Source organism: Nuphar pumila, chromosome 1, assembly GCF_984573655.1.
Source record: "Nuphar pumila chromosome 1, dmNupPumi1.hap1.1, whole genome shotgun sequence".
Lineage (NCBI taxonomy): Eukaryota > Viridiplantae > Streptophyta > Magnoliopsida > Nymphaeales > Nymphaeaceae > Nuphar > Nuphar pumila.
This window is the reverse complement of record NC_143249.1, coordinates 13,578,647-13,649,719: the sequence shown is the minus strand read 5'-3', so window position 1 is coordinate 13,649,719 and position 71,073 is coordinate 13,578,647. Positions and strand designations below refer to the sequence as shown.

At 38.1% G+C, this 71,073-nt stretch overlaps 4 protein-coding genes across 6 annotated transcripts in view; 1 reads left to right on the top strand and 3 right to left on the bottom strand.

Annotated features, from left to right (window-relative positions):
- The first annotated feature begins 3,812 nt into the window (after positions 1-3,812).
- LOC149848031 (putative CCR4-associated factor 1 homolog 6) lies at positions 3,813-4,769 on the top strand. The gene has a single exon (XM_090003071.1). The coding sequence runs from the start codon at positions 3,813-3,815 to the stop codon at positions 4,767-4,769; it is 957 nt and encodes a 318-aa protein (XP_089859197.1).
- A 9,819-nt stretch (positions 4,770-14,588) lies between these two features.
- Positions 14,589-24,388, bottom strand: LOC149848030 (F-box protein At5g67140-like). 3 transcript variants are annotated; one of them, XM_090014453.1, is made up of 5 exons: positions 24,210-24,375; positions 23,841-23,987; positions 20,739-20,874; positions 17,544-17,642; positions 14,589-15,152 (listed from the first exon to the last, which is right to left on the bottom strand). In XM_090014453.1, exons 1-5 carry the CDS (start codon positions 24,314-24,316, stop codon positions 14,934-14,936), a joined length of 708 nt encoding a protein of 235 aa, XP_089870579.1. In that variant the 5' UTR covers positions 24,317-24,375; the 3' UTR covers positions 14,589-14,933. The 3 variants fall into 3 exon arrangements, with proteins under 3 accessions (XP_089870579.1, XP_089870660.1, XP_089870738.1); XM_090014612.1 differs by having other exon boundaries at positions 15,081-15,165; positions 24,210-24,388; XM_090014534.1 differs by lacking the exon at positions 17,544-17,642.
- A 28,822-nt stretch (positions 24,389-53,210) lies between these two features.
- On the bottom strand, positions 53,211-55,229 carry LOC149848029 (caffeoyl-CoA O-methyltransferase). Its single transcript, XM_090010257.1, has 5 exons — positions 55,089-55,229; positions 54,905-54,984; positions 54,649-54,793; positions 54,145-54,276; positions 53,211-53,708 (listed from the first exon to the last, which is right to left on the bottom strand). The coding sequence occupies exons 1-5, from the start codon at positions 55,179-55,181 to the stop codon at positions 53,415-53,417; spliced, it is 744 nt and encodes a 247-aa protein (XP_089866383.1). The 5' UTR covers positions 55,182-55,229; the 3' UTR covers positions 53,211-53,414.
- Positions 55,230-66,467: 11,238 nt separating this feature from the next.
- The window catches only part of LOC149848028 (large ribosomal subunit protein uL18c-like), a 22,914-nt gene continuing 18,308 nt past the window's right edge, over positions 66,468-71,073 (bottom strand). The window contains exons 4-5 of the mRNA XM_090014333.1: positions 67,215-67,369; positions 66,468-66,694 (exon numbers count right to left, since the gene is read on the bottom strand). Coding sequence (XP_089870459.1) covers positions 66,673-66,694; positions 67,215-67,369 — 177 coding nt within the window. The 3' untranslated portion in view covers positions 66,468-66,672. The remainder of the gene's footprint in view (positions 66,695-67,214; positions 67,370-71,073) is intronic.

Genomic DNA, 71,073 nt, shown 5'->3' with positions numbered 1-71,073 from the left:
TTTGCTTTTTTTCCTTCCTTGCGTAGAGGTTTAAATTTTGTTTATGTTGGTACATGTTATGCTGACGTTGGGGGACGAGATGTCTGTCATGTGTAACATTAGCAATGATGCCAAGAAGATCCGGATGATAAATCAGGCAAATCAAGGGCATCTGATTTGAAGGTAATATCGGGTCAGGTTTGGTTTGGGTTTTATCTAGCCTGTTATTAAATCGCACGCGAACCGGATTCAGTTTGATTCAGGTTGGACTTTAGGTTTGGGCATTGTTCAGGTCCAGGTTTGGGTTCGAGCATGGCACAAAATTTTGGACATATGTAGGTTAATGGGTTTAGGTAAAATAATGGGTTGTATCATGTAATTTGATTCATTTTCGAGTTATGTTTAGATATAAGATGGTATAATTGTATGGGCTAATCAGTCTAGGTATAAATTAGGTAGAATATAAATGGGTTGGGTTTCTTTTAATGGAAGTAAGTTCTATTAGGATTTTTAACTTTTTAGAGTTAGAGAAGTCGTTTATCATAAAACCTATTGGTTGTATGCTAATTATATTTTTATTAATGATAATTATGTTTAATTTCTTATGATTGGTTTATACATTACGATTGGTTTGAGTGTCGGGTCAAAGATGGGTTCAGGTTTGAGATGGTTTTTGTATATACCAGTTTCAAATTTGGGTTTCTTCATGTACAAATTACATATAACTGTTAAGGCAGGTCTGGTCAGTTTCGAGTCTATATTCTCCATACCCAAAACGATTCATTTTAAATGGTTATAAATTTTAAATACAACTCAAACCCATGGGTCTATCAACATTGGGTCGGTTCTTCAGGACATCGGTTTGGTTCGACCTAGTTGCACCTTAATCTGATTTCAAACGTGTCCATGTGATCACATAAGGGAACTATCACTGGATACCCAGTTATTTTAAACTCAAAATCAGCAGGGTAAACCAGAAACTTGGAGAGTTGCACAATACTGATCCCTCTAAATCTGAGAGTTTTAAATTTGAGATGCCTTGTTTGAATCAAGAACACAATATATTCTGAAACAATGTACCTTGACAAAGTTTTTCTAGATCACCGATAAGAAACAACTATTATGGTTTGAGAGATGCCACATTGACCGTGACCCTGTTTTGGCTTCGGCGGTGTTGGGCTGGGAAACAAGCCGAGCCCACTAGATTGATGTTCGGCTCATAAAGAGCTGGTTCAAACTCGTAAAATAAGGCTTGAGTCTAGTGAATTAATTGATGTTGTGGGGTTCTCATGATAAATGAAAAATTTCAGTTTCATGTTGGATTGGGGGTTTGTGCCCCTTGATCCGGATCCATTAGAATGTTTTGCACGCAAAATTTATTGACTTCAGAGACTTTTTTTTCCAAATAGATTGGCATCTTATTATTGAAACCTGACTTTTCCATGTTGCCTTGTTATCTGCATAAACAATCTTTAAGGAATTGAGTTTGCCCTATGGTAGGGATAATGAATAATTGTCGAGATAAGGTGACACAAAGTCAGCTAGAAGCATTATGATAGTAGAACTTAACTGATGAAAACAAACCTATTGCTTTCAGAGAAGCTAGTCTTCCAACACTAAAAGCATCAAGCTTGAGAACTCTAATAAATCAAAAGTGAGCATTATGGATGGTAGTATCGTGAGCACATATTGCCATATCTTCTTTTCTTTGTATTGGTTCAATTGATTTTATATATTTTTTTTGAGGGAATCATTTGATTTTATAGCAAGTTTTTTTTGTAATTCCTACTCACTTACTTGGCTGCTTTTGAGGAGAAGTGAAATATTATTAATAAAAAGTGGGTCTACTATATTTGTCTGGATTTCATCACATGGAAAGAGTGCGTTTTCTCTCCAGATTGGGCAAAATCTGACTTGGATGGATTTTTTTATGTAGCAATGGACTTAAAAAGGTACTTAGGGTAGGGATGTCAATGGGTCGGACCTCACTAAAATGGGTAAGTCCAAACCCAAATCCAACTAAGTGATGCGAGAATCAGATTTTAGATTTGGGTCAGATATTTTCCATAAGAAAAACCATACCCAGATCTGATAAGAATTATACAAACCAGACCCAATCTATACCCAATAAAATAATATTTTTTAAAAGTTTTTTACATTGAAAAATTGAGAATCTTAACTGTCAGGTCTGACCCGAATTTGGTATAAAATTTTATAAACCATACCTGGCGTATTTAATAGCTGAACCTCATGGGTCTGACCCGGATAGTTAATCGGACCCCCTTTTTTGTAACCAAACCTTAACATTATATGATCCAGTATGGGTCAAGATCAGGTATGACCTGATCCATTGCCACCCCTAATTGAGGGTTTAGCATGATATTTAATTGATATTCCCTTTTTCCTCTAGATTTTGGCTATCCTTCTACTAGGGTATCAAATGGGCCGGATCAAATAAGAGAAATTTGCAAAAATTTAACTGTTCTGGATTTAAATCAACCCGACTCTCCAATATATTTTAGGATCCAAAACCCGATTAGTTTGCATCCCGGCTTTCTATTATATTTTTATATGATTAATTTTGTCTGATGAATCTTTGCTAGCAAAATCTGATGATGTTTTTAGTTGCCATTGAAATCGTTTGGTTGATGCTATTTTTTATTTACCAATCCATCATTTGAATTGAAAATATTTTTTTAGGTTTGAAAATCTCTGTCCATTAGATGCAAAAAATATGATATCAAAATTATGTTTATATCATAAGGTTATTTATCAGATAGGTCGTATCTAGTTAGCATCTTTGAACATTTATTTAGATGTTGATGCAGAATTTCATGCATGTGTTAGTCACAAAGTTCTAAGCGAATAAGCTAATAAGGTCACTGAAACTACCTAGCAATTCTTTATGCCTTAATTTTTTTCCCCTCAAAACCCAATTTCACCATCCAGCACTAGTAATATGAAAGAATTAAATGTCATCATATAAGTTGCTAGAATGAGCTCAAGTTCCATATGACTACATGAGGATGTACATGTGGGACCCTTTCATAGCTAGACTATCTATCAATAATGCTAGTTCCTCAAACTCCTATGCATCCCAATTCCCAGGAGTTCCATATTCCATGCTTCGACCTTGTTTGTAACTTCGGCAACAAGTTGCGGTTATATGATCTAAATTGGACTCAGTCCTACTCATTATAGAATTGGCCCAATTCGTTTGTAACCAACCCTATATAAGTAACCTTGAGTATGACCGAATCCAGTATATAATTAGGGGTGTCAACGGGTCTGGTTTACTCAGACCTGATCTGGACCAAATCCTATAGAGTCTGAGTATAGTGACAAATAAGAAGACTCGATTAAGACCCGGGTTCAGACCTGAAGGTCCGATTAATACATGGAACTGGGTACAATTTGTGAAATTTTATACCAGACTCGGACCCGACCCAAGTTCCGATTAAGACCCGTAAAATTTCAATGTAAAAATGACAAAAAATATTATTTTATCGGGTATAGTCCAGGACTGATTCATATAGTTCTTATCAGATCTGGGTATGGTTTCTCTTATCATATACCCGATTTGACCCGGGTCCAAAGCCAATACCATACCCGAAAATCTGATCAAAGTCTGGTTCTACCTGAGTCTGAAACAAACCCGATCCGTTGATATTCTTATATATAATACAATACCCGGAGCAACACGCCGTTTTCTTGCTACTTCTGTGGGTTTCTTCGGTCGTTGTCAAGCAAGTTTCCAAAACTGAACAGTCCTTCTCACGTTTAACGTGGTGGAAGAATCAAGAAACAAAGGAGGAGGAAGAGTAAAAATCACAATGGACGTTGAAGTGAGACAAGTCTGGGCCTCAAATCTCCGAGAAGAGATGGATTCGATCGCGTTCTTCGTCCAACTCTTCCCGTTCGTGGCGTTCGACACAGAGTTTCCGGGCTTCCTTCTGAACTCCTCGCGGAAGGCGACGTACGAGGAGCTCTACGGCACCATGAAGTTCAACGTGGATCGCATGAAGCTGATCCAGGTCGGCCTTGCCTTCTTTGACGCTTCCGGAAACCTCCCGAGCTGCGTCTGGCAGTTCAACCTGTGCGACTTCGACGCGTCCTCTGACCACTACGATCCTCCCGCGATCGACCTCTTGACGAAGAGCGGGATCGATTTCGAAGCGGTTCGGCGCCGCGGGATCGATTCGCGCAGCCTTTCCGATGAGTTCTGGGCTGTGGGATTGATCGGAAACCCTCGTGTCCAGTGGCTGTGTTTTCATGGCATCTACGATTTTGGTTACATGCTCAAGTTGGTGAGCGGGGGGAAGCCGCTGCCGTCCGTTCGAGTGGAGTTCTTGTTCCAGGTGGGTCGTTTCTTCTGCAACGTATACGATCTGAAGCACATGGCGAGGTTCTACAGTGGGCTCCAGAACGGGGAGTTGGGGCTCCGGAGGATGGCTGGGATTCTTGGGGTTGAGCGGTGTTTCAGTAAGAAGGAAGGTGAGGGATGCCAGAGATACCACCAGTCTGGTTGGGACAGTCTGGTCACGGGGGTGGCTTTCTTTCTGTTGAAGCAGGTAGCGGGAAAGAAGAAGAGCAGCTCCTGTGAGGCGGAGGTGGCTGGTTTGTTCGATTGGGGCACCGTGTTGAGTCACGCCCATGGGGTGATGTTTGGGATGGAGGATGTGAAGGTCTCACTGGGGATGGTGCCGTCGCCGCTGAGCTGCAGTTTTTCGGGTTACAATCATTGGCTCTGCTCTGCACATGGGGCTGCTTCCACGAACACCCATGCCTGATTTTGGATATTGATTGTTTTGTTGACTGATGTGTACTTTTTCACACATTCAATTGTGTATACTCTTGTTTATCAAATTACAACGAAAAGTTCGGTCATCCTTTCCTCCTTGTTTTCCTTCTCAAACTTGCTCAATGACTTGGTCCATGGTTGGAGTGCAGAAAAGTTGTTACATGAGAAAGTAGAAAGTGTAGGACCCATGAAAGTTTGATTGGTGGACTCTACACTTTGTATCTGTGTCTTGGAACGCCGACATACAAACTGTGATGGTGGCTATGGTATCCGGTCACTCCACCCGTGTCGACACGCTTTAACATTAGGACATGCTATTTTATATTTAATACATAAAAGTTTGTATTCAATTTATAATTTATAATTATGTTTTCAGTTTATAACTTCATATTTTCAGTATATAATATATTTTATTTTATTTTAAATTATATATATAACCATGTTCCCGTACCCACATTTCTTGAAATTGCCGTGTCATACCCTCCCGTACTAAGGTGACATAGGATGGTGGTGGCATGGTAGGGAATATAGCGAGGAAATACTCTGTTGCAGGCATATGCTGTTAAGTTGTGTTTAGGAGACACGATACGATACGTGGACACACACAGGTATTTTATAATTTTTAAATATTTTTAATAGTAAAACTGTGTTCTCGTCTTATTCTTTCAAAAGATTTATGCATTTGCTTCTTGTACAATTCCTATTGGTGTTCATGTCACTATGGGAAAATGCAGGTTGAGGTGATCAAGGATTGACGGTTTCACCGTTTGTTTGGTCGGGTCTCTGTGGGAATGCTGTGAAATTGAAATTTGAAGCAGAGATTCATGGTTTTGTTGTTAGGAATATGTTGATAGTTGATGCTCATGTTAGCTGGTTCTTGATACACATGCATGGAAATTGTAGCAGGTTGGGCACTGCTGAGTATCAGACTGCCATGATATCCTGCTATGCACAGAAAGGTGATAGGAAAGAATCTCTGCCGTGCGTGTTGCGTGCGTGCATGCGTGTGTGTGCGCGGGCGTGCGCAAGGCTGTGTTGCAAGTTTGCAACTTGCAAGTGAGACCGTCAATGGGACGGATCTGCATAGAATATCCAACCTACACCTGTGTATAGTACATGACATTGAACTGAACTGAACTATATGTTATATGGGCGGCTTTGGGTGCACACACATGGGTTGGATATCTGACCCATTGACAGCCTAGCTGCAGGAGATGTCCTCTAGTGCTGTCATTTTTTGAAAAAACGACAAAGCAGCTACTTAACTTTTTGATGCTCAAATAATTCATCATCTTTGAATTCAAATAACGCAAATTGTTTCAAGCACATAAATGTATTATATTTATTTATGGTGGAAGTATCTTCAGTAACAGAAGATCTTCCGCAAATTGATCTATTTAAAATGCTTCTTATGAAAATTTTGTCTTTTCGGGTAAAAAAATGCTGTTTCATGCTTTGCTTGAGAATTTGTTCTAACACATTTCTTTTCTGTTTATGGTGTCTTTGATGAACCCCAACATTGCAATATTGGGCATGCTTGGCCCCTCTCTCTCTCTATCTATATATATTGTGTGTGTGTGGGTAAGTTTTCATTAGATACGATTATTAGCAAGAGCTAAGATGTAAACATTTGAAATGGAAGGCTTTAATAGTAGGAACCCTTTTCTTCCACCTTTTTTTTGCTTAAAAATATGAAGCTACATGGCCCGTTTTTCTTCTTGACAAATAGGAAACAGTTTCTTTCCTTTTTTTTTATCTTCTTTTACAAATAGTCATGATATTATCTAATATGAAAATGCTAAAAATTGTAACCTCCTTATGGTAGAAGCTACAGCATTACCGTTTTAATATATTCATAGGTTTCAGAAGCGTGTTCTTCAATATTTTTTCTTAAATCAATTCTTTTCAATTTCCTGTTTTCAATTTTCTGAATGTTGTCATGTTTCTTTGTGCATCTCTTTTTCATGGTGGTTCTGCACTAATTAATTTGTTACGTAGTTATGCATGGTGATCATGAATGATTTCTAGTTTTCCGTTCACGAATACTCTAGGAGGGTCATGTTCGTTGTTAGAGGAAACATGGGGGATTTCTGGTTTACATTGATCTATATTAGGTTTATGAGTAGATATTCCAATATCATGGTAACAACAGTTTCCCCTTTTTGGTCATGGAATAATTATTTCCTGAGTGTTACTGTTCACTTTTCAGCTCCACTGAGCTTTTAGCGTGCTATATGATAATTGGCAAAAGATGGCTAATGGTTAGTCTTATGAATCCTTTTCATATGCAGCATCGTAGACTGCATGGAAGCATCCGTTAGGCATTAGTTCCACTAAATAGCTGCACATATGACATAATTGGAGTAGAATTGGCGGAATCATCACCTGGTTATCGGATGCTTACACAGATGGATGTCCTTAGTTTCTTGAAGACACATGAAACTGATATTGAGGGCATCATGTCAATTAGCATGAGCAAATTGGGTGCCATCCAAGAGAATGTGTTTGCTGTTCCAGGTCATATGAAAGTCATGCAATCTGTTAAATGTATGAGTGCTTCCCTAAGTGCTGTTCCTATAATTGAAGCTCCAGAGACTACTTGGACCGAGCCAGATCCTATAAATGTATGCCTTCTGTTTCTTTGTATTTGGCCTTCTGTTTTTGCTCTTTTTCGTAATGTTACCTGTAGCCTTTTGTTCTCCTAGTTGGATTTGTCTTCCAATTTCTGCTTGTGATTGTCACCTTTTGTTTTGCTTGTAATTTATCTTCCCCATTTAACAATGCTTAAGACACTGGCCATGCTGTCCTATTTTTACATCATAAAACTACACATTCTTATTCATTCATCTGACTGCGTATAACATGCAAAAATTGTTGGCTTTGTGATGATCTTTTATTCTCATACACAATGAAGATTTTCAAGTAGCTTGTAGATTTTATTCAACTGTGTTTTGAATTTGAATGCGGATTTTTTAGATAAAATTAAGTCAAACATAGTGACTGTTATAAGTATTATGCTTGCTGAATTGTTCAGAAATTGTCTCAGTTGACTGGCATCAACTTTATGAAACTTGTCATTGACGTGAGTTACCTGACTTGGTGATTAGAACACAATAAATAGACTCTTCTGTTGGGAGCATGCTCCTAAAAACAGTTCTCTCTCCATCGGGTAAAGAATTTGTATTGGGATTCTCACCCTTAAGAATCTGACTCATGAGGTTAGAACTTGGTAACAGACACGTCCTTAACTTCTTTACTTGGATGCTTCTCCAATATGAAGCCTATTATTGATTCCCATCATATGTTGCCATTTGCAAACTGAAGATTTGGCTATTTGACTTCCACCAAAACTGAGTTCTTGCATAATTTGCTGGTTGTTTTTGCTCAGCTTGTCAAGGACTCGACCTTGTAGGTGTCATCCAATCCATCAGACGAAGATAATCAGTCAAAATTTGATGCTTATGTATAATCTTATTAAAGAGGATACTTGAAATTCTATCTCCTGGAAGCAATACTAGTGAAGTATTTCTGTTTGTTGGAGCTACAGCTCATCATATGTAGGCTGCGCAACTTGGACTTGAGAAACCTTGATTGTGCTAAATTTGGTTTTGCAAAGGATAACTTTATGGTACGATTTTGTGAATGGTACTATTGTATGTAGGAATGATTTTTTCTTGCTGTGCATGAGAAATCTTGGTGTGTTAGGGTTGAGGATGTAGGCTTTCCAAGGAATAGAATATTGATCTTAGCCATCTCAAGGAATCAAGTACTTAGAGTTCGTACATATGTAGTTTTATGCACAATTTTTTCTTTATGATATGGTTTAAAATTTAGAGTAACTTGATTCCAACATTTTGCAGGGTAAAGGGAAGAGACTTGTTGGGACTTTTTTCTGCAACTGATCTAAGGGTCTCTGCTGCAGTCATGGTTGTTTCTCTCTGTTGTTGAATTTACTGCCAAGGTACCAATGGGTACAAGGGTTGGGTGCATTGGCGAAACTGATTCCAGCCTGAAACCATGGTCAGTCTAGCCTTAAGGAAGTAATGACCATGGCTGTGGACCACCATGTTCACAGGGTTTGGGTTGCTGGTTGGGCTCGTAACACTCACTGACATGCTGAGAGTGATTAGGTCATTTTCTGTCTACTGATTCTTAAATCATTCTGGACTGTCAACGAGAACTTTCAAGGAAAAAATTTACTCTTTCTCTGACAGACTAAGCTAGGTTGACTTAGATGAATGGCTAGGGTGTGAATTCTCTATCATTCTTGTGTGTTAGTTAATGATCTTTATGAATTCTGTATTGAATATTTAGAAAAACCTTAATTTTGGATACACAATTTTCCTGTAAAATTTCCAAGTGATTAAATGCTTCTTGAGCTCATACTATGGTTGTTGGTTCCATCAATAAGTAAGCTGCTCTGGAGCATCTGCCAATATTGACTGCTTCGCTGCAAGCAAGTCTCTATTGGTTCTTGCTGGATTTTGAGGTATTTTTTTCAAGTTTCATTCTGTAAAAATTGCATTGTTTCAATTCAATGTCAATGGGTCAGAATTTTGGAACCTGATCACATTCCAACATGGAAGTTTCCATGTTCTGGATCCTGACAGAAAACAGGTAAATCTGGATGAATTCAACATGGTTTGTGTATTAGGAATCACCGATTAAATCAAATAAGTTTTGATGTAAATGCATGATTGTTTTTTTCCAATCATGAAATTTCAGTCGGTTGTTTAAATATGATATTTGAGGGCCTTAAAAACCTACTTACAAGGTACATTCAGATGTTCCAAAACATGTTTTTTTACTAAAGAATCCATGTAAATGACATTTAGAGCTTACAACAACAACAACAACTACTACAACTACAACTACGCCTTCATCCCAAAACAATTGGGGTCAGCGATATGGACCAACAAAGAAAATCATTCTGGGTCTTCCACATAAATCCTTCTCCTCCAATCATTTCTATCCAATGCCATGTCCACGGTGAGGTTCAAAGCATTCATATCCTTTCCTATCACCTCCATCCAAGTCTTCCTAGGCCTATTCCGACCTCTTTCAACTAATATATTTTCCCATTTCTCCATCCTTCTAACTGGAGCATCATTAGGCCTTCGCCGAATATGTCCAAACCACCGTAAACGATTCTCTCTCATCTTATTTTCAATGGTTGCAACGCCTACCTTCTTACGTATCTCCTCATTCCGAATCTTATCTTTTATTGTATTTTCACACATCCATCTAAGCATACGCATCTCAGCTACACTCATTTTTTGAATATGATGTCTCGTGGCAGCCCAACATTCCGTACCATATAGTAAAGCGGGCCTAATAGCCGTCCTATAAAACTTTCCCTTCAACCGCAATGGCATTCTACGATTGCACAACACTCCAGTTGCACTTTTCCGTTTCATCCACCCAACCTTTATCCTATGATTTACATCTTCATCCTTTTGAATGATAGATCCCAAATATTTGAAACAATCATCCACCGATATTTCTTGCTCACCAAGCTTCACTACACTCCCATCACTACTTCGTTGCTTACTAAACCGACATTCCATATATTCTGTCTTACTCTTACTCAACTTAAAACCCCTTGCTTCCAATGTTTGTCTCCATAATTCTAACTTAGCATTAACCCCAGCTCTAGTCTCATCAATAAAAACAATATCATCAACAAACAACATACACCACGACACATTTTCTTGAATTGATGTCGTAAGCTCATCCATCACTATAGCAAATAGGAAAGGGCTTAAAGCAGATCCTTGATGTAACCCAACCATTATAGGAAAATTGGTTGTCACCCATCCACAAGTGCGGACATTGGTTACTACTCCTTCATACATATCCTTAATTATACTAATGTACTTGAGAGAAACACATTTTTTCATCATTGTCCACCAGAGAACGTCCCTAGGTACTCTATCGTATGCCTTCTCTAAATCAATAAAAACCATATGCAAATCTTTGTTCATCTCTCTATTTCTCTCAATAAGTTGCCTAAGAAGATGAATAGCTTCCATAGTTGATCTTCCAGGCATAAAACCAAATTGATTCTTCGATATCATGACAACCTTCCTCAACCTAGACTCAATCACCCTCTCCCAAAGTTTCATAGTATGACTTATGAGTTTTATACCACGATAGTTTGTGCAATCTTGTATATCACACTTATTCTTATATAGAGGCACCAAAGTAATCTTCCTCCACTCATTAGGCATCTTATTTGTCCGCCAAATCTTGTTAAAAAGATTTGTTAAGCATTCTAAACCTTTCTCTCCCAAGCATTTCCAAACCTCGATAGGTATACCATCTGGGTCAACTGCCCTTCATGATTTCATTTTCTTCAAAGCCTCTGCAATTTCTTTCTTTTGAATCTTGCGCATAAAGTCACGCTTCATCTCATGAAAAGGAATGGACAAGTCTCCAAGATCCTGAGCACGACTTTCATTAAATAGCTGATCAAAATAATCTTTCCATCTCTCCTTAATCTCCTCATCTTTGACTAAAACCCTTTGTGTTTCATCTTTGATACATCTAACCATACCCAGATCCCTCGATTTCCTATCTCTCATCTTTGTAAGCCTATAAATATCCTTCTCACCCTCTTTGGTATCCAATTTGTCATAAACCTCCTTATATACCTTATACCTCGCGTTGCGAACTACTTTTTTAGCTTTCTTTTTTGCTATCATATACTTCTCCAAATTCTCATTATCACGACCCTTAAATTTCTATAACACTCTCTTTTAACCTTAATAGCTAATTTGACATCCTCGTTCCACCACGATGTATCCTTACCTAACGGTGCACCGCCTTTAGACTCACCCAATACCTCCTTATCCACCTTTCTCATGCCACCCGCTATCTTATTCCACATTGATTATGAATCCTCCTCGAGACACCAATCAGCTTCCTTAACTACCTGCTCTACAAACATTCTTTGTTTAGCTCCTTTCAGTGCCCACTACTTAATTCTAGGATCTATCCTATGTCTATCCCTTTTGCGGCATTGTCTAATTCTAAGATCTAAAATTAAGACTGTATGTTGTGTAGCTACACTTTCTCCCTGTATAACCTTACAATCGATGCAACAACCCCTATCTCTCTTTCTAAGTAGGAAAAGAATTATCTGACTCGTATTAACCCCACTTTTAAATGTTACTAGGTGGGACTCCCTCTTCCTAAACCAAGTGTTTGCTAAGATCATATCATAGGACAAACCAAAATCTAAAATCCTTTCTCCACTTTCGTTTCTTTCTCACATACCATAGCCTCCATGGATACTCTCAAATCCATCCCTACTAATGCCTACATGTCCATTAAGGTCACCGCCGATGAAAAACTTTTCTCCATAAGATATCCCTTGTACTACTCCATCTAAATCTTCCCAAAATTGACGCTTAATGGAATCATCTAAACCTACTTGAGGTACATAAACACTAATAATATTAATAGTATCCGTACCTAATACTAATTTAATAAGTAAAATCCTATCACCCTTCCTACGAACCTCAACTACATTATCTATAAACTCACGACTCATAACAATCCCTACTCCATTCCTATTTCTATTTATTCCTGTATACCAAATCTTATATCCCCAAGGTTCTATCACTTTTGCCTTCTCACCTACCCATTTGGTCTCTTGTAGACATAAAATATCAATCTTTCTCCTACACATAACATCTACTAACTCTACCAACTTACCAGTTAAAAACCCTATGTTCCAAGTGGCTAACCTAATTTTATGGTCTTGGACTAACTTCTTTACCCCCACCCGTCCAACAAAGTGAGGGAACCCTTGCCTATTTGACACCACACCCGGGCGTCGGTGTGACGCGTCGCTTCCGGGCGACGACCTAGCAACCCTTGCCCATTTATCACTGCCTCCGGGCCTATAGAGTACAACGCGTCGCTCAGTAGGGAACACCCCGACGAAAATCTCATATTGGTTCATATTCATAAGGTATGACTAAGTTTTTATGCTGGCGGTCACTGGCCTACTGCAACCCTCCTCCTTTATCCGGGCTTGGGACCAGCAATGTATAACTAAACAGTTATACACAAGTGGAGTTTAAATGACATTTAGAGCTTAAAAGATAAAATAATAAAAGCAAGGGGCTTCTACTAGAGAAATTGGAAAACCATGATGAAAAGATCTATTGAGGGTCAAAGTGAGTATGCTAAGCTTGCACTTGTGATTTTATGAGTACGTAGCACAAATTCTAGCAATGTGTGTGTAGGCACACACGAGAGAGAGAGAGAGAGAGAGAGAGAGAGAGAGAGAGAGACTTGGATCCCCAAATATAATATTTGAGGTTCTTTTACTGGTCCGGATCCACTCAAGAGGATCTAGGTTTTAGTGTCATGGAACAGTGCTAGCTTGATCTGGCTAGGGGTGCAAAACGACCATAAATGTTTCCAAGCCTTACCTGGTTGAGCTCCTCTCAGTTTCATTGGTCAGGCTTGAGCTTAGCTCGAACTTAAGCTTGAGCTTGAGGGCCTCGGCTGAAGCTTGGGAGCAGGGGCTCGAACTAATGACCTGTGTTTTAAAACAGCATGAAGGCCAAACAAATTTATTGTGTTAATGTGTTCCATCCATATACATTCTAAACGAGTTTAAATAAGCCTTAATGAGCTTAATCCAGTGTTTGAGTTGGGGCTTGTTTATCTAATCGAACTTATGCATCTTGGTCAAACTAGGGTTTAGCTGTCCAGTATCATGTCTGGTTCAGGTTGAAACAACATGCCCTTCAATAGATTCACACGCAATCCTGAAAGTGCAACACGTCATTCCATTTTTCTTTTCAAGTAGATTTAATACATTGACCAGGATGGGACGAACAGTCAAAATATGTTATGCTGCAAATTGACATCTGGGGTATTCCTGGACTTAACATAAAAGGTGAAGAACATTTTGCGGGAGAAAAAAATGTGAAGATTTCACAGATTGCTGCAAATAGCTGTCAGGACTTATTTTTCAAATTCATAGCCAGACTGATATCATTTTAACAAGTATTTTATAGATTGGCAGGGAAAGAAACTTCAGCAGTTTAATCAAAGACACATATATGTTGACGTGTTTAACTGTTTATACATTTTAATTTTTACAGTGGACATATAAACACAACCAAATTATATAGAACTGGATTTTATTATCCAGTTATGTCTGACCCATTAATCCTACTATTTCTCTCAAGCTAGCAAGATTGCATGTCTGCCTAAAGGCCAACTAGTCAGCTAGTCTTGTCAAGTAAGTCTTCTGAAACATCAGTCGTAAAGTTGCTTCTGAAGTGATTCAGTCAAGCAAGTCTTCTTCAGGTTTTCTGACCCCTAGAGAGGCTTGCGTAAATTTTAGGTTTCATGCATTGGACCCAAATCAAAGGTCCAGCAGGTGATGCATGTGCCCAAAGCAAAGCAAAGTGGAGAACAATACCAAGGCCATTTCGTAAAGAGAAAGGCCATCATACTTGAGGAGGAACTGCTCTTCAATTCTTGATTCTCAAAGCATTGAACAAACTATACTAAATGGTTAAGGCCCAAATTCAACTACAAGTCACCTGTGATGACCCTGAAAATTGCAGCTACTGCTACTGTTGGCATACTTTTTTTTATAGGTAAGCTGGGGTTAGGCAGACCCCCACCAGTTATACAACCATACAATTGGGTTTTGAACTTGCAATGTCTCAGTGATGTACACTAACTCCTCCTACCAGACAGATGGAGCCCTTGTTGGTATACTAGTTAAAACTAAAGAATATGCACCTATCTTTAATGATACTATTAGGGTTTAATATTGAGATAAAGTTGCAATCAATTTATTCTCAACAAAGTAGTTCGAAGAACTTGTTTCTACACTAGTCTTCATATGACGATATACATATCTTACATGCAACCTTCTTGAAAACCCTGACCTGAAACTCATAGTAGAGTTGCTGACTTGAACACCATTGAATCGAGAAATCAAACATGATGAATATAATGCATTCCCTGTACATTCACGGCATGCAAACTAGGTTAAAGATGTCACATATACATCAACACTGATATTTATGAATGTGAACTGATTGTTGATCTTAAATGCAGCTTGCAGCACGGATATAAGTTGTCACTGAAGCAGAAATGGACGACTCTTCAGTCTTCAAACAGCTGGAACAAGTGGAACACTAGCGGTAGCACTGTTCAGGCGTAACCTCCCAGCTTTGATTTGCAGTGAAGGGCTGATAGAGAGCAAACTGACATAGCAGTCGACTGAAACACTCACTCCCCAAATGTTGATAGATTCAAGTTCATGGCATTTATTTACAAGTGCAATGAGGCCACTTTCAGTTACGTGGCGACAGCCCCAAAGAATGATTGCCTGAAAGTAATAGCTAACAAAGTATTACTTTAGAAAATGTCACTTTCAAGTGTGTGTGTGTGTGTGTGTGAAGTGAGAAGCTTTGTCAAGGAGTTGCAAGCGTGTTCTCATCAGATACTGTTCAAATCAGGCAATATCTCCATTGATTCTCAAATGTATCTGCTTTCATCCAATTTCCATTTGCAAAGGCTTACAATTATAATATGCATGATAAAAGATGCAACTCCTCTTTCCTTTTCTAAACAAATGAACTTGATATAACCCTGAAATGTTATAAAGAATGTAACCCAAGACATCAGAAATGTTAAAGGGCTTGATCATACCATAACATATTATAATGTATGATACACAAAAGATGATTTAGAGCAAAATTTTATAAATAAAAAATATACATTTAACTTTTTTATTTTTACTATAAAAAAGATTATAATGAGAAGGAAGGGATAAAGGTTGCCGGCTTCCAATCCAGCTAAGATATCATCATTATGTCCCAAGAACGCATGAAGGGCTCATATACTGGAGTTCTGGCACTGCAGGAATATAATGAAATTCTGAAAATAAAGAGGGAGGTAGTGTGGGGACCAGTGTTGTGAAAAGCGTTGAGGCGTAGCAAGGCGCTCCACCAAAAACCGAGGCTTTATTCTGAAAATAAAGAGGGAGGTAGTGTGGGGACCAGTGTTGTGTAAAGCGTAAGCCTCAAACAAATTTTTTGAAAATTAAAATAAAAATAAAAAAATATCTAAAAATATAAATAAATAAGTAAATGCTTTATTGATGAAATAACAACCAATAAGAAATATAAAATCTCAAATAAGTACTAAAAAATATGAGATTAACATATAAAAATAACTAAAAACTGATTACATAACTGAAAAATATATGAGATTAACCAAAAAAAGTTAAAATATACTAAGAAACTGATTACATAACTGAAATAACTGGAAAATATATGACATTAACCTACAAAAGTTAAAATATATGAGATTATTCTAAAAAATATGAGATTAACATATAAAAGTAACTAAAAAAATGATTACATAACTGAAAAATATATGAGATTAACCAACAAAAGATAAAATATACTAAGAAACCGATTACATAACTGGAAAATATATGAGATTAACCAGCAAAAGTTAAAATATATGAGATTATTCTAAAAAATATGAGATTAACATATAAAAGTAACTAAAAAACTGATTACATAACTGGAAAATATATGAGATTAACCTACAAAAGTTAAAATATATGAGATTATTCTAAAAAATATGAGATTAACATATAAAAGTAACTAAAAAACTGATTACATAACTGGAAAATAAATATAGTAATATACTAAGAAACTGATTACATAACTGAAATAACTGGAAAATATATGAGATTAACCTACAAAAATCTTGTTGATCATGTCTCAGAAATCTTGTTGTAAAATTTTTTTTTGTGCCTTGAGGCACAGAGGGCCGCGCCTCAAGGCGAGGCGTGCCTTTTGCGTCTCAAGGTGCATTTTTTATAACACTGGTGGGGACCAAATCTTTGTTTGTGATCTAGAATGACAAACAAATCAAGGGGAAGCACTGGAACTTATTGTTCAGATACAATGCACAAGAAAAGAAAAGAAACAAGCTTCTGGTGGACCTTAAGGATGAATCAAAATGAACAAAAACTATCCAATTTATTCTTATGGTGAAGGTGGCAGGATTCAAATATGACAAGAGACAACACTGAGTCTATAGCTCCCTTCTCCCCATATGGTGCTTATCTTCATTTACTCTAGGAGCTGGAGCTACATAATCTGGGCCTGGCACACAGTATTCACTAGGACACTTCTAAGAAGTGAATCCTTAAGGGGGTGTTTGCCTGCAAGATAAAGTTATCTCCAGAGATAATTTTGTCAACTTTTTCTCCTCAAAAAAGGGAAGAAAAACCTCCCACCAATGCAAAAAGTGGGGAGTTTTTTCTTCCCTGTTTGATAGGATTTGTGGGCCCCACACAAAACCATACTTTCGCCTCTATCAAATGCCCCCTAACTAACTTGCAAGATACTAAACATGGAAGGTCCATGGGGTTGTGCTCTAAAGAATGCCTCAAGCTGCTGGCATAAAATCAAGCTTTTACACATTTAACAGCATAATAAAGTTCTTATGTAAAACATATGCAGAATGAAAGGATTATGGAGATGTTTGAATGCACTGAAGTTGTACAACCATTATGGCATGTTATTGGTACATTTGAATTACTAACTAGAAATATTTTTCTTTTTTTACTTATGCAAATGAAAAACAATTCATTAGTCCACAACAGAAAAAAAGATGAGAAACAAATGGTCAGCGGTGTACGAAGTCAGATGTAGAACATCTAGGAGAAATAACAATTATTAATTTTTCATTGCCTTACCTTCAAATGTGGGCAACTATTTGCGATTGCAAACAAAGACTCATCTGTGATAAATGTGCCACCAATATTCAGGTGACGTAAAGAAACAGCTCTCACTACCTGCAAACCCATGAGGTGCACCAACAAGTAATTTTTAAATCAATGAGAATCGACTATTGGACAAGAGATACAAACAGAAGTAACAAAATTTGACCTCAAAAACACCACAATCATCAGAAAAATGATCGAGGGTAAAGGGATAAATTAAGGTCACAGTTTGAGACTCCCAATCTAAAATATAGCATTGAAGAAAGAGGCTCAGTAATGAAGTTGAAGTTGAAGTTGTATGTAAAAATTATTATACATACATGCCTATACATCAAATTGTTTGTTGTTGAACATAAGGAACTTAATTATGACTCTTAGCGTGTAACCTGTTTTTTGCTAATTTATCTTGAAATCTATGCACATTTATAAGACATGCAAAATAATATCTCACTTGTATAGATGTATATATAAGGTTGTATAAAATTTTATGTATAACTTTAGCCTTGAAAAACAAAATCATTCATGAGTTTATTGTAGCATATTATCCTTGTAATTTATAGGAAAAAGGAAGTGTTGAAAAACAAAAGCATTCATGAGTTTTTTCATATTTTTCCATTGCCACTTCATTGACAGAAAGCCCTGATACTCCACGCATTCTCTAACGGGAAAATAGAAGTTAATTTTGTTTTACAGTTTCGTCTTTTACTTCTTTCTCCTTTCCCAATATGTATATTGAATGGTAAACTGGGAGAGGTTTCTTTCCACCTTTTCTTCTTTCTTCTTCCCTGAATCAAGGCAATACTGAATGACAAAGGAGTGGAATCAATGGTTCTTTTACTTTTTTCAAAATCAATTTTTGTTGTTAAATCTTCTTATCTTTGCCCTATGATTAGCTAGTAGTAGTCGCATTATCCTCCTATAGGTTGTAGTTTCTTATTTTTCATAAACTTTACTTGCAATGATCTTTTATGATTTTTTAAAAAATTCCATTGAAAGAAATGACTTGCTGAGGCACCAGACTGTCACACAATGAGCCATTGGGCCAGGCTTGGACATTCTGAACAAAGCTTCGGGTTTTCCACTCATGAGTCGCAGATAACAGACAACCTATGTCACATGGATATGGGTACGGGTGCATGTATGAGTATGGGTACGGAGGGTACGGCACGGCTATATATATATATATATATATATATATATATATATATATATATATATATATATATATATATATATATATATATATATATATATATATATATAGAGAGAGAGAGAGAGAGAGAGAGAGAGAGAGAGAGAGAGAGAGCATGCATTAAGTATGGATCCATATTAGGGTCCATATCAAATTTAAAAAAAAAAGGTCTGTAAGGGGGTGATTGTAATTTTTGAAAAGGAAGGGGAGAGGAAGGTCTTTATCAGAAATAAAAAAAATCTGTAAGGTGGGGGGTGGCTGTAATTTTTGGAAAGAAGGGGAGGAAAATGATTTTTTTTTTTAATAAAAAGGTAGGTCTCTCTCTCTCTCTCTCGGGCAGATTGGAAGAAGAAGGTATGCTCTTTCTCTTCCTCTTCCGTCTTCTTCTTCTTCCTTCTCCTCCTCTTCCTGTTCCTGTTCCTCTTTCGTCTTCTTCTTCCTTCTCCTCCTCTTCCTCTTTCTTCTTCCCTCTCCTCTTTCTCTTCCATTTTCTTCTTCCTTCCCTTCCTCTTCCACTTTCGTCTTCTTCTTCCTTCTCCTCTTTTGTCTTCTTCTTCCTTCTCTTTTTTTTTTCTTCTTCTTCCTCCCTGCCTTTCACCGACATCAAAACAAAATTGTTTGGGTCAGGGTTGGACCCGAGCCGATCTGAACCAGCACGTACCCGTGCTGCATCCGGTACCCGTACCCATGTCGGGCCATGTCGACACGGGTACAACTACGCAATAGCCATGTCTATGTGACATAGCAGACAACCATAGGCTTCTAACATGTGTTGAATAGGGATGAACAAAAATATTATTATGGATCTCACTATCGAATATATTAAACAACCTATTAGGTTTAGACCGAGTTTACCTTTCTGCCATAGGTCAGCTAATCATATATTATATCTTAATGTAAACTTAATTTTAACATATGCTGATGAAAATAACAAGCTGGTTCAGATTCTCCTTTGGGTTCTTCTCAGTCAAGAGTGCTAATAAAGTTTCAACCCAATGCACTGTATGAAGAATTTCTTTTTGGATGACAAAGAAACATTAAATAATATACCTTTCATGTCATATAAATGGCAATGTTTCCTAGCAACCAATGCCAGAGTAGCATTATGCCTGTCATCAGGTGATGCATGGGTTGTCATTAATTAATTTCAAGGACACCTCCCAATTCTAGCACCAACCAGAGGGCAGTTAATTTCAAGGACACCACCCAATTCTAGCACCAACCAGAGGGCACAACGATAGACAACCTCAAGTATACTCACAGTTCAAACATCACTGTATACAAAAATATACAAGTATGTGAATTAAGTTCCTGCTCAGATCAAGAATGTAAATAATACATGACTCTACAGTGAAAAAGATCTTTCTAGGCCTGGACCCATCACAATTCAATCTTCGCATGCAGTAGAAGAATGATATCCTATTGTAAATATTATAAAAGCAGAAGGAAGGGCAATAAGTGGCAACAATTTGATGTTTCATTACTTTTTTTTTAAATGACATGATTGCCATGTTATGTAACAGTGTAATTAAAAATTTGTTTGTTCATTCTTTATGTAGTTATAAAAAAAAAGTTACATGGCATATGGTAATTTCCTAAAAAAACTCTTTAGTTACCTTGTAACTCCTACTTTCCCACGACTCTCTCTCACTCTCTCCCATTAATGTTCTCATCAATGTGAGAGCTTGCCTTTTCAATACCCAAAATTTTTCTTAAACAATAAAACTACTGTATCAAGAGGCAAAATAAGACACACTGACCAAAACAAGAAAAAGATAAAAGTTAGTATAAATGAAATCCAAAATATGCTGCTTGTAAGAGTAAAATAATTTTTCCCTGAACAGCATATAGCATAACTCAATGCCAGTATATGACAAAAGTTGAGATCATAGAATGTCCATGAGTGAGTCGGTCACTTTCATCCCCACTAAAAGTACTGACAGGAATAAGAGATCATGATGGAGTAAACTGCTTACCAGTTGAACCACACCTCTATCAGTGATTGCTGCCATGCCCCACAAGGAAATTGATGTCAGGATGCTACAACATTTTGCCAATGATATTTTGTACAGTCCATCATCCGTTATTCGGCAACCCCAACAGCTTCTTGAACTACAAAATCAAAACTAGAATCAGACATGATTAAACCATTGAGAACATATTTACAACCTCATCAGATAGGGGTACATGGTAACATGAATATCTAAGATTCCATTCAATCATCCATAGGAAGCAAAACAACTTAAAGAAACTATTCAGCAAACTCTCCTATATATTACAACATACAAAAAGAAGGAAAATTAATATCTTGATGAATTTCATTCCCCTGTTGCCAGGACTCATGACATTTTTCCAGTCTTTAATCAATAACCAACATGCCACTCCTATGCAGCTTCCACAGAGAGGTTTAGCAGGTTATTGTTCCAGATCAAAGATCACAGTTACTCCGTCCCTCGGAAACTTTCAAAAAGTGTTTGAATATTGTCCATATGGATACTTGGAACTCATACGAAATTTTATGTGCACTGGACATACACCCAACTTGTCGTACAAGGATAAGACTCGGGATGCAACATGGGAATAAAATGGACTTTGACAAGCTAACAAAGTTTTAACTCCATTTGCTCCAGGAGTACAAAGCCAGGAAAGGTATAGATGGTTTCCTGATCTAATTTCTGCATAAGTTCAGCTCAAGTTCTCATGAAATCATATAAAACCTCTGACAGCATGACTCTGTTTTCAAAAATCAGTTCACTTTTATGTGGTTTCCAGTAATTTTAGGAATAGTATGGCACTTGCTAATGACACTTTAGGATAAAAAGGTAACATGAAGGGAGTTATACATGTGGCACATGAAATCGAAAAGGCAAACGGCAACTTGAGATTGGATCCGTTTAACATTTTGGTTCCAGACAAATGATTTATTGAAACCGAGGGTTGTTTATCTTGCTAGCCTATCTATTACCTAATGGACATTTTCCTACTAACGATGGGATTTGGTGAACTAAATCAAGTTTGCAACTTTTATCCTTGTGGATGCTGTTATAGTTAATGACCTTGTAATTTTGGTGATTGAGGGCATCTAAAGCCAACAAGGAATGCTGCGGGAGAGGATACTTACTTTGTCCCACTTTTTCCTGTATCTCATTCTCTTTGTTTTTCTTCATATGTTCCTTTGATTTCCTACTGGAAATATCAGACCCACAAAACATCTCGAAAAAAAATTTCAACTCTTTGTGATTCTTCAGATGGGTCCTTTTTTCTTATTAACCATGTCCATACTGCCTGCTTTTTATCTAAGACACAGTGGTATGTAGGAAGATCACCAAATCCCTTTGTCAAGTTGTTTTGGACAAAATTGGAGATAGATTAAGGAGGCCACGGAGATGAAGGCCCTCCTAATCCTAAGTTCATCTAGGCGTAACTTATCAAATGGAACCAGTGGAAATGGGAAGCATTCCTTCTAAAAAAGAAATGGCAAGCATTCCAACACAAGTAGGAAGGCTAGATGCATGCAAACTCTGAAGTTGTTCTGGTTCCAAATAATAAACATGAAGTCATCTCAAAACTAAAATCCAAAGGAAAGTTTTGTCTAAATTTAGATTCAAGGATGGCCTTCTCAACTGGCTAACCTCCCTCTCAACTACCAAAATCATGCTCTACTGGATTCTTCTACATGATTAGGCTATAGCTGAGATTCCTTCCGCTCTCTTTACCAGAAAGTAGCCCTTCAGTATGCCCAAAATTCTCCCTGGCTGGACAATACTAATACCTCATATAACGCCAGCAGATTGTCTTTCCCACAACAAGAGATGTGCCATTTTCTCCTTGCAACCTGTCTCATTTGAATGCACTGGTTGGTGGTGGTGCAAATTAACACAGCTTCTTGTCATTTGTGATGTTACTTGTAAATTGTGACACCAGCATCAGATTAAGAGTAAATAATTAAGCTAAGGGTGATAGAATTTCACAAGATGTCGTCGATGACCAAAGTATATTGAATAGCATAAAGTTGGTACAAAGTCAGTGGGCAAAGAAAGTTTGAAGGGCACGACATTATAAGCTCGACAACACGGATTTTGAATCAAGGTCATAGTCACAAATATCAGTATTGGCTAAATCTTGGCGAGGCTATTTATTGCAATATTATAGGTTTGGTGATAAATCTCAGAAAATTCGCAGGAAAATCTTGAGGCTTAAAAAATAAAAAATATGCAAAAATAACAAAAACAAGTAAGAAAATATCATGTTTAGATTATAGAATACATATATAATAAAAGAAATAAGTAAAAAAGGTAAAATAAAGAAGAAAAACATATTTAAGAGGTAACAATAATTGATAATATCGTGATATTATCATGATAATATCACCATATTCTTGTGATAATATCACAATATTATCAAATTGACAAAATTTTACCTATAATATAGTTTGATGAAAATACAGTGATAATATTGCGATATTTTATCTGTGACTATGATCAAGGTTCAAGCCTGCCCTTGGGCTCTGACATGGAATTGAGATAAATTTGAACTGAAAAAAATGGGAACATTCACTTGTAACTGACACTGGGTGACCAATTATATGCCTTCATCTAAAATTCTTCTTATTGAAGCATTACCTACGGAAATCGATTGAAACGTTCCATGTTGTTCTAGTGGGATGCCACTGGCAAACGTATATAATTTTTGTATAGACACGAGGAGAGAGGCTTCCACAGAAAGCAACAATACGAGAAAACAGTTGCTTATTAACATTCTACAAAATATTGTCTAGTTGACAAATTGGTTCTCCAGATAATGCATTGTTGTGTTCCACGATGAGCTAAGAGACGCCTTTTCCTTCCTGGTAGTCTCAATAATCAATAAAATTTCCATGTTTTGGTTGTGAAACGTGAGAAAAAAGACCGTCACAATGACACTGCGTTGGTTTATCTTTTTACTTATTTTGATGGGTTTGTGCGAATTTGGCAATCAAAGAAGCAGGAAGAAAACCAGAGAGAGAGAGAGAGAGAGAGAGAGAGAGAGAGAGAGAGAGAGAGAGAGAGAGAGAGAGAGAGAGAGAGAGAGGTTCTCACATGTCGAGCTCTCTGAGGTTGAGGGCGGAGTGGACCATCCTGGCGGTGGAGTCGTCGTCCATCTTCCAACCAGCAAAGCTCAACCTCTCCTTCCTCGCCAGGCTCCTCTTCACCCCTTCCCTCCACTTCCTACACACGGCGCTAACCCTACCAGAAGAATTCAAAAAAAAAAGAGAGATAAAGGAGTTCAGAAACCAAGAATCGAACATAAAAAATCCAATTTCAGAAACCGGAGACAACCGACTAAATCGTTAACTAAAGCAAGAAACAAAAAAAAAACGAGAAACGAAACGAAGAAATCAATCAGGACAAAAACGAACGAAAGGAAAAAAACGACGTCGATCGAAAGAAGAAGAGGAGAAAGAGTACAGAGCCAAGTCCTTGAAGGAGTGAATGAAGCTGAAGCAATGGGAGAGGATGTCGACGGGGAGACGTTCGATCTCTGGATCATCAGCCATCGATTCCACCGCCCTCATTTTCCAACAGAAGCAAGAAGAAGAAGAAGAAGGCAGACACGCCTCCCTCTCTCCCTGGATTCATCAGCATGACGAGGCGATTAAATTGGGGGAGAAAGAGAAAGAGAAGCGTTGAAGCTCGACCCGCAAGCGAGCCATGATGTGGTCATCCTCTCGTCATCTGTCCATTTCTGATTTCTGACTTCCTGGAGGGAATTCAAAGTGGCAGCTAGAGATGCACACGAGCCTGAAGAAAAATACGTTGAAAATCAAGGCTGATGCTTGGTTCTGCCACGTTTCATGACATGATAGGTATTAAATAAAATGTTTTCGAGGTTTTCGGTAGAATAAGATCCGCCTCTAAACGTGGCAGAAAATAATTCCTTGGTTTTCTTTTCAACCATAAACTTCTTCCCTTAACTTGTTCAGCTTGGCCACGAACTTTTACCCAAGGCACATCTCATCTGAGCCCTCCATTTGTACGCCATTATGATGGTCGTCCATCCGTATCATCAACGGCATTGATGATTAAGGTACGTCCCGTTACAGATGATCATAGATTCATAGCTACGCATCCCTATGACAGCCGTTCATCTTGTTCAAACGGCATTCATGATAAAAAAAATCCAATGCACCTTCCTCAATATTACGACATTTTTTTATTAGTTTTTTCCGATGGTCTTCTTTTAATCACGTAACTATTTTATTTATTTTTATTTTTATTTTTATTTTTGTTTTTATTTTTATGACGAGAAACCCGTGCAAAGCAAGAAAAACCCCAGGTTAAACCCCACGACCATCCTGCCTTAGCTGTCTCGCCTCTGAAGTATGAATGAAAAAAAAAGAGATGCTTAAATGCTTTAGATTAACAAGAATCTAAAATAAATAAAAACAAAAAATGAACATAGAATAAAACTTGCGTTCTTTATGAATGTTCATTGTTCAATGATTCTTTTTTTTCATTGAAAAAATGTTTTCATTGAATATTCATAATACCGTATAATCTATTTTAAAAACATAAATTAAAAAAGTAAATTTTTTTAAATAAAAGCACTTATAATAACAAACTTCATGTTTATGTGTCAAGTTGGGGTTAGGCAGACCCCACCAGTTATTCAACATACCACTGGGTTTTGAACCTGTAACGTCCAACCACAAGCAGAGGTGCACGGAGAGTACCCGGTGGTTCTCGGAAAGAGACTTTATTTCGTATAAAAGAGAGCCTTTTTTCATAGAAAAAGGCATCATTTGAAATAGGATGTGTTCCGTCATATATTTAATCCTAACCATCCAATCAATAGCTAGATGGTTCTGCTGGATGGCTAGGATTGAATGTACGGTGCACCTTGGTGGTGATCACAAAGCAATGCCTTTAAAAACAAGTATTTGAAAAATGAAAATAAAAAATTCTAGCTAGCAATTGAGGTGAAGCTGCTTGTTCAACACGAAATTAGCCTTGGCTGAAGAGGCATAATGTGACAAACTATGGTTCCTTGTAGCGATTGAATTAGACTTGTTCCATGTGGGTAGGGACATCAATTAATTAGGGTTAGCCTCAGATTCAGCCGGTATCATCCAATTAGTAATTAGATTCGGATTTGGAATGCAACTCTGTATCCAAATCCTTATTGGCCTTGGCAATGTTGCTCTTGATGAGAAGTATCACCTCATCTCTTGTGCACAATTGCTTGTCAACATCATAAACCTTAGAACTCAAACTTGGTTTTTTGGAGCCTCAATAATGTATCATGGCACACCTTCAAACACTTCAAGTCTGTGGCATCCTTTACCATGACATCAAAGGTGGGGTGCTCTTTTACTGCAACATCTAAGCATGTGCACAAGTTCATCTCTTATGAAATTATGAGTTTTAACCCGTGTCAATGAACGCAATGATCTTATGAGCATTCATGTTCCCATCAAACCTCATAGAATAAGGTGTTACACCCAATAATGCATGATAAGAGATGCCTAAACCTAGTGTAATTTTTTAGGATTATAAATAAATAAAGAAAATATTTTTATTCTTAAGTTGAAAATGTGTTTCTAGAGTTTAAATTTCATTTATTGATATTTTACATGTTCAATTGATCATTTCTAACCAATAAAAGTATAATTACTATTTTTAGAATTATTTTAGAATTTAACTATTTAAAATATTAAATATATAGTTAAAATTATATATTTTAGTGAGTTATGATTTATTAAAATATTTTTCAAAGTGTTTTGAGCTTAACTAGATATGTTTTGGAAGCTTGAGAACGAATTTTTAATCAAAAGGGCAATTTCATCAAAAATATTTTTAAGCGGCTAATGTTTAATGATTGCAGGGTATTTAAATTTTTATAATACATATTTTGGTAAAAGAAAAATAATATTTTAGAATGGGGTTTGAAATATTTGAACTTATAGTGAAGGGAAACCCATGAAGGTCAACCCATCAAGTGGACCGAATCCACCTTGGGATCCATTTTTGAGGCCTTTAGTGAGGACCAAACCTACCTTGGGATTTGCACCCAAGAGAGGGGATCTGAATCCATTTGAGTTGGGCTGGACCCAACCCAACTAGACCCAAAGGGCACTTTAGAAGGGGCGCAAGAGGGGCCCTCTCTTCTCCTTCCTTGAAAACTGTGCCAATTGAAGAAGAACCTTGAGAGACTTGAGATTTTTGGGATTTGTGCCATAAAATCCCCATCATCTCCTTTTTCATCCTTTCAACCCTCTTCTTCTTCTTCTCGATTTTCCTCCGTTTCTTGGGATTCATGCACATCATCAAGCATGTTTCTCTGTGTTGGGATCTGCACCAGACCTGTAGCTATCTATCATCCTCTCCTACTTCCTCCATTTCGATCTCTCTTGGGCCCCTAGCCGAGCAAGCAAGGGAGGGTTGTGTATGTTCGCCCCCGATGATTCACTGAATCCCACGTCCGTGTTCGAGGGATCGAATGAGCGCCACGTATTCATGCACATGGGGCTCGTATTCCCGTGTATGTTGACATAACTTTGCATCGGACTCTGGTGCTGTTGCAAAGACTTAATCACCCTTACTTGCTTTTCTTGCCCTGAAATGACGGTTCGAGGAAATGACAAAAATATCCTCCATTCAAAAGTTGTGAAACGACGGGTGGGGAAAAGGACAAAAAAGTCCTCCTTCCAGAAAGTTTGATGTTAACCATTTAAAGTGGAGACGTTCGCCTGTGCCATCTGTTGTAACAGTGCTCCCATTATCAATGTTCCAGTGTTACAAAACATTCCAGTGTCTTCTCTTCATTACTGCTGTCGTTAGGCATCATGAAAGAAAGCAATGATTCACAAACATTCCAACCAGTGCCATCAAGGCACAGTGAGTAGCTTTTCATCTCATCATGCTATCGATGAAGAAGGCATGTCGTCTTGTGTGCCATTAAGTCATTGTTTGGTTATTGCAGGTAGATCTTGTTATTACGAAGGTTGGAAACTTATCGATATTTTTAAGACGCTGGGACCTGTTGACAAGAACGCTTGTTTGCAGATGCTAGGAAGGGCCTCTACCCCATCAGGTATCCTACAGTCACTCATCATATGCATTGTATCTCAAACCGTTCTATTAGTAACAAACTCTCGTTTTTGTGAGATACATTTTTGTTAGTTAATATCGATTTGTTTGCTATTATGTTCAAGTTCTTCCTTATCGATTTGTAATTTATTGTGCGATATATTTATCGACCTTTTCGATAGTATGTTTTTGTATCGTCGAGTTATAAGTTATAAAAACTGAACTGCCGTATCGATTTTCAATATCTGACAAATCGCTATACATATCGTTTTGTAAGATATTATATGTTTTGTAATATGTATTTGTAAGATATTTGTACACAGACTTTGAAAACGTTTGGGTGCAGAAACACATCTTGACACGCATGGCGGGGTGATTTTCGCATGCATATCGTTGCTCTCTCAGCGACTTCTATTGAACTCGCTTTAGAGCCTCGTGGATATTATGAGAGCGTTATCGTCAACACACATGTACGACATGTTTATTTTATTGGCATGGTAAGCGACACGTCGATGCTCAGCACAAGCAAACATCAAACCACACTTGCTTTGATACTTTCATTCATTAAATCGTTGCTTTGACTTGCGTAACCCTAGTGGTATTCGTTCTTATATGCATCTGGATTAAATCGTAGTAAACCTATGCCGCTTGCTAACAGAAATTGATATATTGCTTACAAAACATTCCACTGTCTTCTTTTATTTGTTGTTGTTGTTAGGCATTAAGGAAGAAAGCAATGATGCACAAACATTCCAACCAGTTCCATCAAGGCGGCGTGAGTAGCTTCCCAGCATCATGCTATCGATGAAGAAGGCATGTCGTCTTGTGTGTCATTAAGGCTTTGTTTGGTTATTGCAGGTAGATCTTGTTCTTACGAAGGTTGGAAACTTATCGATATTTGTAAGACGCTGGGACCTGTTGACAGGAATGCTTGTTTGCAGATGCTAGGAAGGGCCTCTACCCCATCAGGTATCCTACATTCACTCATCATATGCATTGTATCTCAAACCGCTGTATTAGTAACAGACTCTCGTTTTTGTGAGATAATATCGACTTGTTTGCCATGTTACTGCAAACACAAATTGATATATTGCTTAAAACATTATTGAGCTTATCATCAGGTTGTAATAAAGACGATGTAGCTCAATCAATAGAAAGATCTGGAGAATTGAATATCTATACTTATGACCCAACTGAAGAATTGAACATCTGCACTAACGATGCACATGAAAAGAAGGGTGCAGGCATTAGACCCACTATTGACTTGAATGTTCCAGTGGAAGAAATGCAATTCAATGATGAGGTAGACTACCATGACAGCGCACATAATAAAAGTGTATGCACCGGGAATGTACACGGAAGTACACCTGACTTCAATGTTCCAGGAGAAGAAATGCAATTCAATAATGATCCTGATTTTGATGTCAGTACACTTAATAAAATCGTAGGAACTGGGAATGTACATGGAATTGCACTTGACTATGTTCCTGTAGAAGGAATGCATTTTAATAACGAAGAAGATGCATATAAATTTTACAATGATTATGCCTTAAAAGTTGGCTTCAGTGTGAGAAGGTTTTCTTGGTCAAAAAATGCACAGGGTGTCTTGGTTAGAAAGACATATGTCTGTTCCAAGCAAGGTTGGAAGAAATCAATGGGAAATCCAACTAGGAGCACGTCAGAATCAAGATGTGGATGTCAGGCGAGATTGGTTTTGAGAAGACATCCGAATGGGAAATTTGTCGTGCGTACTTTAATCAGTGATCATAATCATGATTTATCTGCATCATTTATGACTCCTATGCTAAGGTCACATCGTAAAGTAACTGTAGCTCATGCTGCAATGGCTGAAATAGCCGATAGCGCCGGCATTGCACCAAGGAAGACATACAATTTGTTTACCCGCATAGATGGTGGTCGCGAAAATGTGCCATTCACACCTTTGGATCTTAGAAACCACTTGAGCAGGAAGAGGACAGATAACATGAAGAATGGAGAAATATGTTGTTTGGTTCGTTACTTACAGAATAAATCAAGCAATGAACATGGTTTCTTTAGTGCAATGCAAGTGGACGCAGATGGATATGTCGTGAATATGTTTTGGTCAGATTCAAGGTCTAGATTAGATTATGAATGCTTCAATGATGTGCTTGTGTTTGATACTACAGTAAAGATTAACACTGAACAATGGCCATTTGCGCAGTTTGTGAGAGTGAACCATCACGCACAGATTTGTATATTAGGCGGTGCTTTTGTGTATGACCAGACCAAGGAAACCTTTGAGTGGTTGTTCAGAGTATTTACACAGGCAATGAACGGGAAGCATCCTGAAACTGTACTCACAGATGGTGATCACGGAATTGCGGCTGCAGTGCTTCATGTGTGGCCAGATGCACATCATCGCCTGTGTTTGTGGCATATCTTTCAAAATGCAACAAAGAACATAGGACACATATTTAATCAGAATACAGGGTTTGACAAACATTTTACAAGGTGTGTACTTCGTAGCGTAGACGAGGTCACCTTTAAGTCAGATTGGGACAAAATGATTAAGACATACGACCTTGCTGACTGTTTGTGGTTACAAAATTTATATGCAGAAAAAGAGAAGTGGGCATTGGCATATGGAAGATAATACTTTTGTGCAGGTATGATAAGCACACAAAGAGCCGAATCTATGCATGCCACGCTGAAGAAAACCCTGTATTCATGTTTAACAATGTTTCGTTTCATGGAACAATATAAATTATTTGTAGACGGTCTAAGACAGAATGAGCTTGAACAAGACGTGAAATGCTTCAATACACGACCTCTAACTTTTGGCATGAAAATATTGATGCGGCCTGCAGCTCTGTATACACTAACTGTATTTGAATGGATCAAGAAAGAGGTGTTGCATGTCATGAATTGCAGAATAGAAGAATTGGTGCAAACCGAGAATATGCACAAATACCATATTTTTTGTCAGGGCGAAAAGCATCAGGAAAGGCAAGAAGCGCATGTCACGTACAATGTTGACAACGGAAGAGTAGAATGTTCATGCAAAATGTATGAATTCAAAGGTATCCTATGCTGTCATGCATTAAAGGCACTCAATCAAGAGAAGATACAAGAAATACCTGAGTCTTACGTAATGCGAAGATGGACGAGACGCGCGAAGATTGAAATGCTCGTTATGGACAATGCGAGTAAATCTGGTGTTGACGAGAAGTGCCACATAGTCTCCCGTTACCAACAACTGTGTAGGTCATTCATGCATGTTGCTGATTTGGCATCGAGAAGCGAAGAAGGCTATGCATGTGCGAGAAAAGCTGCAACGGAGTTACTTGAAAACGTGAAGTTAATTCACATTAAGTCTTTTGCAGCGAATGAATACCAGCCGAAGATAATGTGATCGAACAACGTAGGTCAACATCATGTCTCGCTTGACACTCCCGAGAAGTTGTGCCGAAGCGTAAACATTATCTTCAACAAGTCAGTAGTGAACGTTGTTGATTATGATGGACATATTCATGAAGCAAAGGGCATCAAAAGAAAACCTGCCTCTGATCGCAGTCATCGGAGGACAAAGGGTGCACTAGAATTGGTTGGCAAGAAAAGGACTACGAAACAACCAACCTGTAATAAAAAACAACAAAGCCCTTCGAATGAACAGGTATGTAAAACATTATATTGCTCCCCATTGCATGAAGCTTGTCAATTAGCTAACTCATGTAATGTTCATCATGCAACAATACCCTGCAGAAGTATCGGCAAACGTTCAAACCTACATTCCTCCCGACCAGATTTCCGACAACGATCGCTACAGTTTTACAAGGCTTTTGGTATGTAATCGATGTTGCGAGGAGGTAGGCATTTCTTGTGAAACTTAATTCAGTGTCTAATATTTTCTCTTTCATGACAGGCTACGATGCAGTCGACAGATAGGTTTGGGACACAGGAATCTCGTGTGGGCTATTAACTTAGTTGGCATGCCTCTTTGCATGACCCGATCTCCACAATGCCGGATTTTTGGAGAGTTTATAGTCGTTTGTCATTGACGACTTGCGGTTCGTGGTTGAATTTGTTCAAATCGATAGATAGCGGGTTTTTGCTTCTAGTTGTTCTAGTTGTTTCAATAATATACCTATGTTTTCTTTCAGCTAGACTGTTTTGTTATGGTGTTTTTGGACAAGATCTATGATGAACTATTCTATGGTTTTCAAGATAGTTTTTAAAATCATTTGAAAGATACTCTCCTCCGGAATCAACTCTAAAGATTTTTTAAATTATCATTAAATTGATTTTTAATCATCATATGATATGTCTTAAACGATGCAAAGACTTCATGCTTATGTTTAAGAAAGTATATCCAACAAAATCTTGAATAATCATAAAAAAATAACATAGTAAGCAAATCCTCCCTTAGATACTACGAGTGTCTTCGCCTCGAAAGAATAGCGCACAAAGTATTGGCGAAGACAAATACAGCGATTGTTTGCCATCGCTGATTACAGCGATGCAAATAATCAATAGATAAGGAAAGGATTTGTTGCCATCGCTGGATACTTCGTGCTTTGAGTCGGAGAGCGATCTGTGGCATCGTAGCATAGTGATTTGTGGGTATTGTTCGAATGTCAAATCACACATGGAAAACGTATTTTTGAATATTTAAAACTTAATGAGCGGCATTGAAAGACGTATTTTTGAATACTTCGAACGCAAGCATTTAATTTGGCGGCGGTTATCAAAAAAAGGCGGCATGCGAAAAGCCGTATTTATATTTTTTTTAAACGCAATCAATTAATTAGCTTCGTGCTCTGAGTTGGAGAGCGATCTGTGGCATCGCAGCATGGTGATTTTTGGGTATTGTTCGAATGTCTAATCACACATGGATAGCGATATGTGGCATCGCAGCGTAGAACGTTGTTGATTATTGTTGGACTGTCAATCTTAGCGTGATGCGAAGGATTGTTCAAGTGTGCTGCGATGTGTGGCATCGCAGCGTAAAACTGTCAATCACTGTGCTGCGATGCCACAGATCGCTATTCAACGATAACCACAAATCGCCATACACCTCCAGTGAACTTCTTCTCCAGCAAATCTTTCGCGTTCCCGACACCTCCACTTGCCTTTTGAAATCATTATTGTTATCTTGTGAAAAGTTGTATCCATATATTATAAATAAAAGGCTACTCAATGTGTATTTTCCAACGGATACCCATAAATGTTTGAGTTTTCGTACAGTATTCATTGATCATGTTGGTTGAGCAGTACATCTTTTAGGTCATAAATAGTCGCACAAGCACTGAAAGGTGTGTTTGTCTTCTACTTCGTGAACCAGCAACAACCAAACCGACGGTTCCTTCATAAACCTGGAGATCCGCCCTCGAACATAGAAAATTATAGTCGGTGAGGCAGACGAAGACAGCTACACGACCAACAATGGCGAATCCTCGGTATATTGTCTACACATAGTCTACATGTTCAGCAAAATCCGTCTCTTTCATGCATTTTTTGCGATTTGTTTTTGTGTACTATATAATGTAATTTAAATATTGGTCGTTGCAATGTCCGCATTCATTTCAGTCGAACATCCACCGACGAAGTTGGGCGAAAACTTAGTCAATCACTCCTGGAGGACATCAACCGAATGCGCAGTGAATTCGCATAATGCAACATGATCAGTAATTTTGTTAGTATTAAACTAGTAGTAGTTGTCTATAAACGTAAGCCATGTGTACGTATGATCAATACAACACCATATTTGCTGCAAACAGACTATATCCGATTTCATAAATTATATTAAAAGCAACGCACCAAGCCAGACTGTGAGCGTCGTCAGCCCATATTTCATGGTATATCGGTTGTATTTTATGTTGCTTTTCATTATTGATTTAGTCCAATTGATTCGTATGTTAACGTTGGTGTTAGCAATGTTTCTTTCGGTTTGCAGACTATATTACGCCGTTTGCCATACTCCAGTGGATTTCAAGACGGCAAACCTTATTGGGTTAACGGTAATCACTGCAGAGACCTTATGACAAGTGAAAAGGTAAGCAAACAAACCTACAGTGCAATATTACAGCTTGACAGTAGTAACAACATTTTTTTGATCTATTTGCAGATACTGATTCCTACACTCTAGCAGTCTGAAAAGCATTGGGTCTTATACGTGATGGATTTACGCGAAAAACAACTATGGTGTTACAAATCGTTGGAAGTTGACAGTGGTTTACGGCTAGACATTTCTCATCTCGTAAGATTCCATCTATATGAGTATCGTGTAATGTACTGGGGTCATGAATTTACTTTCGGTCGCATTATTCTCAGATCAATTTCCTCATAGCCATTTTGGGAGTCGATGTCAGCGAGTGGATCTATCGCACGACATACCATGCTCCTTTACAAGATAATGGCGTTGATTGCGGCATATTTGTAATGAAGTACATTAAAGCGATATACAATGGTGCAGAACCCTGTTTCAACGTTGTATGTCATTCCTTGGCCTCTGTTATTGGCAATTAAGGGCATGTCTATTGCTTCTAGTTTACAATCTGTTTTTGCAGGTTGATATACCCGGATTCCGCGAAGAACTCTGCAAAAAGTTGACGTCCTTTCTAATTTCGGAGGAAAAACTGACGGAGGCGAGGTCTAAAAGGCTTGTAATTGATAAAAGATGTGCGCTCAACCCGCGTGATTGACAGTCACAGGGTGAGACTGCGATGCGTGCAATGAACAAAGACTTCTAATGTTCGAAATGATAATATTCAACATCGCTATGAAATGTTGTATGCTTAAACATCGTTTGAATGTCGCGTTCTTATTTTACGAATAGTACAAAGCGATATGCTTGGTGGTCTAACGTCGAACTACACTGCTACGACCATGAAAACCTGTGCCAACATTTGAAAATTGCTTGAATTTTAAACGACGATTTCTTCAATTATGATCTTACAGACCTATGAAAAAGGTATAGACGGATACGACAACTGCGTCGAAGCCGCCTATGCACTCGATTGAAGAATAAGTCGTGTATGCAGGAATTGTGGAATTGTCGATTATGTCGATTCCTTATTCGCGAAGCAAAGTGGAACTGTGTGTTGTGTCATTCAAATATTAATGAAACGTCCTATCACCCTCCGTCAGTTTTCGAGTATATACGTCAGTTTCATTAAACCAAAAGCAAATCTTAAATAAAAAAGCACTCCGCATTAATGAAAACAATGTCATGCCAGAAGGCTATTCTGAATGGTAGTCAATGCGATTGGACCGAATCTTTGGGTCTCAAATAAATCCACAAGTACGTCTAAAGAAATCGCCTTAGGTGTACATTACCGTCGGTTCATCAATACAGCAATTTCTAAGAACAAACCTTTCTTATTGATAAGTTCACGTAATGCGATATTTAGAAATATCTTTCGCCAGAGAAAAATATGTTGGTCGTACTTGTGCTGGTCGAAAGCACCAGCAACCCAACACAATATGCTGGTCGAAACAGAGAAAAACTACAGAAAATGGGTTACCGCCTGAACTAGGAACCCAAATCTATCATCAAAATTGCACCCAAACACCCAAATAGCCCTTCAAATCAGTCCCAATCTATCACACACCAAAAAATGACCAGATTACAATTGATTTGGGCAAACAAAACCCACCGATAGCATCACAATCACAAACTTTTTACATTCAGGGTATTGTTCATCAGTTTTTTCAGAAAATACAAGAAAATCCACTAAAAATTGAGATTTCATCCGACCATTAAAATTCTTGATTCATTCAATCACAAAAATCAAGAGCTAATGGGATCGAACATCAATCGACCAAAAGTTCAAGACTTCAAGGTTGGTACGGACGTCAACTGTGGAGAACACAAGCTGAGGTGGGTCCCAGCACGACCGATGCAGATGAAGCTTCTTCCTCTCACCGATCTTTAACAAAGCACCCTTTCATTTTCAATAGAGCTCTGATACCATATTGAAATCGGGAAACCAGCAAGAACAAAAGGAGAAGAGAGGAGAATAGAGAGGGAAGACAACTTAAGTTTCATTAGCAAAAAACCCTGAAAAGGTTACAACATATAGGGGTCGACCCTCTTTTACACTACATGACAAAAATTTAGATACCCACTAACACCTTGAAACATTACAGTTATACACTACATGACTTGGCGGAGCTCCTGCTGGCCACCCTCAGCGCGACTGCACCACTGGGTTACTGTCGAGGAGGACGGCGAGAACGGTGATGGAGGGCCTCGTTAGGTTGTATAGACAGAGCAATCGATAGGTTTCACTTTATACTATTCTGTCTGCCGTTCGTTTTAAACTCAATCAATTTTCCGCATATTTTGTCGCGTATTACTGGAATATGTTCCTGCAACAAAACAGGTAATGTGAAATCCAATATATAACAGGAATACCCAATAACATCGGATACGAAGCTCATACAGCGTGGAAACAAGGTTGTTCTCCATTGTATATTGCTTCAATATGCTTCATTACGAATATGCCACAATCGACCCCATTACTTTGTAACGGAGCATCGTCAGCACAGAGCAACATCCACTCACCAATGTCGACACCCATTTGCCCGTTAAGGAATCCCGCCTGTGAAAAAGGGATAATATATTACAGTCCGGTCCACCTCGAATAGCTACTTCACCTTTGGGTACAAGCTTACCAAATGCATAGCATCGCGTTCTACGCCACTGTGGCAGTCCAATGAGTTGTAGCACCATAGTTGTTTTAGCTGAAAATTCATCTCGTATAGGACCCAATGGTCTGGATGTTGCCAGAGTGTAGAAAGTAAAATCTGTGAATCGATAAAATCATTTTTCGTTTCAGAGACTTATCGTGATGGGGATGTTACGAATAAACCTTGGATAAGAGGTTTGCTCACTTACCTTTCCAAATTTTGAAATGTCTATGCACTCATCATCGTTGTTCTAATAAGGTAGTGCATCTTCGAATCCTATGCCGTATGGCTTTCGCCGGACGTACATCTGTTGCACAAAATAGCAAGGTTTAACCACCAAGAAACGTGAGTACGTCATGAAAGCAAACAGAACAACAGCGGCACAGACATACCATGAAATACGGGCTGATGATGCGTACTGTATTGCTCATTGGGTTGCTCTGAATGTAATTGACAAAATCATACATTGTCTGGTTGCACAAAGTTACAAACTTCAGAACATGCAAACCGATGACCTAGAAATTGATAGTGGACAAATACTTACAAAATTACTGATAGTGTTCCCATCTGCAAATTCATCTTGCATCTGCTCGATGTCATCTACGAACTCGTCAGGGCGTTGCCGCCCACCCGAGACTGTGGATGTTGCACTGAGTGCACCATGAGCGTGGTATTCAGGATTGGGCATTGAAATTATTGTCTACAGTAAACAACACTAGTCCAAATACGACATGAAAAGCCAAATGTTCACTAAACCGCTCAGACGTTTCAAAGAATATACCTCTTAAGCGCTAGTCCTGGTACTGTGGATGTGGTTGTCTTCTTGTTCAGAGCCGTGCGTGGCCGTTTTGCTGCCATCGTCCACTCCATTGGCAACGTGCCTGGTCGTTTAGCTCCCATCCTCCTATCCGTTTGCTCCGTGCCTGGTCATTTTTCTCCCCTCGTCCACTCCTCTGGCGCCGTGCCTGGTCGTTTTGCTACCATCGTCCTCTCCGTTGCCGCCGTGCCCAGTCGTAGTGCTCCCATCGTCTTTGGCGTCGTGCCGGGTCGTATTGCTCCACTAGTCCTCTTCTTGTCCGCCATGGCTGGTCGTACTGCTCCGATTGTCCCCTTCTTCGGCGCCATGCCTGGACGGAGATATCGATGACACCTTTGCAACGGAGATACTGAAACACCGTCCTCACCTACAAAGGTAAAGTGCTTTAACGTGCAGCCATTTTTTGAAAACAACCCGCTAATTAATTGATTGCGTTTAAAAAAAATATAAATACGGCTTTTCGCATGCCGCCTTTTTTTGATAACCGCTCCAAATTAAATGCTTGCGTTCGAAGTATTCAAAAATACGTCTTTCCATGCCGCTCATTAAGTTTTAAATATTCAAAAATATGTTTTCTACGTGTGATTAGACATTCGAACAATACCCACAAATCACTATGCTGCGATGCCACAGATCGCTCTCCGACTCAAAGCATGAAGCTAATTAATTGATTGCGTTTAAAAAAAATATAAATACGGCTTTTTTGTAAAAAAATGTAGTTATTCAATCATACATATATGTGTTCTAAGGCTGTCAAAAAAAAATTATAGTGACACAATCATGCATATTTGTGTTCTAAGATTGTGATTTTTTTTTATAGTGATTCAATCATGCATATATGTGTTCTAAGGTTGCCAAAAAAAATTATAGTGATTCGATCATGCATATATGTGTTATAATGCTTTAAAAAAAATTCATGGTGATTCAATCATGCATATATGTGTTCTAAGGTTGTCAAAAAAAAATCATAGTGATTCAATCATGCATATATGTGTTCTAAGGCTGTCAAAAAAATTTCAATCTGCCATATATATGTTCTAAGGCTGTCAACAAAACTTCATAGTGATTCAATCACTCATATATGTGTTGTAAGGTTGTCCAAAAAATTATAGTGATTCAATCATGCATATATGTTTCCTAAGGTTGTCAAAAAAATTTCATAGTGATCCAATCATGCATATATTTTTTCAAAGGCTATCAAAAAAATTTCAATCATGCATATATATGTTCTAAGGCTGCCAAAAAAAATCACAGTGATGCAATCAAGCATATATGGGTTATAAGGCTCTCAAAAAAAAATCACTATGATTCAATCATGCATATGTGTTCTGAGGTTATAAAAAAAAGTTCATTAAGAATCAAACATGCATATATGTGTTCTAAGTTTGACAAAAAATTCATAGTGATTCAATCATGCATATGTGTTCTAAGGCTGTAAAAAAAAGTTCATTTAGAATCAATCATGCATATATGTGTTCTAAGTTTGACAAAAAAAATTCATAGTGATTTAATCATGCATATATGTGTTCTAAGGCTGTTAAATTTTTTTTTTAGTGATTCGATCATGCATATATGTGTTCCAAGGCTTTCAAAAAAATTTCAATCTTGCACATATGTATTCTAAGGCCCTAAAAAAAATCATAGTGATTCAATCTTGCATATATATGTTCGTAGGTTGTAAAAAAAAACTCATAGTGATTCAATCATGCATATATGTGTTGTAAGTCGGTCAAAAAAAATTATGTTGATTCAATCATGCATATATGGGTTGTAATGTTGCCAAATAATTTTATAGTGACTCAATCATGCATATATGTGTTCTAACGCTGTCAATATTTTTTTATATTGATTCAATCATGAATATATGTGTTCTAAGCTTGTCAAAAAACATTATAGTGATTCACTCATGCATATATGTGTTCTATTGCTGTCAAAAAAAAATCTTAGACATTGAATCATGCATATATTTGTGATTAAATATATGTGTTCTAAGGTTGTCAAAAAAAATCATAGTGATTCAATCATGCATATATGTGTTCTAAGGCTACCAAAAAAATTTCATAGTGACTCAATCTTGCATATATGTATTCTAAGGCTCTCATAAAAATAAATCATAGTGATTCAATCATGCAAAAAAGTGTTATAAGGCTGTCAAAAAATATCATAGTGGTTCAATATTGAATATATGTGTTCTGAGGTTGTCAAAAAATAAATAATAGTGATTCAATCATGCATAAATATGTTCTAAGCTTTTGAAAAAAAAAATTATAGTGATTCAATCATGCATATATGTGTTTTACCGCTGTAAAAAAATTTTATAGTGATTTAATTATGCATATATGTGTTCTAAGTTTGTAAAAAAAAATTATAGTGATTCAATCATGCATATATGTGTTCTACGGTTGTCAAAAAAATTCTAGTGATTCAATCTTGCATATATTTGTTCTAATGTTGTCAAAAAAAATCATAGTGATTCAATCAAGCATATATGTCTTCTAAGGTTGTCAAAAAAAATTCATAGTGATTTAATCAAGCATATATATGTTCTAAGTTTGTCAAAAGAACTTCATAGTGATTCAATCATGCATATATGTGTTCTAATGCTTTCAAATAGAGAAATGACAATAATGATTTCAAAAGGCAAGTGGAGGTGTCGGGAACGCGAAAGATTTGCTGGAGAAGAAGTTGACTGAAGGTGTATGGCGATTTGTGGTTATCGTTGAATAGCGATTTGTGGCATCGCAGCACAGTGATTGACAGTCCTACGCTGCGATGCCACACATCACAGCACACTTGAACAATCCTTCGCATCACGCTAAGATTGACAGTCCAACAATAATCAACAACGTTCTACGCTGCGATGCCACATATCGCTATCCACTTATGATTAGACATTCGAACAATACCCAAAAATCACTATGCTGCGATGCCACAGATCGCTCTCTGACTCAAAGCACGAAGCTAATTAATTGATTGCGTTTAAAAAAATATAAATACGGCTTTTCGCATGCCGCCTTTTTTTGATAACCGCCGCCAAATTAAATGCTTGCGTTCGAAGTATTCAAAAATACGTCTTTCCATGCCGCTCATTAAGTTTTAAATATTCAAAAATACGTTTTCCACGTGTGATTTGACATTCGAACAATACCCACAAATCACTATGCTGCGATGCCACAAATCGCTCTCCGACTCAAAGCACGAAGTATCCAGCGATGACAACAAATCCTTTCCTTATCTATTGATTATTTGCATCGCTGTAATCAGCGATGGCAAACAATCGTTGTATTTGTCTTCGCCAATACTTTGTGCGCTATTCTTTCGAGGCGAAGACAAATACAACGATTACGAAGACAAAGATCTCTGTAAAAGTAATTTCAATTGTAATCATTGCATTTTTGGAAAAATGAGAAGCTTGACTTTTGAACAAAGATCTACGTTTACAAACAAATCTTTTGAACTTGTGCACTCGGATTTATGCTGCGATGCCACAGATCGCTCTCCGACTCAAAGCACGAAGTATCCAGCGATGGCAACAAATCCTTTCCTTATCTTTGGATGTAAATGTTTTGTCCTTACCGACAAAAATGGCAAACTCTCACCAAAAGTCATTCCTTATGCATTTCTTGGATATTCTGAAACTCAAAAAAGATTTAGATGCTATGATGTTAAGAACGACAAACTATATGTTTCTAGGAATGTGACTTTCTTAAGAAACGTTAGTGGTTTTGAGAAGGATGAATCCCATAAAGAGAATATGGATTACTCTTTCTTGTTTAAGTTACTATCTAGAAATGATGATATTTTTAGTGATGATGAACTCAATTAGTTTAGTAAAAAAGAAAATATAGATGAAGACAACCATCCTTCTTATCAACCTACTAATCCTCCCATAGAGGAAAGTTTATTTATTACCGAGACCCAAAGTCAGAAAGATGTAATAATAAAGAATTAAACAGTAAAAGAATTTCACGTTACCGCAACTCATTATACAATTACAACAAATGTATAGCGTGATAAAAATGAAAATCTAGGATTTATTCCGTGTCACTGGACGAATCTGATGAAATTTCATAGACTTGTCTCTCACTTTTTATTGGTGGACCGTCTATCCTGGGTGGCCTCCTCGTTGCGAAACCTTGCCTAAGAAGACTGATCATCATGTCCACCACTGCATTCAATTGGGTCCCCATAGTGCTTACTTCTGTCCTTAATTTCTTATTCTCCCTCTCAATAAGTTTGAACCTTGCGGCAGAGACAATCTTCTCTTTTGGAGCAAGAGTTCGGTCTTCCTCGTGATTTGTTACTGATGGACTAGTCGTATTAACCAGATCGAGGCGACGTTTTGGTTATAGAGGCTGGGCTACAACATGAGAAGGGACAGTTGGGAGGCATGGGTTGACAATTTTCTCAATCTTCCGATTTCACCGCATTGGTTCCCAATAGCTTTCGAAATAGAAGGGATCAAATTGTCGTCCTTCATGATCATACGGTACGGCAGGGAAACCACCTGAGTTCCAATTAAATAATTTGTCCCTGTACCGATCGCTCCAATTCACGTGCCTGCCCCCACCATTATTCATCTTCCTTCTCACCTCCAAAGGCTTATTTGGGATAGATTGCCCCAAGCCAGATTGTAGGAGAACTCGACTACCTTGCTGCATCTCGGCTTCAAAATTGCAGAATAGCCACAAATCGCGGCCAGACAATCTGGCAGCCTCCGCAACAACGTCTTCATCATCGCCCCCATCTCCATAAGGTCTCCACAAAACCTGTACATTGGTAATTCTTTTTAATAACGAATGACAAATATATTAAAATTTATTTACGCATGATATGGCAACAACAATATGCACTACGGAAGACAATCCTGCAGCGATGTATACTTAAGAATGCTGAACATTACAATGACTTATAATACTCAATGGTAAACGCTGACGCGATTGTAAACAATTTTAGAACGTTTACCTCATTTAATTGCAGCCCATCTAAAATGGACTTAGCATTATAAACTGCGACGTTTATTCTGGCCCAGCGACCGATCTTTGGAAAACCACAAATCGGAGGGCCACACCGTGGACGCAATGGGATAATATGTTCCAACGCCCAGGCCTAACAAAAAAAATATTATTAGCAACGCCATAGACTGCAATGAGATTTGTCTACAAATACTAAGTATGTAATCAACAAATACCTGAACAAATGGCCAAAATCCGCCAACTGTTTTCGTACCATTACTCGCACGGTGGAGTTGACTGTACAGGTGTGCGAGCATAGCGACACCCCAGGCATAATTGTCGACTTCGTCTAAGTCTGCTAGGTACTGCAGCCACATGGAACTTATTCTCGAACCAGAACAATCGGAAAATAATATAAGAGCAAAAAAATATAGAAGGAAGCCGCGCAACTCTTGGTCAGCTGTTTCAGATGCACAAGTAGCGGAGTGACCTTCCCATTTATTACGAAAAAATAAGACCTTCATTGATGTGGAATTGCTTCCACCAGAAATACATTGACTCCATTCGTCCATCGACATTCCTAGAAGGGCAGTGCAGTTTTCCCTTGCGTTATAGTTTGAATGCCGTAATAGGACAGCACTGCCATCGCACTTAAGGCTAGTGATCCTCGCCACATCTTCTAGAGTCATGGTGATCTCAAAAGAATCAAACTGGAATGTGTTAGTCTTATCATTCCACTTATTTACCAGGTGAGTCATGGTATTCCAGCAAGTTTCAAAATATTGCTGGTCCAAAAGGCCACCGAAGTGCATATTTCGTAGTCGGTCCTTCTGATATGCACTCAGTTGACCATACCAAGACAGAACTACAGGCCATTGACAGTGACCTCCGAGCTTTTCACCTGGTGCTCTACTTCTCTTGTGACCTCCCTGTAACACAAAATAACATAGTATTCCTACAAATTATAAATTACTTCCATTTGTACTTATAAATACTATTCTACTAACCGCTATAAATAATATCGGTTGCAGACATACTATCGCAGTAATCGCTATAAATATCAATACCTAACACAGTAATCGCTATACCAAAATCGCTAAACATATTATTAAATCTTCGCAGACAGGACAGATATATTTACCTTGGTCGCTATTTTCTGTTGTTCTTGCTCCAACCTGAGACTTTCTGGTGGGTCCACTGCCTCGAACTGCCTTTCAATCTCCATCTCTACCGGCTCCACCGTCGCCTTCCTTTCTCTCGCCTTTCTTTTCTCATCCTCCTTCTGCTTCCTTTCTTTGTCCCTATTCTCCTCCTCCTCCTTCTGCTTCCTTTCTCTCTCCTTTTCCGCCTGCTCCTTCTGATTCCTTTCTCTCTCGCGTTTATCTTCCTCCTTCTCCTTCCTTTCTCTCTCCCTTTTCTCCTCCTCCTCCTTCTGCTTCCTTTCTCTCTTCCTTTTCTCCTCCTCATTCTCCTTCCTTTCTCTCTCTCTTTTCTCCTCCTCCTCCTTCTGCTTCTTTTCTCTCTGCCTTTTCTCCTCCTCCTTCTCCTTCCTTTCTCTCTCCCTTTTCTCCTCCTGCATCCTTTCTCTCTCCTTTTTCGCATCCTCCTCCTTCTCCTTCCTTTCTCTCTCCTTTATCTCCTCTTCCTTCTGCTTCCTTTGTCTCTCCCTTTTCGCCTCTTCCTCCTGCTTCTTCCTTTCCCTTTCCTTTTCTTCCTCCTCCTTCTTCTTCAGCCGCCTTTCTTTCTCCTCGATTTCTTGTTTCCTTCTTTGCAGCAGTTCTTCCACCTGCTTCTTCCTTTCCCTTTCCTTTTCTTCCTCCTTCTCCTTCCGCCGCCTTTCTTTCTCTTGCAGTTGTTGTTTCCTTCTTTCCTGCAATTCTTCCTCCTGCTTCTTCATTTCTCTTTCCTTCTCTACCTCCTCCTCCTTCTCCTTCTGTTGCCTTTTCTTCTTTTCCTCATTCTCTTTCTGCTGCCTTTGCATTTCCTTAGCTTCCTCGAACTCCAACTCCCTCCTTCGCCTTTCCTTTTCTTCCTCAAACTGAGGAATATTCTGTTCCTTCTCTTCCTCCTCCTTATTCATTTGCCTTTGCCTCTCCTCCGCCTCCTTGTGTCGTATTACTCTACTCTTCAAGTTTCTCCTATGAGCCTCCGCCATCATATTGCTAACATCCCTTTCCCACTCCTCCGCCTTCTTCTTCCTCTTTTTCATCTGCTGTGCATCAATCCTCAGCCTTATTTTCAAATTCTCAGCAATATTTCTTGCCTTTGCCTTCTCTTCGTCATCCTTGTTCTGCATATTCCGTTCTTCAGAGTTCTTCCTTTGGTCCGCAGCCTCGATATCTGATGGATAATTCTCCGCAAAATACGATTCCAAGGCTTTTTCCCTGTCTTCATCGTTCTCAATCTTAAGTATATTTTGGTATCTTTCAAAAACTTTAGATAGATGGGACTGGCGGATCACTTCTCTAATAGACAACCCATAGAACGACAGGGTATCTCTAATCTGATGAGGCGCAGACATTGCTAACCTGCACAACACAATACACGATCATCATCATTAGAAATCGTCGGAATATTTGGGTTCATAATACAAATCCTTGTATAAGAACCAATCTTCAGATTGAAGAAAGAAAACTTACACGAAACTCACCGAAACCATGGGAATTTGGATATTCCAACTGTAGAGTAAGCAACAGTAACAACTAATACGCAACAGAAACTGGCAACGATGCTGCGACTGCGCGTAAGACGGAAACAGATGCTCTGGTAAAAAGAAAAGGATGCTTCGGCAACTCGAGATGAAAGCAAAGAATCTCCGGTAGAGTGCTTAGAGCGAGAAAGGATTTTTTTGAACTATTTGTATCATACAACATAACGCTTGCTACATACGCAAACTCTGCGAAACGTTTTCCCGCGATATCGATGGAGGGCAGTTTTATCATTTTCACGAACTGACGATTCAGTTTTCTAGAAGGAGGGCATTTATGTCCGTCCGAGGAAGAGGAACCGACGATTCAGTTTTCTAGAAGGAGGGCATTTATTTCTATAAATTTTCAACGATATCTATTGTCATTTCATTCCTCATTTTAACTTCAACGATACATTACAACCACCTGCGAAACGTTTTCCCGCGATATCGATGGAGGGCAGTTTTATCATTTTCACGAACAGACGATTCAGTTTTCTAGAAAAAGGGCATTTATGTCCGTTCGAGGAAGAGGAAGCGAATGGCGGTAAAGGTTACTTAAGTCTTTGCTGCGGCACCAAATTACGATGCAATATGATGGCGACCCACATGGGGATACATGCCGGTCTGCATCTTATACGTGGCGCGGTTTGGAACCCCCGAACATGAGATCTCAGTACCGGCTCTGTAAATAATTCCGTAAATCGCTATAGCGATTTGTAGTGTCTTCCGCAAATCGCTATAGAGATTTGTAGTGTTATTCAGTAAGCAAATCGCTGTAAATCCCTACCCGAATTAGGACCAACTTGTCAGGGTCATATCTCCCTAGCCGGAGGTCATATTCTAAATCCGTAAAAAGTGGTGTCTTCGTTATTGAGTCTAGTTTATTTCTGTAAATTTTCAGCGATTTCTATTGTCAGTTCATTCCCCATTTTAACTTCAACGATACATTACAACCATAATCATCAAAAGAAAGATTGCCCAAGCCTTGCCGGATTCTGCACTGTTGCTTTTGAAATTGTTGGGGTCCTCTCGAGCGAGCTCTCCAAGCAATGGGAGTCCCATCATCGCCAAATCTTCCAAGGTGATCGTCATCTCTCCCCACGGAAACACAAAGATGTTGGTCTCCCAGCACCATGCTTCAAACAGAGCCCTTATCACGTTGGCCTGGCACTTTATGTTCCCTAAGGATGCCTTCAAAGCCCCGTAGATCCCAACCTTGTTCCAACCTCCTACGAACTTGGGTTCCAGTCGCCGGAACCAGTCGAACAGCCTGGGCAGCGGCCTCATTGCACCTTCTAACCTGCAATTTCTGGACCAATCTGCCCTGCCGGACTTGATTTCGGCTTTGAGGGGTGGCATTTCCATCGACGTCTCAAACGCCGCAACCTCCTCTTCTTCTTCCACCTCTCCAACGATTGGCTGCAACAGTTGGGCTTCACCCTTCCAAACAGCTATGCTCAGAGCAACATGTCAACGTCCCACTGATAGGCAAAACAACATTTCAAAGGTTATTTATCATAATGCCAGCTTTAGTTGAATCTGTTTTGATTGCAATGTTTGAAGCATCTCTTTCTTGCTTTGATTGTTTGTGTTTGTTGCTTGCTGCTTAAGTGCTTCTCAGTAAGCAGAATCTGGCCCTCATGCTCATCTCGATTGGATTACTGAGATTCCACCAGTAAGATCCGTAGTCCTTCTTGCTGCTAACTCTTTACATTTGCAGGTTGTTTCTTCAAATGATTATAATAATGACAAATATGCGAAGAAGTTCAGTATCAGTGTTTCTAATGCGCTTGCTACTTGTCCTGCTCGGGTTTTGCCAACTCCTCGTGTGAGTTGATCATATGTAATTTATTGTTTTATTCATTATTTCTGCTTCTGTGCACATCCATCAGAAGATCCTACATTGCTCCATCAAACACCGACTGACCTGCACATTGACTGTTGTGGGTCCTTACTGATGAGCTGGCTCTAAATTTATTCGACTCTGGGTCCTTACTGCACTTGAAGTTGAGTCATTGTATTTTTTGTTATTTCGTGGGTGGTGAGAGAGTAGAGGAGGGCATCACCACCCACGAAATAACAAAAAATACAATGACTCAACTTCAAGTGCAGTAAGGACCCAGAGTCGAATAAATTTAGAGCCAGCTCATCAGTAAGGACCCACAACAGTCAATGTGCAGGTCAGTCGGTGCTTGATGAAGCAATGTAGGATCTTCTGATGGATGTGCACAGAAGCAGAAATAGAAGGGAGAGAGAGCGAGAGAGGGTTGATGAGCCCCCGGACCCCCCTCCTGTAAGGGCAAAAGACCATGAACACGATGGGAGGAGCCCTCAGACCCCCCTTCTGTAAGGGTAAAAGCTCTGAATCAGACTCCATAACTCTTCAAGTTGAATGATGCTACCCACACTGGGAGGAGCTCTCAGACCCCCCTTTCTGTAAGGGTAAAAACTCTAAATCAGACTCCACAACTCTTCAAGTTGAATGATGCTACCCACGCTGAGAGGAGCCCCCAAACCCTCCTCATGTAAGGGTAAAAACTCTGAATCAGGCTCCACAACAGTAAATGTGCAGGTCAGTCGGTGCTTGATGGAGCAATGTATGATCTTCTAATGGATGTGCACAAAAGCAGAAATAGAAGGGAGAGAGAGAGAGAGAGAGAGTTGAATGATGCTACCCACGCTGGGATGAGCCCCCAAACCCTCCTCCTGTAAGGGTAAAAACTTTGAATCAGGCTCCACAACAGTCAATGTGCAGGTCAGTCGGTGCTTGATGGAGCAATGTATGATCTTCTAATGGATGTGCACAGAAGCAGAAATAGAAGGGAGAGAGAGAGAGTAAGAGGGTTGATGTTCATGTCCTCCTCCAGGGGAGATTTCTTTTTCGGATAATCCTCCAGTGCAGAGACTGGGTCTTAAATAATCATCTTCGGGGCACTTAAGTCTTTACAACCACATCTTTTCAAGAACCGTCATTTTTTTTGCACCAATGGAGGAGAGGGTACTTAAGTCTTTGCAATCGCATCAAACTCCAACGCTAATTAATGCTGACAAACATGGGGATACGAGACACACATGCTTACATACGTGGTGCTCTTTGGGACCCCCGATCATGAGATGTAGCTAACTGCCCTGTTCGGGGGGGGGGGGACATATAACCTGCTTCGAGCAAGAAAGGAGGTGGCGATTTTGGGAGATTCCTTGTCAGCCTAGGAAAGTGTGTAACAGCGTAACAATCACTTCGTTTGGCATGCCAACAATGAGGAAAACGTTCGACAGTGTGGAGTGCCCTAGGCAACCAAACCATTCTCTTTTTTGATTTGTGCCATTTGGGGAAATCGCACAAATGGCCTAAGTTGTGCTGATTTTGGTTGGTGTAGGGTTGTGTTTAGCTCCGTCTCGATTTCCATGTTGTTGCAGTGATCTTCGTCAGTGGGCAAACACTCGAGTTGAATCCTCGTCAAGCCGTGTTTTATAGATTTCTTGGTATGGCATTCACACACCAAGTGTTCGTTAGATTGCTTGAGAAGTGGTCTTTGCGGTTTGTGAAACCCCAAGGATTTTTGGGTTTCGCTACACTCAATTTGTGGTTCTACGAAGATAAAATCTCTAAACTAAACTCGTAGAATGCGTAATTAAGTTGTTTGGTATCAATCTAGTATATTTATCATTATCTTGCATGATTCATGTAGCGTAGTATCATGTGTAGCAAATTAAGAATTAAGATGCCTAATTAATTGATTATGCAATGATTTAATTATTTAATGTAATGAACATGTAATTAGCATAATTAAATTAGTTTATTTAAACCTATAATAATGTTTATAACTGTAAAAACTTAGTTTATGCATTGAAAATTATGTTGCACGCTAAATGTTTGGTAAAATGCCCAAGAAAGCGAAAATTTTAAATTTAGAAGTTGTTTTGAATGAGATTCTAAATCAGTTTCAAATATGAATAGTTTATTTAAAACTCAGTTTTGAAATGATTTTATACATAAATGTATCCTGATTATGATTATGTATGAAAAGCGTCATAAAAAATGCATGTGAGCGAGCATAATTGTGCGTAGTTAACCATGTTAACACACGCGTTATAAGTGTGGTTTCCGCACATACTCACGTATTATGTTCACAATTTGAAAGTGCTTAGAAGCATGTATCAATTCAGTTTAGAATTGTATAAATGTTGAAATATATGTACCATGAAAATATGTAAATTGTCATGCAGGTACCACAATTAAATGATAATGCTAAGTATCACACGCGGCTAAAAAGCCAAAACGTATAAAATGCTATGCAATAGGCAGATCGGGTAAATACTCATGGTAAGTGAAATTGATGCAAAAATATCATACAAGTAATAATTGTAGTTCGGAGATCATGCTTAGTATGATTTGAATGTATGAAAATAGAAGTGTTCTTTTGTTGTGGTTCATAAAATCATGCTCGACATAATTTTAGATAGCGAAATATGAATTGCTTTCGTAGGTACATATGTGTATATGTATGATTCATATGAATACATTGTTAAATTGAATATTTGTGCAAATGTTTGCATGTGAAGTATGTCATGAATGCTTTTAATGTATCATGCATATGAATTTGAAATGAATGATTCATGCATAATGGCAGAAACAGATCATGACATGTAGTATGCATCAAAGCATATTTGAATGAGTCGTATCATGCATGATGACATAAATTAAATATGACATGTATAATGTATAAGGGCATGAGAGGGTTATGTTGTGAGAAAATGACACTAGAATCATAATGACAAAAGTTAAAAATGGCAAAATCTCAAGAATACAAAACTCAGGAGATTTTAAAAAATTTCATAAATTTCATATTTTTTGGCAAAATCTTGGTAATAAAAAAATTTTTAAAATATAAAAATAATTTTTATAAGAAAATATAAATAAGACATTTTAAAATAAAAGTCTCAGGAGTTTTCACAATAAATATTTGCTAAAACCATAAATATCGCGATATTTGTCATAATTTGAAAATCTCATGAGAAATTGTCGTTTTAAACTTTCAGGCAATTTTTTGTGATATTATCACAAGTTTTTTATAAATCTCGCGATATTTGTTACAGAGACTAGAATATGACCTATGACTTTGATGAAAATATAACCTAGGGACCACAAGTCCAAATGAGACGGCGATGAAGCCAGGCTCTCAAAGATGGCTGAGCTCGTCCCGATCTCAACGGGATGACTGAGTCTATCTTGATCTCATGTCTTCCTTGAAGAGAGAAATACGATACAAACCTCATGGGTTTTGTTTAGATTTTGGAGGACTATGTGTGTTTCATCCCTGCTCCACAGAGGTTAAGGGAACAAGCCTACCCGGGGATCCACAAGGTAGGGCCAAAAACTCTAGTGTAAGGAAAGATGTTCTCTTTTATTTTTAGCTTGAGCGGTATACGCAGACATACGCCGGTATGAGAACTTCATGTTCATCTCCCAATCATTGTATGATAAGATTGATCGTCTGAGATAGACTCAGTTAAATCATAAGAGAGAAAAATAAAATATATAAAATAATAAATACTCCTATGATTGTTTTTTGACAACTATACCCTCTATTATACAAAATGAGTTTGAATAATCAAGATAACCAATGCATTAGATTCGTAGAATCACCTTTATCATGTGCATAAACATATAGATATAGACATGTAGAATTTTTTAATGTTTACATGTCATTGCATATGAGTTTGTATGTGAATGAAAAAGACATATATGAGGTCATGTAATCTACCTGATGATTTAAGTCATAGACTTGATTAATGCACATGAGGTGCATGTGTGTGTGTGACACATGAAAAGGGTCGAGAGGAATGACCTATTCCTCTTATGATTAAAATGCAAAAGTGCATAAATGGTCCTAAAAACAGACCTAATGGTTACATAAATATATGAATGCATATCATAGTCATGGGATGGACAAGTGTAAGATCTTTTTGAGAAAAAAATGTGAATGCTTTCATTTTTCATAGACTAATATATCTTATTTACTTGAAAAATATGCGCGTATAAAATATGCTGAAATAGTCAAATGAGATTTTGATATGTTTTCATATACAATTTTATAAATGCATATGCTATGTTTGAGAGAGACTCTTCTGTCTTGACTTATTTGAAAAGCTAGTGTGTGTGTTTCACGATAGACATGGTCAAATGATATTTGACCTATTTACATTGCGCAATTATATGTGAAGTGCTTGTTTATTATTCATTTATGCAAATGAATGAATGTCACATATATGAATAAATGAATGAATGCTATATATGTGAATAAAAAAATAAATGTCATGAATAAATGAATGTCATGCATGTGAATGAATAAATGAATGGTATGTGAATGAATATTGTGAATTTCCGTGAATCTCATTTTATAAATGATGAGAATCATACTTTAGTTGTATCGTTATAAACTTGATTCGTATTCTGCAAGTTTGGTTTTGGGTTTTCTACGGGAACGTTGTTAATGCTCTATAATTACAGATATCATTTTGAAGGACTAGGCAAATGACGAGTTGCTGCAAATTCGAGGGAACTCTCTTACTCATTACGATCCTTGGGAGATTCAAACTTTATTTACATTTTAAAGGGTTGCAAAATATTAAACTTTATTGCTTTAAATCATTATTCTTTTAAGACTTGTAAATATTTTGAAATGAGATTTCCTTGTAAATGTTATTTTTTTTATTTATGCAATAATTATAAATATGATTGCAAACTTTAAACTTTTACGTAACTCCTCAACTATCGTAACCCTTAAATAAATTTCGTCTTTTACATTTTTATATGTGAATTTTCTTAAAGTAATAACTTCAATCAAGTTGTGTCTAAGGTTGATTCTGTATTGTATCTGATACTGGCAGACTAATATACACTCATGCTTGCACTCAGGCGGGCTGTCTAATATTTAAAACGGTTGAAATATGAACGTAGATGAATTTATTGATACATTACCCTCGTGAGTCATGTAAAACTTTGTAACTAATGAAAAAAAAGTACATTTTCTCAAAATTTTGAGGGACTTTACACCATCCTCCTCACTTTTCTCTAACTCTTTCTCATCCACCGCAATATCTTGTGCATGAGCTCTCACTTCTCTTCATAAATAAAACATATCCCCTTCTTATTTCTTCAATGGTTGCCCTGCTCAACCTCTTCACATTAGGGGGTTATTGAGCTCCCACATAGTTTGGGGGGCTAGCTGATTATAAGCAAAGACACCTCTATCGTGGGTGTCAAGGGGTTTAATTGGCCTCTTTAATGCCATGAACTGCTTGTTCCTCTCCTCAATGCAACGAAAGAGGATGAAGCACTCACTCAACATGCAGGGGTTGTAGAATTGTAACTCAACTTGGATGCCCTCCTTGAGTGCACCCACATACGTAGGGATGCATAACGAGCCGAGCTAGCTCTGGCTTGGCTTGGGCTCGACCCATTTAAGCTCAACTCGAACTCATTAGAAAAAATAAATGAGTCGAACTTGAACAAGGGTTCATGCTTGGTATGCATAAATGAGCCGCTTGGATAGGGAGTCCAACTCGGATAAGCTTGGTTAGCCCGATTAAGATCGGCTCACATAGTTATATAAAAAAATTAAATTTTATATATGCATGTACTTTGTTTCCAATGTGGTCACAAATGGAGGTTTTACCTTGAAGGGTAAGTCGTTGGTCACCTTTGGAAGTGGCATGGATTAAATCCCACAGCCCCATCTAGGGTAGCCAACAAGTTTTCAGATCTGATCAGATAAGATATGAACCCATAACCAACCCTGACACAGATTGTAAATCAGCTTGATCCTGGTCTGGATTATGATTGTCCATGTAAGGGCACACTCAGGTTGGACCTAGCTTGTACAGGACTTAGGTCCCACTTAAACGGGATCACCAGCTTTGAGGGAGTACAGGGACATACAGAACCAAATAAAAACTGAGACCTACCTCTATAAAGTTACAGCACTATGAATATGATTGTATAGTTTAATGCTGGAGAAAAGGCCAAATGTTACTCAAGTTCAATTGTCCTTGCTTGATGGTATTTCTGGCTGGTCTTCAGTGCCAAAGTCATCCAATTGTTGGAGTTCGTGAACAACTTCCCCATGACCAAAGTTGCATGATTCAGTTCAAAACTTTACTGAACCAAGACAGTCCAAATTTCAATTTCATATGCATCGATTCACATCATACAGGCATTGTAAGACTTCAATATATATGCCCTCTTTTTCATATGAATGCTCTGTTTCTCACATTAAATTTGAGCAACCGTTATTGAATAACAACCACAGTAGCAAGTTGCAGCCTCTTGCCTTTTGCTCATATACTACAAATCCCAATAGGAAAAAAGAGAGAAGAAAGAGGACAGAAGGATGGCAGTAGCCCAACAATTACGCAGAACATCTTCAAATAATGGTGGTATTTTTCACTTAGTATAGGCGACGGCAGAGGGTAATGCCATCACCAACGGGAAGTTGGCAGATCTCAATGCGAGGGTCAGCAGCCAATGCCTTGTTGAGCTCCAAAACAAAGTCTCTATAGTACCTCACATACTTCCTCAGTGGTGCATCTGGCGGCGCTACCACTGATCCATTCCAGAGGGTGTTGTCGTAGCCAATTACCCCTCCCACCTTAACTAAATCAATCAACCTCTTGTGGTAATTGAGGTAATTGTCCTTGTCCGCATCCACAAAGATGAAATCAAATGATCCATGATTGCTCTTCTGCACGAATATGTAAATGATCAGCTAAAGCTGAGAAGCCAAAAATAGGATCAGGAGATTTATTAACTGAAACTCAGGCTAACTTGTGGTATTAGCTGATGAAATGATTGTATAATATATCCCAAAAATTAACTACCACCCCACCTATTTGTGATTAAAATTGGAAAAAGAATCCAAAATTACAAAACCAAAGCTTTTTCTAGTCATCATGTCAAGATGAAATAAGGTGAATTCGTGGGGTAGAATTTATTTCTCCATTAGACATGATGAAAAAGCATGCTACTTTCAAGGGAAAATTTCTAACAGAATATACCACACTACATTTTTTAGGATTCACCAAAATTGGCATCCTAAATTATGAAAGATACTGTAGTCTTGTAAATGAACTATGACATTTTAGAGGAAGAAGATGAGAGCTTCTTGGTCGTGAACATACATCTTCAATCATTTGGTCGAGAACTGGCAAGGCAGGGCCTTCCCGGAAATTGATCTTGTGAGCAACCCCGGCCTTTTGAATGACCGGCAAACCAAGCTCATAATTCTCACGGTTGATGTCCATGGCCAAGATCTGCACAAGGTTCCTTATGATTAGAATAAGAAATAAATACAATCAACTTAAGCCAATGACCAATTATAGGTACAAACTTCATCCATAACAGTAGGCTAAGGATTTCATAAGAGTACTAATAATTTTAATTGGTGTGCATAAAATTTTGCACATGGATCAGAGAAAAAGAGACTGATTCTTCCCACAAGGAAAACCAAATTTAAAAAATCTGTCACCAAAAAAAAAGGGAAAATAAATAGGCTTGCCCTCATGTGGCAATGGCAATTTTAAAAAGCAATGATCCTTCAAATAAGAAGAATCATATCTTGATCAAAGATTTTAAAACAAAATCTAAAAATTCAAAAGAGAAAGAGAAGGTAAAAGAAGGGTCACCTTGCCATCATCTGGCAGGGCAAGAGCAGTTGCAAGAAGGGAGTAGCCAGTGTAAACACCAATCTCCATGGTGTTCTTTGCATTAATCAGCTTCAACAGCATGTTCAGAAATTGCCCTTCGTCCGCGGATGTCGTCATAATGTTCCTAATAAAATCCCCCAAAAAATCAAAACAAATCCCAAGAAGCCAAACAGAATTCCCATTCTTCAATCAAGGCACAACCCACAAAAGAAAGGCAATTCCTGAGAAATTTTACCATGGGTGCTTTGCGGTAACTTCTCGGAGCTCTTTCATGACCTCAGGCTCTCTTGGGTACACACTAGTCTCCAAGATGTACTGCAAAGGACGCCACAGAAAAAAAAATTAAGCCCACGAAACTGGAGAATTCAATCAAAAAATGAGGGGAAAAAACACAATGCGGTGGTGAGAGAAATGGGTACCTGATAGAGAGCATCACTCTGCAAGAGGCTCTTGTGGCCAACCTCCTGGTGGCGTCCGTTCTGTGTTTGTTGCTCCTCTTGCTTGGTTGCCATTCCTCTCTCTCTCTCTTCTGTCTCACTAAATCTTTGGTGGGTATTGGGCTCATGGATTGATAGTGGAGCTGAGTTTGGTATTTATGGAAGTGTAGACAGAGAGAGAGAGAGAGGAGTGTGTGTGGTCGCATCTCAGCAAGTGGTGGGATTGCGACCTTCCGCCAACCCCACGGGAGAGGAGCTGGTTGGGGACCCCACCTGCAACTACTGACACCATCCCCGCGCCCTCCACCAACCGTGACCCACCCAGCAACACCATGTGGTCCCCACGTCCCCAAACCCCTTGGCCTTGACTTGACTGGTACATTGCTGTGGGACCCGCTCACCTACTTTCCCCCCCCCCCCCCCCCTTTTTTTTTTTGCTCTCCTCAAGGAGATCATCCAATAGAAAGGTGCCATGTAAGCACTGGTTGGTGGAAATTGCTTACCATTGGCGTTTCAACACGTGTCCTGGTGGAGCAATAAGGTAAGTAGGCAGGAAAAGACCTTCACTAAAACCGACAGGAAAGCAATGTCACAGGTATTCTGTTACGCCGTACAATAAGAACTTGAGATATACAAATTTAACAGTGAACATTTCATATTATTAAAGTTCACTGTGCTGAACGGCATTCTCAAAAACGATGATATTTTTTAAAATATGAAATCACACTTAGGAATATGCTAAGTCATTTGTTTTGAAAGAAAAAAAAAGTTACATATTTTTAAAATTATCACTCTTAAAAATAACTTAATATTTTTAAAATTATAATGTTTTAGTCCTTTCCTTTTCAATCAATCTAATACTGGTAATGATGATATAAAAGACTTAACTAGAACAAACAATTAAAAGTGCAAAATGTGTTTGACTAATGTCAGCCTGACACAGTGCGTGTCTATGTGCTATGCTGTGTCCTCTCTTGCAGTTTAGTGTAATCCTTTCTTTTTGGTAATGGCATAATGGGCGTGGAATAGAAGGTGCCAAAGTGCCTACACTTAAGTCACGTTTGCAAGAGAAAGATGTATGAAAACTTATGCAAAATGAAAAATTCTAACAGATTAGATTTTCTGACCCTTTCAAACAAAAGAGACTTTTTAGCTGAGAGAGGTTTTCTAAAAAGCACACTTTTTGATAAGAAACTTTTCTCGATGGGGTTGGTGGAGGAATATTCCCTATCAAGAGAAAATTTATTTTTACACTCCCCCACCACCCATCTCACTACCACCCACTATCTGATCATCACCACAACCCTCTTATTCTTCTCTCATTTTTTCACATTTTTTCATTATATTTTTCTCATGCTACACAAACAAGCAAAAAACTTTCTTTTGGAGATCATCTCGTATAAAAAACTTTCATAGGCAAAACTTTCTTTTCCTACAAGAGTTTTTCTCTCTTCCAAACATGCCCTTAGGGCTAGTAGCTTTTCGCTAAAATATACAACATTCTATGTGTTTTTGCGGAGCCCACTTTGGCAACACAAACGTGGGGCTCCCTTTCCCCAAATCAACGCCAAACCCCTCTTTTAGCAAAAATGTTTCCCATTGGGGGTTCCAATTTGCTTTCGTCAGACGTGGAGATTGTCTGCATTACGCGAACACACCCTTAGTCAAGAAAACATTTTCCTTGATTGTATCAAGAAAGTGATTTCATGAATCTCACGTTGCATGTCAACAAACTACATGAGGCAGAGTGTGCATGTAAACCCCCTTCGACGATTTTGTTCGAAGGGTATAACCCTTTTAAAAAAAAATCAAGACAGTTCCCCATTTAGGGGAACCGCCTTCGATAAACAGAAGCGAGGGTGAGGATAAACCTCATCCTCGTAATCTGCAGGATGGGATGAGGTTATCCTCATCCCTTGACCCTGCGTGAGGGCTATAAAAACCCTTAGGCATGCTCTCTTCTCCCATCCTGCATCGAGAGCGAGAGAGAGAATGACAGAGGGAGAGCGATGAAAAAAAATAGAGGGCTTACCGACGACGGCAAGGTAATCATCCTCCTCCTCCTCCTTCTTTTCATCTTTTTCGTCTTTGACAGGTTGAGGGGCGGCAACCATGGCGGCTGACGAGTGTTGCTAAAAAAAAAGGGGATTGCTGGAAAGAGAGAGAGAGGACCGATCGGCTGGCACCGGCGGCTGACCCCCTCTGCTGCAGAAAGGAAGGGGGAGGGTCGGCTCAGAGCACCCCCCCCCCCCCTTTCCTTTGCAATGAAGGGTGATCGGCTCGGTCTGGGTGTGACCCAGACCGAACCGGATCGGTCTGAGTGCGACCTAGACCAAACCGGGTCGGTCTGGGCGTGACCCAAACTGAGCTTGCCAGTATGGATCGCGCCCAGACTGACCCAACTTTAAAAAAAAAAGAGGGTCGGTTCAGCCTGGTGTGACCCGGACCAAACCGAATCGGTTTGGGTCACACCCAGACCGAATCGGGTCGGTCTGGGTCACACCCAGACCGAACCAGATGGTTATTAAAAAAAAATAGTCAAATTGATTCAGGTTGAGTCAGTTCAGACTGAACTAGTCTGAACTGAATCGGTTTGGATCGAACTGGTTCGGTCTGATAAAGTCTCAGATCCATTTTTATTTGATCTGGACCAGACCAAATCTAGATCCAGTCTTATCCAGTCAATCAGTATAGATCCAAATTGAATCGAATCCAAAGAGATCTGAGTCCGGATCTAGACCGACTGCTCTAGATCCAGAATAAAACTGAATCTGGTTTGGATCAGTTTTGGATCCAGATCAGAACTAGGTATGGATCCAGTCAGACAATTCTAGATTCAGATGAGTTATGGATCTGGATTCAGTCAGACAACTTTAGATCTAGATCAACATTTGACCTGAATCGAGTTTTGATTATTTTTTATTTTTTAGAAATAACCAAAATACCCTTATGGGTACTCGAGATCTATTTTTGTAAAATGGATATAACTTTACACTCTGAACTCGGAATTAAGTGAGGTTTAGTGCGTTAAACTCATATAGTAGAGGAGAATCAACTTATTCATTGGTTTTGGTTGAATTAGTGACACAAAAAATCAAAGTTTCATGAGTCAATTCAGGAGGGGTATTTTAATAATTTTGTAAGAGGTTTGTGAATTAATACAAGTATGTTTATGTAATGACCAGATCATGCTATTAGAGCATCTTGAGACTTGATTATGACTAGAGCATAGTATTTGCACTCAAGGTAAGGGATATTATAAGTAATTTTAGATATAAATAAATATTTTATGTTGCATGCTATTGTATTGTAATATTGTGAATTAATAAGATTAGCATGATAGCTTTCGAGTGAGAATGTGACATGCATAAAAATATTCATGCTTGACATTATGAGATGATTTCATATACATGTTTATTGTGAAGTACATATTGTTATGGCATGTCATGAATATTAGAAAGAGATTATGTTGTGATAACATGTCTATGTGATTACTGATAACATATATTGTGATGAGATTATGTTTAGATTGGAGTCCAATTTATTTTATTCATGTTGTATGAATGGATATATTGAGATCAACATGTATGACCCATTAAATTTCGAAAGTGGCGACCTGTGATAAGGGCTACCTGGTTTGTAGCCTCCATGGAGAGTGGGTCACCGGTGATTTAACGATGTGGAGACACTACATTGTTGCATGCTTAGTATGAGATAGTGTGAGTCTTAATGTCATCATGAGATTAAAGAGTGAGATCTGTCGTGATAAGTTTACGACATCACTCGTGAGAGGATGAGTGAATTACGAGTTTGAAAATGTGGTTCAACGTGTTGAACTTAGTTATTGACTTAGGGTTACACTCACACAGTGTTTGAGACTCTGGAGAGCTATAGATGATTGATAATCATCATGGTTAGGATGTAGCATGAACCACACCGAGATTGAGAGCATGATCTTCCGGCTAGCTACCAGTGGGATCCCCATGATAGTTTTACTGCAGTGCATATTGGTCCGAGGACTATTGGGAATGTATGATTCATTGTCTGGCCTACAAGTAGAATTGGGATGTTCTATGTGGGTTGCTACACCCATATACAACTATGACCGGTATAGACAACCTAATGAAAGTTTGTTGTGAGAGAGTGTTTGAGAAAGATAATGAAGGTGATTAAAATATACAAACTTGTTTCGTGTGTTGAAAACTAAACTAAGACTAGGGACTTAGAGACAACTACAATTATAAGTTTAAGTATTTATTTGCTTATAATTATTTCTTACTGGGTTGTAGACTCACTTCTTATTTAATTATAATTGTGGGTTTCAGTCACACTAGTACAGACAGGACATGATCGACTTCTTCTTCAGCAGAGTATTTAGTAGTTTTTACTTTCATGTTATTGAACAATAATGTATTTATTATTTTCTTTTGTTATGAATGATGAACATTATGAAAGAAAGTGACTTATTGAAATAAGAATAAAAAAAAAGTCATGTTTTCTCTGTGTAAACTATGTACTCTTTTCCTTTGAAAAGTAATACCAACCAAACTTAAACTTTCAAGGTTATAGATCCAGGTGTTACGGTGCAAGTGCAACAACAAAATTATCTTGAAAGTGTAACCTCTTACTCTGTGCATTGCCGGCTTATAACCACCTACTATGTAGAGTGAAATTCGCTTTAAGATAAATTCTATTTAGAGTCACACTTTTTGTCTGATATTTCGAAAATCCCACGTTTTTTTAGAAGCCTCAGGACCCAACTTTTCACTGAATCTGTCAAGTAGAGATCTCGGTTTAAGCAACTCAGGTTAACGGTGGATTTATGTATAATAGAATGACTAAACTCTCTCTATTACAAAATAAAACTGGCTAAAACGCACCTTTTCAAACCAAATATTAAAAATGACACTTTATATGGATCTTTGCCATGAGGTCATCAATATGCAGCTGGTAAATCCCAAGTTGCTGAATTAGATGACACTGTGAACCATTAATTTTTTGCTTATCTTTTAACCATTTTGTTTTTTGGTAAATCCCAAGTTGCTGATTTAGACATTGTGCTAATGTGCACGCCTTGATGTCCATTTTCTGTCAATAAAAAACATCTATTTATACATGAAAGGCAATTTTTTCTTGTACTACTATAGCCTATTACATAGCAAACACCACAACTACTATTACATTAAGCTTATCTTACGTGATGCAGATTGAATGAATGGCTGGATCTAAAATCGGGATGCAGATCTAAATCTATCAAATCACCACCACAAAAGCAACAACAACAAGAGCCACATTAAACTTCACTAAATTGATACAAATTATGAGGAGACCTAATCCTTACTCGTGATTCAAAACTTAAGATCTAGGTCTATCAAATGTATGGAGCAAGATTGCATTTGGATCTAATTTTAGATTTACATCCAAAATGTAGAGAAAAGTAAGTATATATGGAGATTAATTAATTAAACCTGATTTTATTTATTTCCTTGTGTTTTTGTAATGTTTGGTTTTTTTAGTTTTCAGTAGAGGCTTGGGTAATTCTTAGCTTAATTTACAGTACTTCATAGTTTGGTTCTCTTAATTTTTTATTTAAATTATTAATTACTGTAAATCATTTAAATGACCAGCATGTCACTATTTACTCCATATACATATAAATGACCAACATGTCACAAATTAGAGCAAGCAGGTTTTCAGACCAAGAATGGTGAACCTCCCCCATCATGGTATGTGGTTGAATAAATAAACGATGAAAGGAAATAAAATCATAGGCTTTTTGTTCGGTGAGGAATTGCACGGTCAAAGGCAGGGAGGGCAGGTTTGTTGGTAGGTGGTACCCATTAAGTAAGTGCATGTGCCCACATACACATACATATAGGTAGGGGTGTCAACCGGTCAGGTTTGGTGCGGAATCAAACCCAGACCTGATTTGATATGATGTCACCAGGGTCCAGATCCGACTCTAATCGAACTCACCGTAAGAGAAACCATACCCGGATTCTATAAGAATTCCATGAACCAGACCCAGACCCGGACCATACAAGATATTTTTATCTTTTTTACATTGAAAATTTGTGGATCTTAGTCGAAACTTGGGTCAGACCTGGGTCTGGTATGAAATTTCACAAACCATACCCGGATGCATATATTAATGGGACCCTTTGGGTCCGACCCAGATTCTAATCGGACCTTCTTGTTTATCACCTGACCCTATAGGATATGGTACGGGTTGGATCTGGGTCAAACCTGACCCATTGACACCCCTGCCCTGCATTAGGGTGGCGTTCAACTTTTGGTTTTTGTGTGAGGCCCACACACCTTATCAAACAAGGAACAAAAGCCTCACTTTTTGCATTGGGAGATGCTGTTCTTCTTGTTGTGGCCACAGAGTCAACACCCCTGCATGGTATGAAAGATTTGCTATGCCTGTGCATCCTACTGCATACCACTGAATGCTTTGATCCCAAAATGCAGCAGTTTTACCTCAAACCGTTTTTTAATTATGAAAATAACTGCCTGTGAATGTGGAAAGCGAGTCCTGGAAGTTGCTTGTTGTGGCCTCTAAAGTTGCATAAGCTTCCTCACCAAGTTTCCTTCACCTTGTGTGATAAAGTGCTCTGATCTTGCACAGCTGGCAGCAAGATCTGATGAAGCTTGACTGTTATGTGCATACTTTCTAATCATAGTCTTGCTGTCCAATTTTGAGCTTTCTGATGATGGTGCTTTTCTCAACAGGGCTTATTTTAGTAGTTTGGAGGGTACTGCAATTTTTAGTGAAAAGTCATAGCTGTAATTACTAAGACCACATAAGTATGTTTGCTAGTTGAATGCGTCTTTGATACTAAACAAGCAAGCAATGGAGATCACATGAACGATCAAATGAATGCATTCAATAAAAATATTATAGTTGGCAGATGAAAAAAAATCATTGAGGTTACAAAAAGAGTAAGGTATCCTGTACCAATGATTAGCCCTTCTCAATGACCAAAACAAAAATACACGAGGTTGGTGAGAGAGAGAGGTTTGGTGAGGCCTATCTGCTCTCTCTCTCTCTCTCAATGTAATTATGTACCTTTAACGGTTGGTTAAGAGCAGGAGTAGGTCCACAAAAGCACCAAGCCCATCCTACAATCAAGGTTTGGGAGCTTCTCAAACCATCTATTTCTCTACTATTGTTTTGATTAGGGAGAGAAACCGCCATCATTGTTATGGTCCATTTAAAATTTCCCAAGTGGCAACCTAGAATCTTTGGCTATCCAATGTTTTAGACTCATTTGGACAATAATTAATGAGCGATTAAGGAGATGGAGCAAAAACAGATTTTGGTCTCATCCACGAAGAGGAAGAAGAGTTATGGAGGAGAAGGAGAAGGTTCAAAATCTTACTGCTGCTGATAAATTGATATTACTTTGGTAGATTCGGAGAATGGATTGAGCGACTAAGTGAGCTCCTTATGCTTGAAGGAAGCTTTTGGAGACTAAAGGCAAGGTCTGTTTGGATGAGGAAGTTATTGATCCAAAATGTATCATTTTCATTTTTTCAAGTACACAATCTTTGCATACAAAATCTTTATCTTTACAAAAAAAATTCAAAATGAAAAATGAGATAATTTGGATATACTTGGATGTCCTAATCTTTTATGCCAAAGATCTAAACCTATGTCTTTGACATGATTACAAAAAGACTTTTTGGGTATACATAAAAAATCCATATAATAGAGATCTCCTTTTCTATGACCTTACCCAATCAGCTTTCCTGACTGGAGATCCTGCACCCAACAAGCAAAATAAGACTTTACACCCATTATCAGAAATTTGAAAAACTAAAAAAAGGTTTAAATCTAACTTTGGAATAACCCGTACGTTTGGAACAAAAAGAAAATTTGAAGTGTCTTTGAGATTTTCTATGCTTTTGACTTTTAAAGAAGTGTCATCGGTGGTTGATATACATAAAAAGTATGAATTGGTGCAATCGGATAGTAGGGATTCATTATATGTCATATGAAAAGATGCTCTCGAATCCAAAATCCAAGTGAACTTACCTGGAGAAGAAAATGATGATACGGCGGCACCAGATGTAGAAGGAGTTGCTTTAAAGATGTGTGAAACGACCTCCGCTATTTAAGCAATTGTCAGATCATTGAAATTGCCTTCTTTCTTTATATCTCGAGTTTCTTCACTTTGAGCGGCTACCTTCTTAAATTTGGGACAATTCGATTTTATGTGTCCCGGTTTCTTACAATGATGACAAATGATTTTGCCCTTGTATCCTTCATGATGTTCTTCCCCATTGTTTTTTCTCTCAAAATGAAGGGGTTTATATGTTTTTACAAAGTTTTCGGGTCTTGCCACATCATTTGACTTGTGCATGCCAACTCTTGTTTCTTCTTGGCAAATTTACGCAAAAGCATCACTTATAGCAGGAATTGAAGTCCTATGAAGTAAAGAGAACCTAACTTGTTTAAATTTCGGTCAAAGGCCATACAAGAAAGAGAAAAAGGTTTTCGCTTTCTATTTGAGTTTTTCTCATTTTAGTAGTTGAACCTTCCCATTTAGGTTCTAACATGGCTAATTCATCCCAAATAGGGGATAAAACCCCATAAAAATCTCTAATGCTTTTGTGTCCTTGTTTTGCATTACGTACATTGTCTTGAAGATAATATAGTTTAGCCATATCCTTTTGAATAAAGGAGTTTTTTAAGAAGGCTCATGCATCACATGCCTTCTTGAATTTGATGATGTTGGTGGTAATCTTAAATTATATTGTATTCATAAATCCTGAGAGAATTTGAGCGTTACTTGATTCCCAATCTTCCAACTTGTCTTGGTATTCTTATAAAGCTTTTTTCTTTTCTTTTTCGGACAATACTTTGACTTGATCTCCTTCACTTCTAGTCAATTTGAGTTGGGGTTCGTTAGTAGAACCACTAACAAAACCCCATAGCTTTTTGTCTTTTATGTGATTTTTCATTGTCGTGGCTCCTTGCTTTAAGCTCCCTAGTGCAGTGGTAAATCTTATAGGGCATGTTTGGAAGCGAGAAAATGGTAAGAAAAATGCAGGTAGGAAATAAAAAATGATTACTTTTCCAACAATTCTAAACAAGAGAATTTTTTAAAGAATTTTTTTTTCTAAAAAGTGTGATTTTTTTTATAGGAAACATTGAGGCGGAGGAACTTTTTTGTATCAAAAATTCTTTTTGATTAGGACAACCATTCACCCACAACACATCTCATCTCATGGGCTGCCATAAGAAGAGCTTCTTTCATCTTCATCTCTCTCTCTCTTTTTTCACCCCTCATTTTTCTCACATTTTCTATTCCACTTCTCTCATGCTACACAAACAAGCTAAAAATTTTCATTTAGAAAAGTTGTCATTTCAAAACTTCTCTTAGGCAAAATTTTCTTTTCCTGTGAATTTTTTTCTTGCTTCCAAACGTGCCCATAGAGTGCAGTTTATGCTCTTTTCTTTGGGATGGTTGTGATGACAGGCATCATATGCACTTATAGATTGTGATATATTGGTATTTGCCGGGGAAGTGATACTAATAAAGCTAACTTGGCTTTTTGGGGGGGGGTCTTATTCTCAGCAAAAAGTTTTTGTGGACTTCTTTTATGATGCAAAAATATCTGACTTTAAAGTATTTGGACCTTTGGAAGTAGATCTCATCGTTCGTGGACTTGGAGTGGCATTTTTTGGGAAGCCTCAGGACCCAACTTTTCACTGAATCTGTCAAGTAGAGATCTCGGTTTAAGCAACTCAGGTTAACGGTGAATTTATGTATAATAGAATGACTAAACTCTCTCTATTACAAAATAAAACTGGCTAAAACGCACCTCTTCAAACCAAATATTAAAAATGACACTTTATATGGATCTTTGCCATGAGGTCAACAATATGCAGTTGGTAAATCCCAAGTTGCTGAATTAGATGACACTGTGAACCATTAATTTTTTGGTTAACTTTTAACCATTTTTTTTTTTGGTAAATCCCAAGTTGCTGATTTAGACATTGTGCTAATGTGCACGCCTTGATGTCCATTTTCTGTCAATAAAAAACATCTATTTATACATGAAAGGCAATTTTTTCTTGTACTACTATAGCCTATTACATAGCAAACACCACCACCACTATTACATTAAGCTTATCTTACTTGATGCAGATTGAATGAATGGCTGGATCTAAAATCGGGATGCAGATCTAAATCTATCAAATCACCACCACAAAAGCAACAACAACAAGAGCCACATTAAACATCACTAAATTGATACAAATTATGAGGAGACCTAATCCTGACTCGTGATTCAAAACTTAAGATCTAGGTCTATCAAATGTATGGAGCAAGATTGCATTTGGATCTAATTTTAGATTTACATCCAAAATGTAGAGAAAACTAAGGAGCTTAATTAATTAAACCTGATTTTATTTATTTCCTTGTGTTTTTGTAATGTTTGGTTTTTTTAGTTTTCAGTAGAGGCTTGGGTAATTCTTAGCTTAATTTACAGTACTTCATAGTTTGGTTCTCTTAATTTTTTATTTAAATTATTAATTAGTGTAAATAGTGTAAATCATTTAAATGACCAGCATGTCACTATTTACTCCATATGCATATAAATGACCAACATGTCACAAATTAGAGCAAGCAGGTTTTCAGACCAAGAATGGTGAACCTCCCCTATCATGGTATGTGGTTGAATAAATAAACGATGAAAGGAAATAAAATCATAGGCTTTTTGTTCGGTGAGGAATTGCACGGTCAAAGGCAGAGAGGGCAGGTTTGTTGGTAGGTGGTACCCATTAAGTAAGTGCATGCGCCCACATACACATACATATAGGTAGGGGTGTCAACCGGTCAGGTTTGGTGCGGAAACAAACCCAGACCTGATTTGATATGATGGCACCAGGGTCCAGATCCACTCACCGTAAGAGAAACCATACCTGGATTCTATAAGAATTCCATGAACCGGACCCAGACCAGGACCATACTAGATAAAATAATATTTTTTATCTTTTTTACATTGAAAATTTGTGATCTTAGTCGAAACTTGGGTCAGACCTGGGTCTAATATAAATTTCAAAAACCATACCCGGATGCATATATTAATGGGACCCTTTGGGTCCGACCCAGATTCTAATCGAACCTTCTTGTTTATCACCAGACCCTATAGGATATGGTACGGGTTGGATCTGGGTCAAATGTTTTTTTGTCATTAATCAGAAGAAGCTATGCAGTACCATTAATCCTGTCCTGCGACTGCCTTTCTAACCTGCCAATTATCAATAATATGCGACTCGCACATAATAACAAGGCAACTCATTCCCCTCATCTTTGTGAGGTTACATGAAAAATTGAAAACAAAGAAAGCAAAAAATATAGATCCCGTACTCATTTTTCCCCATTTAGATGTGCTTCTTGGGGTAAGTGTGCATTTTTTTACACATGAAGCGACATATTTTATACAAACATGGGAAAGGACCCGATACAGAATTCAGTTCTTTGGGTCTTAAGATGTTGAGTACCATCATCTCATTGTCAATCCAAGAAAGTTTAGACTCCCAATATCACACTTATGAGCAATGATCACTCTTCCTGTGATACAAAGTCACCAAGCCAATGCAAAAGTGTCAGGAAGTCATCTAGATAGATCAGAAAAGTAACCAAAAAGTGTCCAGTAAAATTTCCCACCCATTGTAGAAAGGGATGCCCGTGTTTGCCTTGCCGCGGTGGTGCCCACAGAAACACATCGTGTGCAGTGCATTTCCGTGGATGCACCCTTGAGCAAGTGCCACCACCGACGGCTGAGTTAAGAAAAACTCGGCAAAATCAATCATACATCACCCATAATATGATCTTCACTACACTCAGTTTCCAGTAAAGTTAAAAAACGGCAGCTCAACTTTCCACGGACACATGCCAGAGTCTAGTTTGAAGAAAACCAAGACACAAGTTCAACAGCTTAGCCAAACCAGGACTAGTAAGAAGCTCCAGTTCTAATATGAGTTTCTGGATGAACTGGACAAGTTGCTCACATGACCAACTTGGGTAGCAGTTTTGAAAAAACACTTTCCCGTAACTGTACTAGATGTGTATATAGAGTTTGTTTCATTACCACTGCGGTATAAAACCATGTCTGCTAACAGCAAACTCAAAGGCTTTCATTTGTTCTCCTCGAGCAAAACCGTTGCGCTCATAAGATGAAATTTCATGGATTTTCTGTTCCACGCATGCCTTGACAAGTTCTTCACCAACACGTTCAGCAGCTTCCTGTAAACGTCAGGCAAGGGGCTTAATACATTACTAGCATGAAACCATGACACTTAATTATGAGCATATGTCTTATCAAAATGAACAATGCAATATATGTTTTAACTTTCAACAAATAGTTCAGGATATGTCATAGACATGTCAACTATAAATGACATAACCTATAATAAGAACAACCGTGCACCAGCAACTGTAAGACTCCTCATGTACTTCTGCAGCTGTTTATGTACCAAATAATGCATCTTTATTGTCAATACGTGAAAATATTCAGGCAAGGCAAGACAAAGGTATCCAAGGCAAAGCAGACATGCATAAGCTACAGGAAGATAGTAGCAAAAGATGAGAGAAAAGAAACCTGTTGGAAAAAGGTATCCAAGGCAAAGCAGACATGCATAAGCTACAGGAAGATAGTAGCAAAAGAAAGGAGAAAAGAAATGTGTTGGAAAACTTAAAGATCAAATCAGAAATGTGTTGCATAGCAGATCACAGTGAATTATCATTTGGAACCAACCAATCATAGATCAATAATTTTAAAAATATAAAGAAAAGTGATAAGAAAGTTCTAGATACAGCATAGACAACCCATACAGAAACATGGGAATGAAAATCAGAAAAAAGGAAAGCAAGTCAATTAAGAGAGCCCTATTCCAACCAAATACAATCCAGATTCAGCATAAAAATACATGGCCAAGAGAAAAGGTTGGCTCAATTTTCTGAATTGAGTGCTTATTAAATATTATTAGTTATTCCACTAAATGGCCAACGATAGCCACCATCTCTATGCACATATCACCAGTTTCCTCTGTATCTCACCTATCTACTACGTATGAGATCTTAACAATTATAATAACTTAAAAAGGTTACTAGCTCAACTGCCTATTCTGGAAGCTACACGAAATCATGAGATTGGCAAAGAATGAATCATCCAGCCAACTCGAGTTTTCCAGCTTAAACATTGTCACAATTAGAGATCGAACAAACAAAAGTTCCAGCCTTAAGAGGGGTCAATCACAAACCACTTTTTCCTGAAATTTGGTGTTCAGTCACCAAAACAGATGAACAGTTGAGCACCAACTTTGAATAGCACTATTCAAATTTTGCTTATTCTGAACTATCCAATGGAACAAAACCATCCACCATCTCAATCACTCACCTTATGTGCCACTGAAATGCTAATCTAAAGTTGCTAAGAACTTTCTAAAAGGTGATTCACTAATAGCCCTTGTTAAAGATATATGCACCAATAATCCCTTTAATATCCGCACTCATGAGAGTTTCTACAGCCTATGGTTCTTCCAGAAGCAGATATTCATCCCATTAGCCAAGGAAAATCACTGCCTTCAAAGACAGCGCTGAGCTTTAACCAAATCATTCTGCAAGATGATCCTCTAGGGGAAGATCTATTCTGTTTTCAAGGAGGTCCCTTTGCCATTTGCTTTGACTTCCAGACTTTTGTTTGGCAATTATAGATATCTCCTATTGCAAATACAACCATCTTTCAAAGAATATGGTAATGCTAAAAAAAAATCTAAGTATCTTTCAAAAAATATGGTAATGCTAAAAAAAATTCTAAGTTATTAATTTGAAGGCCACCCATATTAGCTGGAAGTGCCGCTGGATTTCAATCAGCCATATAAACAACCTCCACTGTAGCACTTTTTAGCAGAAAAAAGAGAGCTACTTCAACAGCTTTCCAAGGGCACATGTGAGGCAAGTAGTGCATTGTCTATCACTGGATTTGTTTGTCAATCTTATTTATGTATATCTTCACTCAAGGAGTAGTCAGACCACCCAATAAACGGTAACATGACTAGATAGCTGATTGATAGATCACCCGATTGACACTGTGTAGAATCTCTTGCTTTTCCATTAAAGGAATCAGAAGTATTTCATCTGAGATGACAAGATAGGACTAGTCAAGTCAGCTAAACTTGTAAACACAATTGCGGCAATAAAAACATAATAAAGAATGTCATCTTTATACTGCAAAGAGGGAAGATAAATGGGAACAAGTTGTGGTTAAAAAGACATTGAATTCAGATGTGGAAACGCGTCCAGGTCAAAGTAATAAAAAAGATAAAATCAGTAAAAATGTGGAGAGAGGGAGAGAGTTGGGGTGCATGATTGACCAAGTGGTTGCTAGGGTCAGGTTACTTGGTTGCAGTATTGAGAACGAAAAATGAGTGGATGCAAACGATGGTGCTGGAGGATAGCTAGCGTCTAGATGCACACTGCCTCTAGCAAGCTCATTAGAATGATCAACAGAGAGAAATTGCATGTGACAGCTATCGCAGAGGGGGTGGACAGCATGCAAAAAGAGGGCAGCAGATAAATTTTGGCCCATTACTATGGTGGCGAAAAATTATAAGAAAAAAGACAGACCTCTTGAGGTTTGACTTTTCTTTCCCCAAAAAATGGGATGTTGGGACAAATACTTTCAGAATATTTTTTTTTCAAGCTTGAGTTGTGCAGGAAAATCATCCAAAAATGACGAGAAATAGTCCAAAGACCTTTTACTCGCACAATCAAATACACCCTTAACATATGTTTTTTTCACTTGTTTCTATTTAAAGTGCTTATTTTGCTTAGCATGATTTATTTTCACCTTACCACAAAGAAAATTGTGTTGCTTCTCATTCTATTTTAGAGCCAGAAGCATAAAAAGTTAAAAACATGAAATTGGAAATAACAAAGTGGAAGCGAGCCGTGTTTGGTGAAGGGTCAGTGCCTCAGCATATTGAAAGAATTAATTCTCTTTTAATAGGAAGAACACCTACATATAGGGCTAGGAAACGAGACGAGCAGCTCTCCATTCGGCTCAGCTTGGCCTGTGAGAAGCTCGGCTTGGCTCGCAAATTGAGATCAGAGAGCCGAGCAATGAGCCAGCTCGTTTAGGTAAATGAGCCAAGCACGAACATGGCAAGCTAGGCTCAGCTAGGCTCGTGTAAGCTCGTTTTACATATTCTATATTTATATACTATAGTTTTTATACATATATTATATACATAAAATGCATATTATATATGTTTTATACATGTACTATGTATAGATTATAATATACATATTTTATATATTATCAAGCTTTAAAAAACAATTTTTTAGGAAACAAGCCAGCTTGTGATCGGCTCGTAAAGCTTGAGCTCAGCTCGGCTCGTGATGAGCTAACGAGCCGAGCCCGAGCAGGGGTGTACACTTAATGTGCCAAGCCCGAACAGCCCACGATCGGCTCGTTTACCAGTCCTACCTACGTAACATGGGTATTTCTACTAGGCCTCATACTCACGTCATGTGTCAACATGGGTACTGGATACCTCTAGGTATGGGCCAACAAGATTGTGGGCTTGACCAAGCCCTTTTTATCCATTTTATAATCCAGTAAACTTACTGTCAACATGTGGGAACAAGTGTCCCAGTTAACTATATATTTTTGACATGTTTTAGATTTTTAGTTCACGATTGACAGAATCATTTTAAGTAGACGTTTTTGCAAGATATAGCTTATTTGTGTGTTTTGTATGTGTATATATGCTCTGTGTGTGTGTGTGTGGGCGCGCACATGCACACATAAACACAGATGCATGCATACATAGTACCTATGGATCTATTTAGAATTTCCCACATTGTGCCAATGTCACACCACGCACTAGCATCCATACCTATGTGACATAAAAGAAGATTAATAGGCATATCGGACTTACAATCCA

Bases quoted from the DNA above. Each gene is read 5' to 3' on its own strand.
- LOC149848031 (XM_090003071.1), top strand. From the start codon at position 3,813: ATGGACGTTGAAGTGAGACAAGTCTGGGCCTCAAATCTCCGAGAAGAG.
- LOC149848030 (XM_090014453.1), bottom strand. From the start codon at position 24,316: ATGAGGGCGGTGGAATCGATGGCTGATGATCCAGAGATCGAACGTCTC. The intron at 23,988-24,209 runs GTACTCTTTCTC...TTCTTCTGGTAG, and splicing joins TCCTTCAAGGACTTGGCTCT to GGTTAGCGCCGTGTGTAGGA. The intron at 17,643-20,738 runs GTAAGCAGTTTA...ATGGGTTTGCAG, and splicing joins ATAGAGGTGTGGTTCAACTG to GTAGTGAGAGCTGTTTCTTT.
- LOC149848029 (XM_090010257.1), bottom strand. From the start codon at position 55,181: ATGGCAACCAAGCAAGAGGAGCAACAAACACAGAACGGACGCCACCAG. The intron at 54,985-55,088 runs GTACCCATTTCT...CGTCCTTTGCAG, and splicing joins AGAGTGATGCTCTCTATCAG to TACATCTTGGAGACTAGTGT. The intron at 53,709-54,144 runs GTATGTTCACGA...ATATTCGTGCAG, and splicing joins TCGACCAAATGATTGAAGAT to AAGAGCAATCATGGATCATT.